Source organism: Panicum virgatum, chromosome 6N (genome assembly GCF_016808335.1).
Source record: "Panicum virgatum strain AP13 chromosome 6N, P.virgatum_v5, whole genome shotgun sequence".
Taxonomy (NCBI): Eukaryota; Viridiplantae; Streptophyta; class Magnoliopsida; order Poales; family Poaceae; genus Panicum; species Panicum virgatum.
Window position 1 is genome coordinate 36002726 of NC_053150.1, and position 67861 is coordinate 36070586.

General features: G+C 47.3%; 8 protein-coding genes, 1 long non-coding RNA gene and 1 pseudogene across 19 annotated transcripts in view; 3 read left to right on the plus strand and 7 right to left on the minus strand.

Moving 5' to 3' along the window:
* LOC120679314 (MKI67 FHA domain-interacting nucleolar phosphoprotein-like) overlaps positions 1–658 on the minus strand; it is a 3289-nt gene extending 2631 nt beyond the window's left edge. The window contains exons 1-3 of the mRNA XM_039960874.1: positions 500–658; positions 247–386; positions 16–142 (exon numbers count right to left, since the gene is read on the minus strand). Of these exons, the coding sequence (XP_039816808.1) occupies positions 16–142; positions 247–336 (217 nt within the window). The 5' untranslated portion in view covers positions 337–386; positions 500–658. The remainder of the gene's footprint in view (positions 1–15; positions 143–246; positions 387–499) is intronic.
* A 4326-nt stretch (positions 659–4984) lies between these two features.
* Positions 4985–8033, plus strand: LOC120680243 (wiskott-Aldrich syndrome protein-like). Of its 4 annotated transcripts, XM_039961850.1 has the most exons (4): positions 4985–5751; positions 5902–5973; positions 6207–6518; positions 6621–7512. In XM_039961850.1, exons 1-4 carry the CDS (start codon positions 5329–5331, stop codon positions 7194–7196), a joined length of 1383 nt encoding a protein of 460 aa, XP_039817784.1. In that variant the 5' UTR covers positions 4985–5328; the 3' UTR covers positions 7197–7512. The 4 variants fall into 4 exon arrangements, with proteins under 4 accessions (XP_039817784.1, XP_039817786.1, XP_039817783.1 ...); XM_039961852.1 differs by lacking the exons at positions 6207–6518; positions 6621–7512 and adding exons at positions 7521–7614; positions 7796–8033 and having other exon boundaries at positions 4985–5973; XM_039961849.1 differs by having other exon boundaries at positions 4985–5973.
* Positions 8034–8215: 182 nt separating this feature from the next.
* Positions 8216–14447, plus strand: LOC120678109. The gene is made up of 6 exons (XM_039959269.1): positions 8216–8588; positions 8955–9132; positions 11263–11785; positions 12905–13092; positions 13174–13298; positions 13567–14447. The coding sequence occupies exons 1-6, from the start codon at positions 8216–8218 to the stop codon at positions 13845–13847; spliced, it is 1668 nt and encodes a 555-aa protein (XP_039815203.1). The 3' UTR covers positions 13848–14447.
* Positions 14448–16392: 1945 nt separating this feature from the next.
* LOC120678110 lies at positions 16393–17181 on the minus strand (annotated as a pseudogene).
* A 3643-nt stretch (positions 17182–20824) lies between these two features.
* Positions 20825–24172, minus strand: LOC120678388 (mitochondrial pyruvate carrier 1-like). Of its 2 annotated transcripts, XM_039959555.1 has the most exons (5): positions 24007–24172; positions 23745–23874; positions 21514–21568; positions 21284–21419; positions 20825–21113 (listed from the first exon to the last, which is right to left on the minus strand). In XM_039959555.1, the coding sequence occupies exons 2-5, from the start codon at positions 23838–23840 to the stop codon at positions 21077–21079; spliced, it is 324 nt and encodes a 107-aa protein (XP_039815489.1). In that variant the 5' UTR covers positions 23841–23874; positions 24007–24172; the 3' UTR covers positions 20825–21076. The 2 variants fall into 2 exon arrangements, with proteins under 2 accessions (XP_039815489.1, XP_039815490.1); XM_039959556.1 differs by lacking the exon at positions 20825–21113 and having other exon boundaries at positions 21280–21419.
* Positions 24173–24409: 237 nt separating this feature from the next.
* Positions 24410–26181, minus strand: LOC120678387 (mitochondrial pyruvate carrier 1-like). The gene is made up of 4 exons (XM_039959554.1): positions 25915–26181; positions 25223–25277; positions 25006–25141; positions 24410–24721 (listed from the first exon to the last, which is right to left on the minus strand). The coding sequence occupies exons 1-4, from the start codon at positions 26161–26163 to the stop codon at positions 24649–24651; spliced, it is 513 nt and encodes a 170-aa protein (XP_039815488.1). The 5' UTR covers positions 26164–26181; the 3' UTR covers positions 24410–24648.
* Positions 26182–26786: 605 nt separating this feature from the next.
* LOC120678663 (EVI5-like protein) lies at positions 26787–35256 on the minus strand. Of its 7 annotated transcripts, none has more exons than XM_039959929.1 (11): positions 34680–35222; positions 34202–34282; positions 33897–34032; positions 30445–30635; positions 29835–30030; positions 29230–29400; positions 29039–29155; positions 28515–28712; positions 28007–28066; positions 27818–27916; positions 26787–27245 (listed from the first exon to the last, which is right to left on the minus strand). In XM_039959929.1, the coding sequence occupies exons 4-11, from the start codon at positions 30585–30587 to the stop codon at positions 27087–27089; spliced, it is 1143 nt and encodes a 380-aa protein (XP_039815863.1). In that variant the 5' UTR covers positions 30588–30635; positions 33897–34032; positions 34202–34282; positions 34680–35222; the 3' UTR covers positions 26787–27086. The 7 variants fall into 7 exon arrangements, with proteins under 7 accessions (XP_039815863.1, XP_039815865.1, XP_039815864.1 ...); XM_039959931.1 differs by having other exon boundaries at positions 30445–30656; positions 34722–35075; XM_039959930.1 differs by having other exon boundaries at positions 33842–34032; positions 34722–35075.
* Positions 35257–35564: 308 nt separating this feature from the next.
* On the minus strand, positions 35565–37597 carry LOC120677326. The gene is made up of 3 exons (XR_005676268.1): positions 37401–37597; positions 37174–37307; positions 35565–35899 (listed from the first exon to the last, which is right to left on the minus strand). It is a non-coding gene; the product is annotated as an uncharacterized LOC120677326 (long non-coding RNA).
* A 2052-nt stretch (positions 37598–39649) lies between these two features.
* On the plus strand, positions 39650–41346 carry LOC120679412. Its single transcript, XM_039960997.1, has one exon. The coding sequence runs from the start codon at positions 39713–39715 to the stop codon at positions 40832–40834; it is 1122 nt and encodes a 373-aa protein (XP_039816931.1). The 5' UTR covers positions 39650–39712; the 3' UTR covers positions 40835–41346.
* A 1528-nt stretch (positions 41347–42874) lies between these two features.
* Positions 42875–53772, minus strand: LOC120678111. Its single transcript, XM_039959270.1, has 5 exons — positions 53427–53772; positions 52898–53394; positions 44797–45162; positions 43888–44670; positions 42875–43501 (listed from the first exon to the last, which is right to left on the minus strand). The coding sequence occupies exons 1-5, from the start codon at positions 53770–53772 to the stop codon at positions 42875–42877; spliced, it is 2619 nt and encodes an 872-aa protein (XP_039815204.1).
* Between the last annotated feature and the right edge of the window lie 14089 nt (positions 53773–67861).

The following is a 67861-nucleotide window of genomic DNA, read 5'->3' on the forward strand; positions in this document are numbered from 1 at the left end:
GTCGCACGGAAACACCTTTCATCTGGTCCTCGTAGAAGCCGTGGGGGATGTGCCCGATGTAGACAACCGTGGCGGTGTTCTCCGGCTCCTCGGGCTGCTGCAGCTTCCTCCGGGTCCTCTTCCCGGACCCGTCTTCCAACGGCTGCGCCAAACCGCAACACAACAAAGCAAGACGAGTTTTAGCCGGGCTCTCGACTCCCATGGGACGCCGGGCCCACCAAAATCAGGCAGAGCGTAGCCACGCACCAGGAAGTCCTTGCCCTCGCCGGAGCGGGGGGCCGCGGTGCGCCGCGCGAGGACCCGCTTCTGGTTCCGCTTCTTATCCCGCATCCCCATCTCGCCCGACGCTCCTCCTCCTCCTCTCTACCGACTGTTCCTGCACGGTACTGCGGGACGCCGCCGTTGCGGAAGGAGCCAGAAATAGATAATCAGAGGAACGCAAAAGGGAACCTCGAGGAGGGTTGAATAGATAGGGAGGGCATTGGTGCGCGTTCCGTACCTGGTACGGCGTTCGACGGTCGCGGCGGAGGCAGGAGGCGTCGGCGTCGGGGACGGGAGGCGAGGCGGTGGGAGAGGAGAGGAGAGGCGGGGAGCCGTCGCGCGGAGGGGAGAAAGAGGGGTTAGGGTTTGCCGGTGGGGGATGTTTTGATGGAGCTGCGCGGAGGTTTTGGGCCTTGACCCAATACTAGAAAGGTGGCCTGTTTACTTCTTTTCTATTTATTACTGGGCCTAGATAGACGTGCTAACTGCTAAGGCAGACGAAAGGGGCCTAGATTCCCAAACCATCACCTCAACGCACCTTTCATATGGGCTGCCGGCTCACTAATATAGCATATGTGCATTATTAGGGAGATATGTGCATTATTAGAGGAGAGAGAGGTCCACATATATGCACAAGAGGATAATGACATGACGTGACTCATATGCATGGAAAATTCAAAATTAAAAAGGCTACAACTATTAAACCAAGCATCTAAATTAACTTTGGATTACATCATTATCATTCTTATGACAAGATCTTCAAAACAAAACTACACTTGCCTATATTTGCATAATATTTTTTAAATATTTTATTTAGTATTAAACAATTAATTACAAATACTCATAACAAATAATTTAACAGCACAAATAAATAATTATTTTTATAAATAGAAAATTAAATATAATGAACAAATAATAATGTACATTGAACAAAATATTAAACATCACGAACATTTGATTGTATAAGATAAGTAATGGAAAATGAATATCGCGAACAAATAGATCAACGTCATGGAACAATTTAATATACAAAGGGAACAAATAATTTGACATTGCGAACACCACAAACAAATAATTTTACATTAAGATAAATAGTTCAACATTACAATCAAACATATATATAGTAACATTCAATTTATGAAACAATTCACATGTAAATTTACAAGTATGTATACACATGCTAAAAAAAGTTAGCATACAAAGGAAATAAATCATTTCACACACCAATTTATGAATCTATAATACAAAGAAATAAATCTTCATATGAAAAGAAATATATTAAGTAAATAATAAAAAATATCCTAAGTATTGTAGTGATAAAATATATAATTTTATAAACCTGCATGCTAACAAATAAATCTAAAAACATCAACGTAAAATACAAGGAAAATAACTAGAAAAAAGAAAAATAAAATAGAAGAAAAATATGTTAAACGGGAGAAAACAAATAATAGAATGAAAAATGAAAGAAAACATATGAAAGGAAAAGGAATGAAAAAGAAATGTGGAAGAGAACTAAAAAATAATGAATATATGTCATGCACACTCCTTTTCTAAAGAATCATATGAATTTATATAGATACAGGAAATAAAGAAGAATAAGTAAGTAAATAAGAGGAGAAGAAATAAGACCAAAAAGATTTGTAGAGTTGATAAAAGAGAAAGTGTAATGGAAGGGAAAAATAGATGGAGGAAATGATATTAGTAACATGGGAAAAATAGAAAAGAAAACGAAATAATAAGAAACAACAAGCCGCCTTACTGCAGCACCAGTAATTAAAAACCTAGTATAGTAGGAAGAAAAAAGTAGAAATGAAAATGAAATAAACTCCATCCTAGCTGCAGCACCGAGTGGCAGCAGCACCTCCATTAGCTTTACAGTGCACGGACATCGAGCTTGGTATCGGGTGGCAGCAGCACATGGAAATTTGGGGCTCAGACTCATATTGAGCTGTGATAAATAAAAAAAAGTGTACGGCAACAAATCAGAATTTGATAATGGGCCGAATTCATGCTACCGATCCCTTCAGGCGATGGATCACCTTTTTGTAGCGCGGGCGATATATAGCTCCTGCGGACAAAAGGGTCGTATGGACTTCAGATCACGATTAGAAAATGTGCATTTTGGAAAGAAAAAAAATCCCCATGTACTTCTTTTTCTCTAATATTGATTTATGCTTATGTCAATGTAATTATGTAAGCCATGCTTTGCAATGCCCATTTGCTCCTTCTAATATTCTCATCGATGGATATTTTCTAGTTTTTAGACAGCATTATTAATTCAGTCCCATCCTTTTTTCTGTATGTATAACAGTGTATAACAGAAATAAAAAGTTCCATGTCAAGGAAAAAGGCTAGAGAAGCAAAAGTACCACATCAGAAGCATCGTTTACATTGGCTCCATTAGATAGGTAGTAGAATGTGTACAAATTCTGTTATGTTTCTTTAATCTTTTTAGAATAGTGGTGAAGAAAAAGCTTTCAGTTATATAGCTAACTTGAGAGCTCTATTTGACTGATTTAATGTGATATGTTGTCTGCTTACACAGCTCCGAACATTTATTTTCTCTAACTATGTCACACTAGCAATTTGTCCATGGTTTCGTGCTGTAGTTAGTGTCATTTGTTCTTCAACAGGCATTTTGCTTCATGCTTTTATTCCATATATGATATGGTTTATTTCAGTTGAACAAGCTATTATAGCTGTCGTGACTTCTTTGGCTTTACTTTTAAATGACTAGAATTTGGGGTTTCAGAATTGTATTTTGCCGTTGTGCCTTACTATATGCCAATAACTATTTTGCAATCTGCTGAGATTGGTTGGAATTACATTTGCCCTTTAATTTCGTTTCCAGTGTACTTTTTTTTGTCAGGATGCAGTTTCTCCTGTTTTACTTCCTTGCTGTTTATTCCTATATCATGGGATCTTCCTCCAAAACTAGCTATTAGAGGTGTGACTTTTCTTAGGTACATTCCGGTCTCCATTGGATTTTCCTGGAACACGATCAACATGACAAAAAAGAGTTAGAGAAACAGGGGCAGAGAGAGAGAGCAAAGATAGTGAGATTTTTTATTTTTAATTTTTTTAATAATATTTTAAGTTTAATCCGGTTGTAAGTTTATTTCCGCTGGATAGCCTGTTTGGTCGCGTCATCTTTACTGGCGCGACAATTAGCCTCAGCCGCGCCAGTCCGGGTGGCGCGACAGAGGCTCCACGCTGGCAGCGAGCCGGTCCGCGCGCCACGTAGGCTGTCGACGTGGACACGACTGTCGCGCCACATGCACTGGCGCGACAGGCTTGTCGCGCCAGGCGGGGTGGCGCGACAGGTGCCATGTCCTGGCCCCGCGCATGCCTCCTCCTCCCCCACCCTTCCTTTCTTCCCCTCCAGCCCGAGCAGAGCGGCTTGCTCAAGCCGCCGCCGGCCATCGACCCCCTCTTCCGATCCCCTAAAATCCGGTGTTTTGTGGAGGAAAAAGTAGGGGAAATCGTTCCCCATCCTTCATCGAAGGTATTGCTCCTATCCGCACCAGCTTCATGTACCAGCACCAGCCATCGTTGTTTTCTTCTTCGGTCAAAGCAAATGCTAACGGAACTAGTTGCCTCTCTGGATCCACAGCAACTGCCATCATTAGTGTCCCTTTGTATTTACCCGTCAAGAATGTAGCATCCACGAGGATCACAGGTCGGCAATGCTGGAATGATTCAGCACACTGGGGAAATCACCAGAACACCCTTTGTAAAACGTGCTTGTACACTCCGTTGTGAGGAAGCATCATGTTTCCCGTGTGCATCATGTTTCCCGTGTGTATGAACCATTTAATCCCTGAATTGTATAGGGACATGCCCGTCAATACTCTGGGCACTCTTGCATATGACTCTAGCCAATCTCCCCCGCAAAGAGCTATAGCATGCTGTTTTGCACGCTATGCTTTCGAGTACTTCACCCGATAAGAACACATGCCGAAAATTGACTCCATAAGCGAAGGAACTAATGTGTCTCTGTCCTTCCGAACAATACCAAGAATGCGATGTGCTAGGTAATGTGTCGTGCACTATGCGTGAACTTGCTTCGGTCTCGAGGATGCACATGTGTGAGGCTGTCTTACTCTGGTGATTTTCCACTGACCGGTGCCCCTAACAATCCGTGCCCATACACCCCATAGGCACACCTACTTGCATAGCACATCGTACCGTACGCTCTTGTCCGAATGAACCACATTAAATGAACGATGATGACGCACTGCATAATCAGCCAAGAAAAACTGCAACTCTAGAAGTGAATTGAATTTCATGTCTTTGCGAATCTCTGAACTGTCACTGTTAATAACAGACTCGCTTTCAAAGATATATGAGTCATAAATGACTCTATGGATCCTACTAAAGTCCTTAGCATTTGAAACCACCGGGACTTCAACGTCGGCCAGCTTCATCATGCGTAACTCTTCAGCGGTATAACTAAATCGTGCCTCAGTGTTATTAAGGCCCCGTTTGGTTAAGGGGGTAGCACATCTAGCACGGGCTGAAAATGTGCTAGTGAACCAAACGAGAAGAGAAGGCCGAAATGTGCTAGATGGGCTACTTTTGCGTCGATGGGGCCCACACCATACGCGGCCATTGCGTCCCCGGTTAGGGCTACCAACAAGACCCCTTCCCACAGCGCCGCAATCCCCCTCCCCTCACGCCTCCTCCCCACAGCGCCGCATCACCCCTCCCCCGCGCCGCATCGCCCGCGCAGCATCGCCCCTCCCCCGCGCCGCATCGCCGCACATCGCCCCCCAGCGCCGCATCGACATCCACACCATTCCCCTCCTCCCCCGCCGTATCATCCAAGCCGCCACTGAATCGAGGCCCCCTGCCCCGATTTCACTCAGATCTGGGTACTCGCGCTGCAGGTGCGTACCTGGTTCTGAAACCGGCTCTACTATTCGCGTGAGGGCAAGGCTGCCAGGGCAGCGCAGGCACAAGGGAATTTGGCTGCACGTACCCACCGTCAGCTTGCTGCCGGTTCCTCGGCTACAAGGGAATCTAGGCTGAACCATCGCCTACATCGACTTCCGGCCCGATTTCATGGCCGGATCTGAAGAGGTCAATATGTGGGATTTCTTGTCCGTGGGGGACACCCACCATGCCGCCGGCGGGGACTTCGTTTCCTCGACCAACGCCAACTCCACGTACGGGGCAGGGCAAGCGCCGACGCCTCGTCCCATCACCGAACCGCCGCCGCCGGCACCTATCCTCGGCGGGTTCCCTCCGCCGACGCCAGGCGGATACGGCCACCTTCCGCCGCCGCCGGTCTACGCGGGACTCCATTCGGCGCCACATCCAGACACCGGCTTCGACCTCAACGCTTCGAGCTCCGCGGTTGGGGGTAGTCCTGCTTCCATGGGGTACGGTCGACATCAGTACCCGTGGGCGCCACAGGCTGGCTGGGCAGGTTCGTCGCAGCAGTACCCCCCTCCTGTTCTGCCAGGTCGCGGTGCACACGACGAGGGGGCCCTGTGTGGACAAAAAGGCCGTGGCCGTGGACGCTGCGGCCGTGTTCATTGCAGTGGCGCTGCACCGCCGTCGCCAAGTCGAGGTTCCAGCCGTGGGCGCTCCCAAACTCGCAACACGCTTACCATTGGGAGCTCCTCCAACTCCGGCACTGGCGATGACGGGGACAACGACGACGATGGTGATGACAGTGACTCCATGTCAGACAATTATTCCTCGGTAATTACTTTTCCATTCTCCACATATTACTGCTTCCGTGTTTCAATTCAAACTATTGCTGTAGTACCCAGTTTGCTTATTCCAGCATGAGGTAGATACGGTTGCCATGTAATTGGAAGTTGTAGTTCGCAAATATACATATGGTAGTCATCAAATATACATCAAAAAATTGTTTGATAAATTCTGTTATAAATCCTATTTAACATTGTCGTTCCATTTGTGTTCGTTCATAGAGAGGAATCCCTAGGTCGGACGCAAATTGGAACGAATCAAATACGCTCCTTTTCTGCGACCTTTGGATAGAACAATGTATGATAGGCAACTGTCCACATGGTAAAATGAAGACTAAAGGGTACTGCAAAATAATTAGGGAGTACAGGCACAAGACTGGCTTGAACCATGATTTGAAGCAGATGCAAAATGAGTCAAGGAAACTCAAAAGATTTCACTACTTAATTCTTGCATTGGCTAACCAATCGGGGGTTTTAGAACTTCCTGGTGGTGGGTACTCTGTCCTCGACCATGTGTGGAATAGACTGCATAAGGTACTTACATGTTTCCAGTCATTTGTTTTTAAGTGCCATACCTCTGTGACATATTTCTGAGTATAAATTGTTTTCGTTATACTCATTTGGCTGCATTCGCAGAGATGGCCAGACGAGGTCAACAGACTCAAGAGGGGTTTTCCCACATGGACTGCGAAACTATATGACATGTTCAAGGAATGTACAATTGACTGGAGCAAAATGAAAGTGACTGGTGGCTATGGAACCTCAGATAGTGATGGCAGCAGTCCCACAACCACTTCTGGCAGCCGAAAGAGGGCAAGCAGTGGTGGAACTTCCTCAACCGCTGAAAGTCCATCGAAGAAGAACAAACGCCCCAAGGCACCATCCGCAAAGAAGGAAAAATTGAAAGTTAGATCCCTCTTGCAGTCCATGTTTCTTGAAATGAAGAAGCCGGCTGAAGCGGCAAAGCAGGTTCTGGACCAAGCTCATGAGCTGAAGAAGGCCAAGGAAAAGGAGAAAGCTGATGCACTCAAATATTGCTTGGATTTGGCAGTTCAAAGTGGCATCTCAAGAACCAGCGACGAATTCTTTTTCTTGAGCAAGCTGTTTAAATCCGAACATTGGCGAGGAGTGTTTTGCTACTTGCAAACGCCGGATGAGCGTCTTGCGTGGATCTACAAAGCATTTGCTGATCCTACGATGCATGCGGAGTAGCTATTTATGTCGTCCTAAATAATGTTTATGTTCTACTATGTGGACTATCATGTGGGACCATGTGTGCCTAAGAACCTGTTGCACTCATATGTTCTTTTGTGTAATGTTAGCGGTGGCAACTATGTTATGAAGCTTGTAGATGTGACTGAACCTAGTCATCGTCATGTGTGCCTATAAAACTTGTGTTGGGTTTCTGTCATGATGTTTGTTTCATTCCACTGGAAGTTGTGCTTGCTGCATATTGTGCTGTTACTTGCTTAAGTTTAAATGCAATTTGATATCCTATTATGCATGTCTAATTGTGGCTTTTTGTTGACGGTGTAGGCATCAAGTACAGCGGACAATGGAGGGTTGAACGGAGTCGGAGCAAGGACTCACGGTGCGGCAGAGATAGGGAACGAACTTGCACCAGCAAGCAGTAAGCATTGTGAATTGTTGATAGTCAGTCAAGTTTTGATTTCATATATTTTCTGCCAGCATCGCTCCGGATTTCATATGTTTTGTGACAGCATGGCTCCTGATTTCATTTATTTTCTGTGCAAGAGTACCAAATGGCGCAACTGTAACATTCTGATTTCATTTATTTTATGCAAATGCAGCTGCATCAGGGCCTCCTGATTCGGTTTCTGAGGCTCTTGCTGACTTGTTTGGAAGTGACGATGAAGTAATTCCAGTCATGAAGGAACTCTTGGAGGAAAGCGAGAGGACGAGGCAAATCATGCACCAGGCGTTACTACTAGGTATGTACTACTACACGTATTTGAAAAAAAAAACCCCGTCGGGTAGCCAAAGAAAGTGGAATTGAGTGGGTAGAGAAGACATTACACAATGAGACATCTTGCTACAACATGTTTAGGATGAATCCTCCAGTATTTGAGATGCTTCATGATGTATTGGTCCAATCGTATGGGTTACTGTCAACAAGTAGGATGTCATCTAGAGAGGCCTTAGGAATGTTCCTGTGGATGATTGGGCCACCTGAACCTGTTAGGCAAGCTGAGGACAAATTTACACGGTCAATGGAGACGATAAGCCGGAAATTTGAGCATGTGTTAGAGTGTGTTTGCAACCTAGCTAAAGATATCATCCGACCAAGTGACCCTAATTTCAGTACAGTACATCCCACGATAGCAGACCACCAGTATGCTCCTTTCTTCAACAATGCAATTGGAGCAATCGATGGAACACATGTCAAAGTGATCGTGCCCGGCAAGAAGGTTGGACCATATTTCAATAGGAGCAAGGAGAAGAGTCAGAATGTGCTGGCAATATGTGACTTCTACAGGAGGTTCACGTTTGTCGCAGCTGGCATTCCTGGTTCGGCACATGATTGGACTGTGCTACAAGAGGTGATGCAGAGGTACAGTGGCAATTTTCCTCGTCCTCCCCCAGGTATGTGGCCATGGTTTTGCTCGGGTTGTCATTGCTGCGGTAAACTGTTACATATGTTTTGTGAATAATGGAAAAATTTTGTAGGCAAGTTTTACCTAGTGGACTCGGGATACCCGAACCGCTCGGGATATCTAGCACCTTACAAGGGAGTGAGGTACCATCAAGATGACTGGAAACAGGCCCCATGAGCACGAGGTAGAAAAGAAATTTTCAACCAAGCTCATTCCTCCATTCGGTCGGTCATAGAGCGATCTTTTGGTGTGTTAAAGATGAAGTGGCGCATATTATTGGGTCTCCCTCACTATTCTGAACGCAAACAGACACAAATCATTTTGGCTTGTTGTGGGCTTCATAACTTCATTTTAGAGAATGATAGCGATGATGTAGACTTCAATATGGATGAGGCAGAGGTGACATTGCCAGTACCGGATGAAGATGATGCTGATGAAGAGGTGGATGCTACTGCATCGCCACTTGTAGAAGATGAAGACATGAATGCACTGCGTGATGAAATACCAGTAGGGTGCCTCTTGGCATCACGTTTGTGAGCATATATTTGTTCCGTATGTCATGTGTGGGTTTATTTCTTTAATACATCAATAACGGTGCTTGGGCATGTGTAGGCATTTCTTTTATTACCGCAATAAGGTTGTGTTTGCATGACTCTGGGTTGCAATAATTTAGTTGTGCTGCTGCTAGGTAGTGTAATTGAATTCTTATGATTTATTGTCCATGTATAATAATTACTCAAACATATTTTTGACAGGCCAATAAATGTTATATGTGCACTATTTGGGTAGGGAAGCGTGTGTGCATGTAGCAAAATTTTTTGTTTTGTGCTAACTTCTAGCACAAACCAAACGAATTCACGCAGTTGCGCTTGTGGCATGCTACCAATGCTAGGTGTGCTAGCCAATGCTACCTGTGCTACCCACCGAACCAAACAGGGCCTAACAGCCCGACCCATTGCCCCATCCCTATACTCTTCATCACCATTTATTTCCTCATCACTAGCGTTGGATCCATTGCCATCATCATTTTTCTGCTCTGCTTGGGGCATCCTAGCATTACCCTCCGGTTCTTCTTCTCCAGTGCCTTCATTATCATCGTCGTCATCACTACTATTGTATTCATTATATTGTCCTCTGAACCTAGAGAAACAACATCATCCTCTCCAGCACCCATGTCATCCTCCTCCTCGAAGGTACCATTGTCGAAATGATCGGAAGCGACGGCCATATCATAATCCGCAATAAATTCACTAGCACAAGTGAGATTTGGGACATCTTCTACAACGGTTGACTCTTGAGTTATATTCTCAATACGAAATGAAACTTCATCTACTCTCCCAACTAGTTTTTGTGATCTAGATCTATGGGTTATTTCAACAACAACCTCCCAACAAACCACATTTGCACGCACTACTATATCCTAGTACTTCCTCCAATGCATCTCCGATTCCAATGTCAACATAACATAATGTGCTCTAACTTTACCACAATCAAATCTGCCCTCAGAGTTATTTCATCAATGCCACAAAAATGCTTTGAAACAACTCGGTCTAGCAAATCCTTAAACGATGGAGAACTATCGAAAAGTTCTACATCCTCTATCATATTCTCAAACTCTCCATTTTCCTTAACCATACCCTCTGGAAAGAACCGAACTAATTCATCCATGTCTAGGTATATTCAAAGATATAAAAATATAAGACAAAGCCACTATTAATTACAGCAGCAACAAGTAGTCTATAATACTATGTGCCTAAATATATAGACAGAAATGTGCTCATATATCTTATATATAAAAAATCTAAGCTCAACAAATATTTACATCCTACATCTGCTAATGCTTAAGTTGCTAAAGAAAATTTTTAGCTCAACTTATTTCAGCAAGCACCACAAAAATTTCAAGCTACTTAGTGCTTACTACAAGTTTTACGAGCATGCACATGATTAAAGTGGTTGCAGTGTGCAAACAAAATGAAGAACTAGTACTACGGGCACATGTAAAATTTTATAAACAAGTAGTTAATATTGGCATCACAAAGATATTATTTCTCTCTCTACTCAATCCTACAATACCTATTAATCGGTGCATGCACGTGCTACCTCATGTCCAAATCGCGAGCAGATACCTCTAATCATGACTACCCTATCAACTACAACACTATTCCTTAAATCAAAAATCAAACCCTAATCAACATGAACCACAAATATCTATTAATGTGCATGGCTAAACGAAGAAATAATAAGGGGAATACCTTCAAGGAAGCTTGGGGAATGATTCCCCCACTTTACCCCCTCCAAAACGCTGGATTTGGAGGGGAGGGGGGTGGGCGACGCCGGCGGCGGAGCGGTCGGGAGGAAGAGAGGAAAGAAAGGAGGGGAGAAGGGGCTGGCGCGGGCCCATGACATTCGCCTTGTTGCGCTAGCCCGCACGGCGCGACAAGTTTTGTCGCGCCAACACATTTGGTGCGACAGGGCCGAACACGTCAGTGCCCACGTGGCGCAGGTACAGGTCGCTGCGCCAGCACGACGCCACCCGAACTGGTGCGACAGAGACTAATTGTCGCGCCAGTAAGGATGACGCAACCAAACGGACTATCCAGCGGAAATAAACTTACAACCGAATTAAACTTAAAATATTATTTAAAAAATTCAGATAGTGACAGACAAAAAGGAAAACAAACGGCAACACGGGAACAGCGAGAAACGGGGGCTACCTTCCCTGCGACCAGCGAGCGACCCCACCACCCAGGCGCTCGCTCGCCGCCGCTTCCGCTCCTCTCCCTCCTCCCCCATCCCGAGCGCGGCTGGTCGGGTTCCCTCCGGCGCGCGCGGCTGGTCGGGTTCCCTCCGGCGCGCGCGGCGACTCCTCCCGGGTTCCCTCCGGGGTCGCCCCATCCCGCCGGCGACTCCTCGTCTCTCTACCCCGCCTGGAGCCAGAGACCGCGCGCACGCGTGCTCACTCGCGATCTGTTAGGGTTCCCTCCGGCGGGGCCACCACCCATGCCGTCGGCGGCGGCGGCGGCCTCCGCGGCGGCGCTCCTCTTCCTCCCCCTCCTCGCTGCCGCGGGCGAGGGGGCGGTCTGCCCAAGGCCGCCCGCCGCCGCAGCCGTCTTGCGCCACGCGCCCGCCTCTTGCTCGGCGGCGGACGCCCCGGGGCCCCGGCGTCGCCAAGGCGCCGTCGTTGAGGTGAGCTTGGCTTTCTCGTTCCGCCATAACGCTGCCAGAAATTGGCTTTGCCTTCCCGTTGCTTGCGCTGCTGGGTTGCCGTTTGGAGCGCGGGAATTTTACTGCCACTTTGCTTCTATCCGCCTTTGTAACTTCGCTTTTGAAGGAGCGAATTGCATGCTAGCGCCCGATCTAGGCTTCGCCCAAGGTGAATTCGTAACGTGATGCAAAGTTGCAAGTTGTCCTGTCCGTAAGGATGTTTGGTAGTTCAATCTGATGGCAGATTTGGCCGAAATTGTTCATGACAGCGTGCCTGGCTGTTGGATTAATGCCCCCTCCCCCCGATTATTTTAATTTGAGTGGAGACCAGGAACAAGGACCTGTTAATTCAAACACACAATCACTTGGTGTTTCTCCAACTGCTTCCCAGGATGTGATCGATATCTTAGGTGATGATGGTTGTGATATAGGAAGTAACTCGTGGGCAGCAGGGATTCGTTGTAGCTGCTTGGCTGTGTATCATAGATTGTTCTTGTTACCTATGAGTATGCTCGATCATTTAGTGCATGTTGGTTTAGCTAGACTCTCATAGTGCATATGTGCTGGGTTGATTGTTGTAGATATGGTCAGTAGGTCGCAAGTTACTGTTAGCAGTTTAAATGAATAGTGTTTCTTCCATTTCTGTATATTACACGCAAAAGCTAGTCTGAATATGGAATCTCTTCTTCTACAGTGTGCACAAACCATCCTGAGTTTAAGTGCTTGTTTGTTTGTGTCAAACATTTATAATTTCGATTGCTATCTGCTGACGAAAAGTGAAATTAAGTTACACGGTTTGAATTGTCTCAAGGACTCATTTTGAGCATCTGCTGCATAAAGGACTGCATGATAGTGATGATACTTTTCAGTGAGTACCAATATTCGTTGGGTTAGGCATCCATTTTATACCAAGACCTGGCAGCATATCAAAATATTCCTACTTTGATCCTTGTTGGTTCAGAACTTCAGATATATGTGCCGAGTTGATTCTTGATTGGCCAACCTACACTGCTATCAAGCTTCTCAGGCTTTTGGATTTTTTTTCTTAACTCTTGGATGAGTACTCTTCTTGTCTCTTCATGCTCCACTTTTATGCACCAGGGTGATGATGGGGCTCTGCAAAAGGCAATAGCACTTGTGCTGCAGAACAGGGAAGATTTTGTTGCTATTCTTTTTTATGCTTCGTGGTGTCCTTTTTCTAAAATTTTCAGGACAGATTTTCAAAAGCTATCGTCCTTTTTTCCGACTATTGCTCATTTTTCTTTCGAAGAATCTCATATCAAACCCAGGTGCGTCTTTCTAAAAGAAATAAACCTAACATAGGTTTAACTAAATTTTGGCACACAACTCACTTGACATATAAATTGCAGAATATTGTCGAGATACGGAGTTCGTGCCTTCCCGACTCTTTTCCTTGTGAACTCTACAGTGCGTGTGCGTTATCATGGATCTCGGACCATGAATTCCCTCGCTATGTTCTATAAAGATGTTACAGGTATTATTGCTCAGTGTTCTGAATTTTTGAAAGTAAGTGTACACATCTTAAATATACTGTTTTTGACTAAGTTCAACAGAAAGGCTGATTATTTCCTGCTGCACCTTAACCATTCAGATGGTATGTGCTAATTTAGCATATATATTGTCTACAAATGTAGTTGCGGTGGTATTTTAGTAGGATCAGTTTCCTGTTTGAGCCATTCTAGTGTTTATTCATCTTTCCATAATGTTTTCCTATGTCTCATTGTTGTTTTGAAATTATCAAGGTACAAATCTTGTGTCATTGGACGCAATAGCCCTGGAGACAGTGGAGGATATAGTAACTATAATCGATAATGATAACAAGAGCAAAAAGGAGGATTCTCTGTTATTATGGGCAAGATCACCAGACAGGTTACTTCATCAAGATACATGTCTTGCATTGGCTAGCTCTTTTGTCCTCTTGAGGTTGCTTCATTTCCTTATACCCAAGATCAATGCGTGTATGAAGCATGCATGGAGGATGCGACTTTATGAATTGAATAGGTTGTTTCCTGGCTTGTCTTGACTCTTGAGGGAACCAATGTGGACCTTTAAACTTGAACTGATTGTCTAAACAAGGCAGCATACACATAAGCGTTGCATGCAGCAAACCAGATCATGAGAGGGTTGGGGTTCTGTCAATGTCTGCTCATAAGTTAATCAACATTGTTGGCTCATGGATGACTAGTGAAAAAAGGTAGTTCTAGCAGCTCAGTATATTCCCAAGGTCTCATCAGTGGATGTATCATATTCCCTCGGTCTTAACTCTTTTATGTGTCAACTATCTGTGGTCGTTCCTTGGAAATGTCTTTACAAGCTTAAGTGGCATTCTTGGAAACGGTGGCGTGAATGGTGATCATCTATGCCATCGGCCATCTCTGTGCAAATTCAAATGTGCATCTTGGTCTTATTCTGGATAAACAAAAAATACATGTATTCTAAGAAAGATGGTTCTTCTAGGTTAGTCATACATGATCGATATGTCTGTGATTAACAAACTCGAGGGCGTCCGTACTTTTTGTGTATAGTTAGCAATCCCGTTGACCAACTGGTTGTTCTAGTGAAGTTTACTGGATGCAAATGGAATTGATCACATCGACATAAGTTATTTTTTTCTGGCATGTGATTTTTTATTCTTGTCTGAGGCAGCTTCATAACAGATATGTTTTTTTTTTCAACCAGCGCATGTCTCCGTTTTTGTACACTATTCGACCATAAGAAAGGTTGAAGCTTGGATTGGTCAGTTTGAGGAAGAATGTAATTGGATTTTGGTGGGGGTGGGGGGCGCAACTTGCCAACTGAATCATCGTTTTCACTAACCTACATGGTCGAATCTTGTATGCACATGTTCCCCAAGAATAGTCGGGATTGGTGCAGCTTCCCTTCCCCTCGGCCCCTGCTGCTCCTGCTTCATCCCACAAAGCAAGTGCGGCGGCAATAACAATATAGCTTTTTGTCCTCTTTTTGTCCCAAGCGAGTTGGAGTAGGCTAGAGATGAAACCAAAAAGACACAAAGGTCATGGTTCAGGCATGTTGATAGTTAGTCTCCGAGCGCTCCTATCCAAAACTAATTTCTCAGAGATATCTCAATCTTTAAGGTCTCTATTAACCGACTCGTCCCAAGTCAGTTTAGGTCTATCTCTACCCCTCTTTACATTATCAACACGCTTTAGCACTACGCACTGGCGCCTCCGGAGGCCTCCGTTGGATATGTCCAAACCATCTCAACCGATGTTGGGTAAATTTCTCCTCAATTGGTGCCACCCCTACCCTTTCCCGAATAGTTTCGTTCCGGAATCTATCCCTCCTTGTGTGCCCGCAAAACTACCGTAACATCCGCATCTCTGCTACACTCATTTGCTGGACATGTCGTCTTTTTGTAGACCAACATTCAGCATCGTATAACATCGCCGGGCGAATCGTTGTCCTATAGAACTTACCTTTTAGCTTTTGTGACACCTTTCTGTCACAGAGGACACTAGAAGCTTGACGTCATTTCAACCAGCCCGTAATACAAAAATCTGCTGTAGATGGTGAACGTTCCTCCATTGTTAGAGGTCAAGGCTTTCATTCCCAATCGTTAAAGCAAAATCAAAACAATGAGTTTTTAGTGGGAGGGTATCACTTTGGGAGCTGAGAGAAATGTGGAACAAAATCAGACATGATAAATATCAGAATATGATGTTGAGGAGAGGCCCCTGAGTTAACCAAGAAATCCATAAAAAGAAAGTGCTATAATCTGAATTCTTGGAAAATACCATAAACTAAATTACAGGAAAATGCGAGCATTCGTACCGGGTCAAGGACTCGAACTCAGATATGAGCAGGTTCCACCTTAAATAATAGGGAAAATTCCTTCTAAGGCCCTAGAGAAAAGAGCACTTCTTTGTGTGGCCCTCGAAAAATAAAACTTCCTTGTATGGCCTTCACTTTATTCTCTATCCCTTCTATGGCCTTCCCGTCACCTCCCGTTAGAAAATTCCGTTAATATTACACGGAGCCCCGCCGGCTATCTGCTCCACATCCCCCACCCCCTGCGATGCAAGTACTGGCACCGTCAGCTGCACTGCGCCCCGTGGACCTGCTGGAGGCGCCGCCGACGCTGCCGGTGAAGGCAGTGACGCCCTCCACCCGTCCCGCCGCGCACGCCATGGATCCCTCGCGCTGCAGGCCCCCACGTCGTCCGCCGCCCCGCGCCCTATTGACCTGCCGTTGGAGGCGTCGGCACCGCCGCCAGTGAAGGCAACGACGCAAGCGGCCCCGCCACGCCATGAGGGTCCACCCGACCTCGCGGAAGCGCACCATGGCCGTGCAGCGCTGCGCGGCCGCCACGGGCGCGCTCGGCGAGAAGTTGGGCCGCCTGCTGCACATCTTCGCCAAGGTGCTGGAGCTCCCGTTCGTGGCCGACGCGGACGTCTCTGTCGGGGAGGACGCGGCCGCGCTGCGGTTTGTCACCGCCGCCGTCGACGAGTTCTCCCACCCCACCGCACGCGCCATGGATGCCCTGCTCCTTGCCATGCTCGTCGCCGCGGCCGCGACCACCTCCCCCGCCATGTGCTTGTAGACACACCGCGGATGCGCCCGCTCTCCCGTTCCGCGCGCGCCTCGGCGGCATTAGCGAGAAAGAACTCCGCCAGCCTCGCCGCGACGACCCTCACCTCCAGGCCGCTCCCGCCGCCGCCACGCATCACGCGCACCAGTGACGCGGCTGCAGCGGGCGCATCCGCGGCGAGGCCGGCGGCCACCCGCTTCTTATTCGCGTCGTCGATGCCGTCCGAGGCCACGATCGTGGCGAGCAGTCGAGCACCCTCGTGGCCGCCTCCACGCCCTCGACGCTGGCCTCCTCCTCACCTCTCCTCCGGAGCACCGACACGACCGTCTCGACGTCGCGGCCGGCACCCAAAAGCGCGTTCTTTTCGAAGTTGTCGACGTCGTCGTCAGAGAGATACGCCGCCAGCTCACGGAGGGCCAGGGAGGGGTCGGTGCCGGAGGCCGCCACTTGCCGGACGAGGCTGGCGGGGTGGATGTCCGCACCGAGGAAGCCGCCGCGAAGGCTCCTCTAATGGTGGTGGGTGAGCAGGTGGTGGCCGAGGCGGCCCAGTGGGCGATGAGGCTGCGGAGGGTGAGGTTGGGGACGAGGTCGGTGGACGGGAGCGGGAGCATGGTGGCCGGGCAGGTGGTGTTGCCGGAGTCGAGCCAGCGCTGGATATGGAGGCGCGGTCGTAGGTGACGCCGATGCAGAGGCTGACGGGCGAGCACATGACGTCGAGCGAGATGGGGCAGCGGAAGAAGCTGGGGATCTTGACCTCCAGCCCTCCGTGCTGCGGCGGCAGCCTCATGGCCGTCTCCTTCCAGACCATGGGACGTCTCCGTCTAATGTTGACAGAATTGCCTAACGGGAGTTGACGGAAGGCCACGGAAGGCCATAGAAGAGATAGAAAATAAAGTGAAGGCCATACAAGAAAGTTTTATTTTTCCAGGGCCACACAAGGAAGTGCTCTTTTCTCTAGGGCCTTGGAAGGAATTTTCTCTAAATAATAATCTTACCAGCTGAGAGCTGAGCTAAGCTCATGGTTAACAAATTCAAATTCTGCAAGGTTTTAAGCACCACAATCCTCCTAACTGTCTTCTTAACTACTCCATCCGTCCCAAAATTATAATTGTTTTGGCTCTTCTACGTACATCGATTTGACTATGCATTTAGATATGACCTATATTAGGTGCATAAAAAAACTAGAGTAAAATACACCGTGGACACCTAAACTTGCAGCGCTGTGTCAAATAGGTCCTTGAACTTAGAAACCAGACATCTAAGCCCTCGAACTTGCGAACCCATTCACCTCAGGTCCAGCCCGGTTTTGCATGGCTTACATGGCACTGTGCGGCCGGGATTTGCTACAGTGACCCAGGATTTGCTACAGTAACCGTGGTTTTGTTTTTCACTTTTCTAATTTATTTCGGCTGAATCTTCAAAAAATCATAACCCTTGGATACGACATCGGATGAAGATGATTTTTATATGAAAATTATAGCCCTCGACGAGATCTACAACTTTCTAATTTTGAAATTTTTCATTTGACGATGTTAAGGTACTCAAAAAAATTATATAAAATTACAGCACCATAATAATTGCGTACTTTTACTTGTCGCATTAGAAAATTAATATATTTTTTGTTTGTTGTCAAATGAAGACACTTTGTATACCAAAATTTTAACACTTTTAATGATCTAGATTCTTGTAGTTTTGAGTTTTTACATTTGAAATTGTTAAGATATCGATAAAATAGTATAAAGCAGCATATTAAGTACGCGAAAGACGTTGAGACTTTATACTGTTTTATACGGTTAGAAAAGGAAAAACAAAACCCCGGCTGCACAGTGACATGCAAACCATGCAAAACCGGGCTGGACCTAGGGTGAACGGGTTCGCAAGTTCGAGGGGCTAAATGTCTGGTTTCTAAGTTCATGGACCTATTTGACACAGCGCTGCAAGTTCAGGTGCTCACGGTGTATTTTACTCAAAAAACTATGTATCCATAGAAGTCAAAATGAATTATAGTTTGAAACGGAGCGATTTGACTATGCATTTAGATATGACGTATATTAGGTGCATAAAAAAACTATGTATCCGTAGAAGTCAAAATGAATTATAGTTCGAAACAGAGCGAGTAGTTATCTACAATATGTCTAAACATTATCCTGAATAATTTGTTTAGCCATCAATATTTGGTCATTGATCTTAATAGAGGCAATGTGTTTCCTGGTTAGGGATATAAGTTTCAATTGTTTTGGATCACATTGAGTAGACCCGAAATTTGGTAAAATAAGCCACAATGGCATGACATATAATTTATTTAGGGTAGAGCACAAATTAAAACAATTTGCCACACTACTAGCTGACGGGAAAAAAAACATCATTGCTTCCCTACTTGCATCCCATGTTTGAGAACTAGAGATCAAACATGTCAATTCTGTGCAGCACTTGAGAACTTGAGATCAAACAAAACCAAGCAGCACATACGTAGACCCATCGGCCCGGAACCGGAAGCCTTTTCTTTCTCTCTCTTGTGTAACTAGGCCGCTAGGCTCCTCGTAGGATGGCTTGCAAGGGAAGCGGGCTCTCCACAAAGACATCGGCGGTCACGCCGCTCAGCTGCTGCTTCCGCCGTCGCCTGCCCTTGTGCTCGTACACCACCTCCTCCGCGGCCGCTGCTCCGCCGCCGCCGGTACCATCCATGTAGTAGCAGAGCGAGCCGTCCGCGCGCTTCATCAGGACCCTGCCCCCGCGCCGGAGCAGCGGCCGCGGGACGCACCGCGCGGCAACGTCGAGGCCGACCCTGCACACCTGAAACCACGCTTTGCCGCCGCCGTCGGCGTCGTCGCCGCGCACGTACATGTCCATGGCCGCTCCGGTGGCGCCGCGGCGGGCCTCCGCGCCGCTGGGCACCAGCGAGAGGCAGAGCCGGCCGTCCAGCTCGGACAGCGACGCGACCGCTCCACCACCAGCTTCGGTCGCCGCCGCCGGGAGGTCGATCTCTCCAACATCGTGCGTGCTGAGGTCGAAGCTGACGACCATGGCGACGCCGGCCACGCACCAGGCGAGGTAGTACACCACGCCGGCGACGTGCACGCCGCGGTCGGCGGGGCAGTAGTTCACGTGCCAGAGGCCCACCATCTTCCACTCCGGGGCGAAGCACCCCGTCGAGTCCCAGCTTTCCCGACCCAGGGGGAGCACCTCGCACGTCACCAGCGGCCGCCTGGAACTCGGCAGCCGGACGTCGAGGCGCACGACCTTGTACTCGCCGGTGCCGGCGCAGCGGCCGAGGCAATACCAGGGGAGGTGATCGGCGGCGTGCGTCCACGTGGTGCGCGGGCCGTGCCGGAAGAAGTGGCCGAGGCCGAGGCTCTCGCCGGTGGCCGGGTTGAGGAGCTCGGCGTCGCGCTGGCCGCTGCGGAGGCATGCCAGGGCGCCGCAGCAGTTCTGCACGGTGAACCCGTGCCTCGGCTTCCCGCGGCGCGGGCGCAGCGCCGCCAGCCGCGCCGCCCCGGCCTCGTCGACCACTGTGACGGGGCACGGCGCGTCCCCGTCGTACAGGAGGACGCTGCGGACGGGAGCGGCGACGGCGAGGTGGTTCCGCGCGTAGGAGTCGTCGGCGATCATGGAGTGCCAACTCTTGCAGACGACCTTGAACCTCGTCGCCGATGAAGGTGGCACGCGGGCCAAGATGTTGCGGATCGGGAGGTCCGGGATCCACAAGGCGGCGGCGTCAGGCTCGTCCCCGGCGTCGTCCACCGGCAGCATGGGCTCGTCTTCGCAAGGGGCGGCGACATTGTCGTCGATTTGGTCCCCTTCGTTGTCCACCGGCATCATGAGCTCTTCTTCGCAACGGCTGGTTTCGTCACCGTTGTCCACCGGCAGCATGGACTCATCTACACAAGGGGTGGTGCCATTGCCGTCATGGAAGGAGGTGGAGGTTGAAGCCATGGCGACACGCTAGGGTTTCCACACGGCGGCTTATGTTCGTTCGAAGGAACTCGTAACTGCGGGCGCATTTGATCACCTCCTCCTCTGAGGTCGTTTTTTTTTTGATGGTAGGTCGGTTTTTGTTGGGGGCAGCAAACAGGGCCATAGAGTTCCCTTCTAGCTTCGAACCGTGAAAACGGAACCGACATGGATGGCTCTTGATTAAAACAGCGCAAATAGTGATCTATTGCGAGATCAAATCATAATCATCGACAAGCTTTTGCACGGAAAGGATTAGGTTTGGTTACTAGCTAAATAGACTACCAATTTGAAAAAAAAAGACTATCAAGTTGCAGTTTATAGAAGTTCAACTTTTATCAGGGTCTAAAGACCAAGATTTGACCTATTTATATTAATTTGTATTCATATCTAGAAAGAACATTGAAGATGTAGTATGTACAGAAACAAAATTTCGGCACAATTAATCACATATATTTGCCAGTTAAGGTGAATAGTACCAAATAATAAAAAGTTATCAATAGACTGCAATCCCGCATTGAAAAAGGTCAGGCCTTCCAAAAGATGTGCAGCAAAAGTAACACAAATGAAAACTTGTAATGAAGTAACACAGGTATCATTGAGATTTCCACAGTATATTGTGTAGCATGCAGAAACTTCATGGTCACAGAATGAACAATATCTACACTGCTTCACAAACAAAATTTCCTTATTGATGCTTTTTGAAAAAAAATTCCTTATTGAACAAGTGATTGCAGCATTACATTCCATCTTTACTGCTGGGCCTCCGGCTCTTTCTTCTCCAGGAACCTGCAAATTTCAAGTTTCGGCATTAAAGCTTTTTCTGCGCTAGCTTCATTGTTATCACTGCATTACGTAGGAAGAAGGACAAAAATTGTTGTTGAAGGAAACAGCAATCATGGCCGACTTTTGGTACTGATTACTATAGTGAAGGAACAAATTCACTGCACAAGACTTACCCCTGAGCTCTAGCCCAACGAGATAACTGATACAGCTGAACGCTTTCATTAGAAGCATGGCATGCCAGAAGCAAGTAATTTCGCGGTTGTACCATCCATGCAAACCTCATAAAGAGTCCAGAATACACACACATTACTGCATAAAAACATAAGCATCAATGATGGTTCAACACTTTGATGTGACCTATCGATAGAAACTGTGAAACCAAATGACCAATTGTTACACATACCTGCTGTCATATTGCCCGATATCATTTCAGGAGGCTTGTTCATGTCAACCAAACCCTGGAAGTCAAAAAAAAAATCAAGAGTTTGAATTACAAGGTACAGTTTATCTGGCAGAAAAAAACATAAGTTCAAAATGAAGGTGCAACTTGAGAGGTAGTGGCAGCTAAATGCAAAACTTAAATATACAATGTGCATATAATACATTGTTTATACATTTCTGAAAGAAATTTAACCAGAAACGTAATGATTTTTGCAGGTCGAGGTAAATTACACAAAGTTTGAATTGAAAGAACCTGCTGTTAGATCATCAGTCAGTCCAAAAAAAATAAGGTCCAACTTTAGTTACATAGCATCCATGAAAAAACAACTTGATGATAGATTGGAGCAAGGGTTTTAAAGTTGGGTATTCCCAATCCAAAATACAAAAAAGTTCGTAATATTGATAACTCATACATAGTATCAAGCTTTTCAGTTGTACTCCATAATCAGGAACATTCTCCGATCATGCAATTAGGAGGAGAAGAACCTGTCTAGTCAAGTCTAATGCTGATATGTATAAATGGGAATTGTCCATCACCAAATTAAAGTCACAAGCCTAAGCATATAAGCTAATATTCCAGTATTCAAACTACAAAGAATATCTAAATGGCTGCTCTCTACTGTCCAAAATAGGCCCCTGGCTTGGTCAAATAAATTGTTATAACTAATTTCAGAGTGATTATAATATAAAGATATTAATTTGGATCGATCCACATCTCTACATGATGTCAAAGCATCACCTACTTGAAGGCTCAAGCATCCCCTTGTGTAGGTCTGAGATGGTTGTGGCATGTTGCCGAGGTTTCTATACCGTCGTGCTGCACCAAGCTTCTGCCGCTAGCCATGCATGGCGCATCGCCCTTGTCTACTTGGCTGGTTCTTCAGCTTTGTTGCCTCTCCCCTTACCACCACGCTGCCCGAGCTCATTTTAGAAAACCAGGACCGGAGACGAGCAAGACCAATCAGATCAAGAGGGCCAGAGAGAGGACTGGTAGTTGGACTGGTATCAGGTGAGAGAGGAGTGGACCAGTGTGAGCGCACATGTCGTGTTGGGCTGATTTCTAACTCAGAAAGCAGGAAATTTAGACCACATAACCTATATATATGTACATATTTTGATATATACTTGATTGTTTGGAAGAAAAAAAAAGTTGGGTATTCCTCGGAATACCCATGCATCAACATGGCTCCGCCCATGGATCATTACTAAAAATCTCAGAATAATAGCTGGCTTTGCAATTTTATGCCAGGCTTGCCACTTGCCAGCTACACACCCCCACTCCTCCCGAGAGACATCTAATTTACAGCAATCGTTCAGAAGTTCAGATAGAGATCAGGCAATACAAAAGTATCAATGCACAAAAGCAAGATCTTTCATTAGAACATTGACAGCCGGCACAGATTCCATTATACAACTGGATGCAAATTAACTTCCTTGCAGATTTAGCTCCATAAATCTTTTTAAGGAAATCCAAAGATTCCTTAGTGAAGATGTAATAACACTCAAGCGTAGATATATTGCAAAAGGTTGTTGATCCAATCAGTCAAATCAGTTTCTAATCTTTTTTTATCAAAACCCAGTCCAATTATTCAAATCAGTTTCAATTTGTTTTATCAAAACCCAGCAGCAGTCTGACCCAAATGATCTTACTTTGGAAAAGGTTCATCAATATACATGAATACTGAAATTTGCAATTAATTTCCCCCAAAACAAAATCCCTGTGGGGGGCACCTGGAAACTCTCCCTCAAGCATTAACTCCAAGTCTGCAATACTAACTCTAGCTCGCTGCACCTGTGTTTCTCACCAGGCATGAATCACACAGGTGAGAAATGAGGAAACAAGTAACATTTTTACAGTTTAAACAGATACAGCAGGGATTTGTCCTTTTTTTTTCCCACAGGAGAGCAGGCATTTGTCCTTGCTTCTGAAGTAACAATTTACCTGTGCCTAGTACTCTAGCTAACTAGCCCAAGCAAGAACCTTCTGCTTTAGAATCCAGACTTCCTGAATGAAATTACCGACCAGATGTTCTTCACACAAACATTTTCCAACCCGAATTCTGTCAAGAGCACCATGTTCGACTACAGACACCACTCCCATCAATATCACGTATAGCCGCGTTGTCACAATCGACCAAATCACACATATTTTTATATGGGGGCAAAACAAAGCTTGCTGCAGCAGGCGCGTACCGCGATGACGAAGCCCCAGTTGGCGACGGGGCCCCAGAAGTGGCTGGTCTTGGGGCCGACGGGGCTGTTCAGGAACGACTTGAGCGCCGTCGCCATGGCGAAATCCGATACCCGCGGCAACTGAAATCACCTGCCCGTGCCCACATACAGAATCACCGCATCGAATTCGAGAAAACCAGACAGAAATCAGTGGAGGCGATCTCGACAGGACGGGGAGGTGTTCCGCGAGTGTCCACCAGCCAGGGGAGGGAGGCAGGGATACCTGGCGCAGCTTTCGTCAACGGCGGCGGCGGGCGAGGCCGACGAGTCGACGAGCGAGGGCGAGGAATTGGGTGGAGAACGGGGGAATGCCAAGGATTTAGTGGAGGCGACGAGTGGCTGGAGAATGGGGAGTATTGGGTATTCAGTATTCTGGATGTGTGGGGCCCCGACGCTATCATCCCAGGGCATCCTACGGTCCAGGAGATTCTTCTTAGACAAATTTTAATTCTATAAAAAAGTTTGAATTGAATTCCAGAGGACTCTTGAACTTTTCTTCTAAGCAAGCACATACAGAGGAAAGAATCAAGATGCTTTTCTGGATAGTGATCGAGCTACGAGAATTCAAAATTCTGAAAATGGCGTGAGTTAGGATTATGCGTGGTGGAACAAGTGAACAGCATGGATGAAAGTTTGTAAATAAGGGAATATATTAGGTGCAAATCAATTTTTTTGTGCAAAACGTGCAAACTTCAATCTGGACCACTAAATCAACTTTTAACGATATGTTCCCTGTAAATAAACCTACAAACATGTATAACAAACAGGGTTTTCCACGTCACATTGTTACATTGTTCAGTCCGTGGTAGTAGTACACAAATTGTATGATCGAAGCATGGTCAAGCTCCGGAGCGTTTCCTCGGTGTTACAAAGCGGCTATAGGTTTAGTGCCATCTTCTTTACTCTGGGCCTCCGGCTCTTTCTTCTTCCCCAGCAACCTGCAAGAATCCAAATTCTGAGAACTGAGATAAGCTTATATTTCCCGTTTCAACTTCCAGTACTTTTTTTTCAACATAATCAACTTCCAGTACTAGTATGCTATGAACTACGAAAAGCAAAGTTTTCTTATTGAAATGCTAATGGAATATGTGGCAAATGATGTTGGGTGAACTTTAACGAAGTTGTGACTAGTAGGACAGATAGATGTGGCAAATGATGCTCGGTAAACTTTAACGAAGTTATCACTGGTAGGACAGAGAAATTCAGTGCAGATGCCTCTTACCCATGAGCCCTGGCCCAGCGAGACAGCTGGTAGAGCTGGACGCATTCGTTGCAGCTGTGGGTTACCATGAGGAAGTAGTTCCGGGGCCGCACCATCCATGCGAACCTGACGAAGAGAGCAGAGTACACGCACAACACTGCAGAAAGAACAGAGGCATTAGCAATGGTCGGAAGCGTCGAAATCGCAGCTGTCACCAAAGTGTTTCGCCTTAGCCTACCTCCCGTCATATTGCCGGATATCATCTCAGGAGGCTTCTTGGTGTCCGCCACACTCTGTAAAACAAAACGAAAAGTTCAGAGGGCTCTGTCAGCTGCGGTGCTGCAGTTTACACCCAATTTGTAGTAGTGTGAAGAAGGTACAAGAACTAGTATAGCTTTACATGACAAAAAGCTCAGTTGCAATATGTGTTATGATGGATGACACTTATTTCAGAATTCAGATCTGATGTAGAACTAGTACAGTACTATGAGAAAACAATGGGCAATTCTTGTGTATTTCCAAGAGATGATTTAGGGCCCGTTTAGTTTGCAAAAAAATTTGGGCAAATGGACGGAGGATGGCCTGATCACCCCCAAAATCGATCGGCCGGCACGACTCAAATTCATATCCGGGGAACAACAGCCGTTCAAACTCGATCAAACTGCTTGATTCAAAATAGTCCAGCAGCGCGACTCTGACGGCCGGACTGGCCCACCAAATAAAGCGGACTCGGTCAGTCTGTCAATTCAGACACACCCAAGTCAAAGTCAAACAATCCATCAGACGTGTTGTGTTACTGCTCGTGCTTGGAGGAGAAGCGACTCTTGCTTCGAGCTCGAGATCTCCTCGGCGGCTCGACGCGACGGAGATCGCCGCGCCGGCTACGCAAATGGAACCGCGCGCGGAGGGACCAGTGATGGTGATGCGTACCGCGAGGATGATGCCCCAGTTGGAGACGGGGCCCCAGAAGTGGGTGGTCTTTGGGCCCACGGGGCTGTTCAGGAACGCCTTAAACGCCGCCGACATGGCGGGGAGGTCGGCCGGCGAGCCGGCGACGATGGAGATGGCGTCCGGGGCTGCCCGGCCGGGGAGGGAGGCTGGCCGAGTACGATCCTGCGGAGTTGTTGGAGTGAGAGGAGAGGAGAGTGATGGATGGGATGATGGCAACCGTCGACCCATACTACTACTTATCGTGCCGTCCGGCGGCTTTGGAAGCAATAAGTTAGCATACGGTCAGCATCGTGCTGACTATGCTGGATTACGAGTGATCATTACAAAATGAAAAAAACAGTTGCAATTTAGACCATGTTATGCTACTCGGGCTGCTGCCAGATGATAGGAGAATCCTATTCCCGGATCAAGAGTATCAACGAATTAGAGAAATGCAAAGTTACGTCTTTGGAAGACCATAACTAGGCAACAAAAGAAATGCACTCGTCAAGTGTTGTTCGTTAGTAAAAAAAAGAATATCAACAATCCTCCCGGCTCCCGTAGAGAAAGAAGGTGGAACACTCTAAGCAAGGATCGTGTGATAATTTGCGCTGTTTGGATTGTGTGGGAGGAGAGTGTTATGATTCTTTTTTTTATTGTTATTGAAGTCGGGCTCAGTTGACAGGACTATGTAGAGATTAGGATCATGGACTTTGTGGACTCGGTGGTTACGTGGGTGTTTAGGAATTATGTTCTAGCACGTTTCCTTTCGTTTCTGCCTGATCAATTAACTGAGAAGAGAGACCAAGAATTTATTTACTGGATGGAAATGGACAAAAAAAAGAAAAGAAAAAAGCACTGCAATTCGACAATGGTAGACACTGGCAGCATGTATTGATAAATGACAGATTCTCAGAGAAAGCATCGAAACATCACTCTACTGTATCTATCCATCCATATGTATGTGCACTTGTCCAGAGATGAAAACAACAGCAGGCGCTCCGCTGCACCACCCCCCATGTTAAAAGGAGCAGTTATACCTCTTCCGTTTATGAAAGCGAAAAAAAAAACAGAGCAACAACAGGATGAACGAATGAAGGCCATTCTCTGTACAATGTACATACAAGTTGCAACAAGGTGTTGCTTTGTTTTACAACAAGAGATCATGCCTGTCATTTTTTGTCAGCGGTTAAGTTAGATATGACACGGCTACTGACCCTGCTCATCGTCTTCGATATGAGAGCTTGGTGCCGCTTGATACTTGAAGTTTCACTGCTGCCCTCCGGTCCCTTCTGATATTCCTTCTGAAGCTCTTCAAGACGACTCGACACCTGGAAAATAAAAGAGCTGGTTGCGTGATTTCCATAACTGGCAAATGAAGCAATTCTCTAAATTTGCTCATTGACTCGTTCAGATAAAATGGATGGGGCTTGCTAGATTTCCTTTCACGAATGTACAAACGTGAGAGTGAACATGCAGTCATAATTAGCTAAGTTTGGAAGTTCAGTGCTCTATCAGAACAGAACTGAGACAAGAAATAAAAAAGGTAACAGTGACAAAATGTTATAATGCAAACTAACCAGGCACCACAGTATAGCTAGCAACACAAGCATCAAAATTACAGCTATGTAAATAAGGTTATTGAAACTAATAGGCTAAAAGAATCATTTTATACTAAAGAGAATTCATGTCATTTTTACCATACTGATGTGTTTTATACTTCTATTACAATACAAACGAGACAGATCGTTGTAACAAAGCAGAAAGCAACAAATGGAAAATAGTTTCAGGAAATGGCACATAACAACTTTTAGTTTTTTCCATGATGGGGAAATTCAAAGGAAGAAATGAAGCAACTTGCACAAAGTCACAAACTATATGATTTGCACAATAAGTTTATTACCTTAAATGTGAAGGCCATTGGCAATAATACATCTGGGTCAGTTGCCTCCTCAGGGAAATTTCTCAAGGCATGTAGGAGCTTCTCGAAAGGTAATTTGACCTGACAGTACGATAGCAACTCAATTCAACGTTTCAATATTTGTTTTAAATATGCCTTTGAGCAAAAAGCGACAGAAGACAAAAAACTCACCAAATCATCATGACAGAATCGCAAAAGAGCCAATCCAACTTGGAAAACAACCTTAATACCCTGTAAGTATCAACCAGCAATCAGAAAGAGCAATTATTTCAAAAAAGTATCAAAGTGAACAGCATAATCAGTATATTTTTAGTCTTACTTGCCCTACAGATTGGTAGCAGTAATTAAAAACTAAAAGAATAATAGTACAACGCAACAAACAGTAATTCTATCTTATGAAAGTAATAGAAATTCATGTAAAAAATTATGATTGGACTTGGAAAGTATGTCAAAAAAGGAACCATAAGCACTTGCATCATTAGATGACTATTCAAGAGTGGGAATCCATATCATTCAACTAGATCTTAAGTCAAAATACATTATGTAAACTAGTGGAATTTCCCAATGAAAGGCATCTCACAGATACAAAAAGTCATACTAATTATGAAGCAAGAAAAAGTCAACTAACCCAAGATACACTCTAAACCGAAATACATATATGGCAGAATTAGATTCTAACCTCATAAAGAAAGACATCCCAAACTCTAAGAGTAAGATGAAATGGGAAGGAATATGAGAAAACTGTGATAAACCATTGGCTTGCATACATGCTTGGGTTTATCATTTCTTCAACAAAGTGTTGTCCCAATTTTGGCATGTGCTCCATAACTAATTTCTCAAACTGAGACAGATATTGCTGCACAAGTGGCAAACCAGCCTGTTGCAAGGGTGAACAGTATCAGTAGATTACAGTATGCAAGTTTACTCAGGAAAAAAGAGATGTTGACAATTTTGCATCCCCTGCATTTAATCACTCAAACAGAAGTTGGAGACTGCTTGCAGAAGAACATGTAGCCATGAACATAAGGAGTACATTTTATATAGTCATTTATCATTTAGATACATTAGATAAGACATGAAATTCGTATTTGAGAAGATAAGATATAAATTAAGGCTGCCATGAAATACTCATTAAGTTCATTAAGTCCCTAAAACTGTATCTACTGGAACCCAAATCTAATTCCTTAAGTTCATTTCAATTACCTGATACAAGCCTTCCATTGGCGCATGGACAGCTCCCTTCAGCAAGGCAACTAATAACCAGAATGCATCCTCCTCACTCATATAAAGAAGCAGCAGCCCAGCTAAAAATCCCATTCCCTGTGAAATAGTTGTGTAAATACTCCATAGAGATTTGTTTACCCAGAATTTAGGGTTGCAGAGTTAACACAAACCTGCACGTATCCAACATCCCTATCATAGACAGAGTATGCTTTCAAAATGTTATACAAGGATCTTTGACCCAGACCATGTCTTTGTTGGAAGAAAATATGAGACGGAAATGTACGTGATATGTCACGAATAATTTCTAATTCCGAGGCCGATGTCTCATATATCACCAGCGTCTGTCCAAAGGATAGAACAATTGTGCAAATAAGATTGATAAAGTAAGAATGACAAAAGTACTCTACATGGTACTCTGATCATTAAAAAAATAAAGAAGGCAAACTATAATAGAAACCAAAATGGAAATTAGGCCAGTAATTCCTTCGAAATTGCCACGCCTTAAAAATGTCAGGATTGTGTGTGATGGAATGTACAGATTGCAGATCAAAATGGGCTTCAACAGGATCCAGTATTCATTTGAGTGATGGTCTTATTATATATAATCTCCATATAGCTCAGATATTTTTCTTTCCTAATAACAGTAGTAGGTTTTAGATGAGATCTACCTAATGCATTCTGTGCAGTTTCTCTGTTTCTGAATCTAGTATAACTAGGAAAACCACAATCGTATAAAATGCCAAAAGAAGTAAGAAGAAATTATCATAATGGGTACCTCATAAACCCCAGGGTTCATTAGCAGGAGGTCTCGGCTCCCTGAAATCAACTGCCAAACAAGCCCTCTAAGACAATCAGGAATTCCTTTCCTTATTCGCCTTTTGACCACATGAGGGTTCCTTCTAACATAGTGCTTCCAGTCACTACCACCAACACCTATCATCTTCCTCCATTTTCTTATCCTTCTTTCCTCCCTGTGGTAACAGCAAAAGAAAAATAAAACAAAACACCTGTGTAAGGTAGCTTTTTTTAGAGAATATCAAATAAGGTGCAGTAACTGATTTCCGCAACGAAAATCATATGACAAAGAATGAAAATATAGTGTTGGTGGCATGGAAAAAGACAGTAGTGAAAAGGAATGTATTAGAACCATTATCTTGTTACATGCTGAAACAGCTAAGACCCAAGCTTAAGCACAAAAATCTATAAGTAACAGCCACTACAATGAAGAAAATAATATCCGGAATGATTTTATTACAACATACAGATGTTGGTAACATATTGAATTGGCAGAAAGTAAATAAATCATGGAAGGTAAGAGGACCCCAATGTATCATACGGTCACATGTATCCATAATAACAGTTAAGACTTGTATGGCATTTCATACCTCTCACGTTCATGTATGGATCTGCCTTTTGGAAGTCCATCAGGCGAGCCACTTTGCTCTGGCTTTATAAAACCAAATCTGTCCACAGCTCGAGAAGGAGCCGGTCCTGGTTCAGTATCATCAATTGCTTTCTTCTTATCCATTTCAGTGAGTATGTTCGAACACGCTGTCCATATATCAAAAACGATATCCTGCCAAATTATTCGAAGAAACTGTCCATTACCATAAACCTCTCATCACACGAATTAAACATGAAGCAAAGCAGAATCTGCATACTAGAAGACTGAGCAAGTGGAAATAGATAGAGAACAAAAGGTGGTTACTGGTTACATGATCTCACGTGGTTAATACTATCATGATAGCAAAGCACATCGTCGTCTTTCTTTTAGTGTCGTCACTATATACAGAGCACGAATTGAGGTGAAATGAACATCCATCTCTACAGCAAATGCGGACCCTGTTGACCAGGACCAGAAGAGGCTCAGCTAAACGAGCACGAAACCCCAGGGGGAAATCTCGGTCAATCCACACTGCATAATCCAATCGCGGCGCTAATCCCAGACCCAATAGTGGCAAGCTGACAATCCAGAAATATTGAATCCTCTCCCGCATTAATCCATCCAAACAATTCCACAATGCAGGTGACGGCCCGCCTACCGCCTGTCCGCCCACACCCGAATCCCCGCAATCCTAGAAATCCGTAACCACACGAAATCCCCCCGGGGGCCGACGCGCGGGCGGCCAGTCCCGATGAAACCGCCACTGGCGCCATCCGAATCGGGCGCCCCGGCCGCACCGAGCCCCCATTCCCGCGGGCCGGAGCCCCGCGCGGCCAGATGAGGCCCGGGCAGGGCATTCGCGATTCCATTAGGTGTGCGGGGAAGCTATAGGAAGAGAGATTAGGGACCCGACCTGCTTCTGGCGGGAGACGCGCGGACGGAGCTTGGGGAGGAGGAGATGCCGCGGGAGGCGGAGGTGGTGCGCGGCGATTTCGTCTTCGGTTCCGTGCGTGGGTTCTTCGGGGACCGCGCGCGATCTAGACGTGGAAGGGACTCGGGGATTTTTTTTTCCTCTCTCTTTCTCCTTTCGTTTTCTCTCCCTCTCCTTTTCTCCCTTTTTCTCTTTTATTTTTGAGTAAAATGCACTGTGGGTCCTTAAACTAGTTGACCTGTTCTGTTTAGGTCCATGAACTCCGAAAGTGCATTTCTGGGTCCCTAAATTTTTTAAGTCGTTCACCGCAGGTCCATACGCATCCATGTGGGTAGCTAGCGCTGATGTGGCACGCTGACTAGGCGCTGACCGTCTACGTGGATCGCCAAGTCGGCTCTGACGTGGATTTTCTTTTTATTGTTCACCCCTCTCTCTCCCCGTCCTCCCCCCTCCATCACGCCTCCGCCTCCGCCTCCGCCTCCCTCTAGCCGGCAGCGCCCCCTGCTCTCTCGGCGCCTCCTCCCTCTCCGGCGAGAAGGGGCCCGGCCCTCCCTCCCTTCGTCTCCTCTCTCTCCCTGCCGGCGAGCCTCCCCAGCCATCCCTTGCTGCCCCGGCCGCGAGCCGTCCCGCCCCCTCCGGCGGCAGGGGCGCGGGGTGGCGGCGAGCGCGCGCGCTGCCAGCGGCGGCGGCACGCGCGCCCAGGCCCATGGCGGCGACGGCGGCGCCCGCAGGCCCCTCCTCCCTCATCCCTCGCCACGCAGCCCCCTCCTCCCTCCTCCCGCGCTCGAGGCCGGCGAGCCCGAGGCCGCGCTCAAGCTCCGCCGGCCCCCTGCGGCTTTGCGGCGGCTCCTTCACCTCTCTCCCGGCGGCACCTCCATCCCAACCCGGCAGCACCACGGCGACCCGCGTGCAACACGGCAGCAAGGTCGAGCTCTCCCCTGCTCCCCTGCCTAGCTCTCCCCTGCGCGGCGGCGGCCAGATCCGCACGCTCCCCCAGCGTCGGGCCTCGCGGCGCAGACGAGGGCGGCGGCGGCGGGCCGGACTGCCACTCCAGCGCCGCCCCTCGAGCCCGCCGTCTGCTGCCTCCTCGCGCGGCGCCCTCCGCTCGTGGTCGGGCCTGCGTGGCGCGGCGTGCGCGGCGGGGCGGCCGCGGCGGCGCGCGCTCGCGCAGCTGGGCGGATTCCGCGGCCATGGCGCCTCCTCGTCCTCCCCCTCCTTCTTGGGCAGCGGCCATGGCGGGTCCTCCGCGATCCGGCGGCCGGCATGGCGCACGGCGAGGCGGGGCGGCGCGGCCGCGGACCGGCGCGCACCCTCCGCCCCACCGCCGGCGAGGCTCTGTGCTCGCCATTCTCCCTCTCCCCCACCTTCGCAGTGGGCCCCACTCACGGCCGCCGATCGGGAGCTCCGCCGGGCCAGCGCGCGCGAGCTCCACCACGGCCGACGCGAGGACCCGAGGAGCTTGGGAGGGAGGAGGGAGGCGGCGAGGAGGAGGGAGGCGTGGAGGGATAGGGCGAGGAGCGGAGGGGAGGTGGTTCGCCGCCGTGGCCACTCGCCGGCCGCGCCGCGGCCGCCGGTCCGCCCCGCCGCAGCCGCCGCATGGAGGGGACAGGGGATCCGCCGTAGCCGGTCGAGGAGAGGGAGGAGGGGCGAGCTCGGCGTGGCGAGGAGGGAGGAGGGACGGCGGCGCTCACGGGCGGCGTCGCCGCCGTCCAGGTGGGTCGGGGCTTGGGAGAGAAAGAGAGAGAGAAAGAGAGAGAGCGCCTAGTCAGCGCCTAGTCAGCGTGCCACATCAGCGCTAGCTGCCCACATGGATGCGTATGGACCTGCGGTGAACGACTTAAAAAGTTTAGGGACCTAGAAATGCACTTTCGGAGTTTATGGACCTAAACAGAACAGGTCAACTAGTTTAAGGACCCCCAGTGCATTTTACTCTTTATTTTTTTGGCAGATCTCCTGTTTTCTTCTCTGAGGGCTAGTTTGGCAACTCTGGGTAAGTAGCCCAGGGGGAAAATTACCCAAAGGGGATTAATTTGATTTTAGCAATAAGGTCCCGGTTCGAACCCCAATCTCTGCACATTTGTGTGGGTAAGATTTGACATTTAAAGACAACCTTTCTCCAAACCCCGCATAGTGCGAGAAGCCTACGGCACTGGCTACGCCCCACAGGCAGGGCGGCCCTCCTCTCCCGGTCGCTGTTTGGAGGGACCTGTGGGGCAGTCCCACAGCCCTGTGGGGGCAACCGCCCTGTGGTACGTCCCGCAGCCGCAAAATAGTCTTAAAAAATCAGGAAAAAAACAAGGAAAATCATTAAAAATAAGAAAATGCGCCTCTATTTTGTAGCAAGTACTAAATACGCAAGACAATGCATTGCATGATCATCCATACATTCAAATTTATACATAAAGCAGAACAATGCAGAACGGTGGTGCACCACTTCCAACTTATAAGCATCAAGTTAAACAATTACAAAATTTGACTCCAGCTCAAAACTTCTACACAAGTTAAGCAATGATAGAACTTACAAAATTTGACTCCAGCTCAAAACTTCTACACAAGTTAAGCAATGATAGAACTAAGCCAGATCAGTCAGTCCATCAAGAATCCCCTCACTGGATCATATGAAAAACAAATCATGCATTTGCTTCCACACCAAGAACCCTACAGGTAAACAAGGAAAAACATTAGTAGCTAGAGACATACCTAAAGTAAACTAATCGAGTGTTGCTAGGTAACCAATGGTAAACATGATTGTGGAGCCTTTGTCTAACAAGCAGCCAAATGAACATAAGTCTCTCTAATGCATATGTAGGAACTGAGGTTTGCTTACCTTAGCAATTTCAGCTGGTTTTAGAGCTCCCTGTATGTCTTGTTTATTTGCAAAAACTAACAATGAAGCTCCGGCTAGTCTCTGTTAAAATCAATAATTCAAGGACAATTCAATTGGAACACTGTCTGAGTACATAAAATTCTTAGCCTAGGCTGGCAAAGAGACATTATTCTCTAATTCAAGGACAATTCTTAACCAGACTAAACAAGATGTCTGAATTTAAACAATAATTCTGCATGTCTCTGTCAAGTTCAGCAGCAGTCCTACCCAAACACCAAAGAATAAATTTAATGGAAGATTACACTTCCCTAAAATGTGCATGCAACCAAATCCTGAATATTTCCGGATTTGAAGCAACGCCCTACAGAAGCTACTAACTTAGGACAAAGATTTGTCGATCCATGTCTAAGAACTGGAAGAGAGACAGCACAGGATGTATTTTCCGGATCTAGCAGAGGAGTAGGGATCCACAACACACCTTAGCACGAGGACAGGAGGAGGAGGAGGAGGAGAGGAACACCTTCTTGGCGGCGGAGCAGAAACCGACGCGGTGCTGCGGATCTCGGATGGGAGGGGGAGGTGACGGAGGACGGCGGCGCGGCGCCGGATCTGGGACGGGGAGGTGGAGGACCGGCGGCTGGGGGAGGCGGGCCCCGCGACGACAGGACGGGGTGGCGCCGCGCGACCTGGACGGGGAGGGCAGAGCAGCGGCGCGGCCTGGACGCGGCCGCGTAGGGGCGGAGCGACGGCGGCGCCTTCGATTCGGGGACTCACGAGGAGGCGGAGGTGCTCGCGAGCCGCACGGGGACTCGAGCGGCGCAGCGACGGGGAGGCCGAGCGGCGGAGGCGGAGCGACCGAAGGAGATGAAGGGGCGGAGGGGTGGTGGCGCCCGGACGCGGAGGAGGAGCGGCGGCAGCTCCGGGAGGCGGAGGCTGAGGACGGGGGCGGAGGAGGCGGCGGCGCTGGTTTTCCTGGACGGGGAAGTGACGCCCGACCTCTGGAGGTGGGGAGGGTTGGCCCCGTGGAAAACTCGTGGATCGGGTCAGACATCCCCTTCTCGTGGGCTTCCAAATGGCGGGGTGATTTGCCCCGGGGCCGATTTCCACGCGGGTTTGCTGCCCAGGGAAAAGGCCGGGTTCCCTCCGGGATTCCGGGATCCCAAACTAGCCCTGAGGCTTAGTTTGGCAGCAGGCGTTGATTATCCCTGGGAAGAAAGCCCCTTTGTGGGAATTTCCCTGGACGTTGGAATCCCCCTCCATCCACAGGGACGATATCCCCCGCAGGGGAAATTACCCTGCTGCCGTTTGGAAGCTAAATGCTCTGTTTATTGGCATTTGCTTTATTTTTGCTGGTGCGTTACAATAGAGAAACTGTGGGCATCATATTACTGGTCCATGTAAGCAACATTTTATCAGGAGATAAATGAATAACTGAACATTCTTGGGGTATTCCAAGGCCGATGCATATGAGTGCATCTCAGATACGAGTACAACAAATGTGCAGATTAGAGAACTACAGAACTATGCAGTATCACAGACCATCTTTATTTAGTTCAGAGCTAAATAAAGTCATCAACTGAACATCGCGAAGGAACAAAGCTCCTCCTGTTTGTGCAGATACAATCTTCAGCTATCATAATTGTAGCGGTCACGGTGGGCAAGTGCTCCTCCTTCTATGCATTGTTTGCAGCAAGTGCTCTACAAAGTAACACAAAGAAATTTCACATTAGTTAAATAAGCACCGGTGAAAGAATTAATGACACAATGCTTCAAACCACCAGCATGCATGTCAACATTACGTTTCTAAACACAGAATCTAATGGTTATGCATTCAAATAATCAAAACACTAAAAATTTAAAGCATGAACCCCTATTGCTATATCATGGTCCTGTGGTCCACATGGACAACAAATCAGTGAGAGTTAGAAACTCTTCTGCATGTTGCTAGTCACTCATTATCCATCCCCTACTTGCACTGTTTGTATTAGGGAAAATTCATGTCCATTCCTATTCATATGTTTATCACATCAGAGAGAAATTCTGTTCATTGAAAAAGATTTGTATTATGTCAAAAATGCGGTGAATTTTCAGACACCCCTTGTTTCTATTTATTTTCTGCAAACAGTGAGATGCAGACCACAAGAGATGTTCCTTAAAGACCTAATCAACGTCTTAGATCATCAGTCATTGGGTACTTGATCAATCAGCCATCTTATGTATGCCTTATGTGTTTTACAAGTTTTTAAAGTTGCATAGACTAAAGATTTAATCAAGCTAAAGCCTACCTACAATTTCACTCAGGATGCATATTTTTGAACTCAAATCAAGGACAGAGTAGCTGAAACAACTAAACCGCTTTCCAAGTAACAGATCAAGCACCAAAAGGATCCAGATCCTACGACAAGAAGAGCTGACATATATAATGATCACAACTATATATAATGATCAGGCAAACAATTTTTCCCTAATCCTTTTGTGACAAACTGACATTAGTGATTCAGAAAAGATTTCACACAAATCTGGGAGAAATCAATTAAACTTGTTGGTCAGTTTACCATCTATTAGGAACGATTAATCTTATATGATGACTACACATACTAAGAAAAAAATAAAGTAACTAGGCTCTCTGGTGAGGGAGATAAGATGCTGCCTGCACTTTGGTTGTGTGTGGGAGGAAACTAAACACACACAGGCATCAGGAACAAATAGCTAGGCAAGTATATGCTGTCTAGACATATATAACTAGCTAGCTACTCAAACAAAGAGTATGCCTGCAGTCTTTAATTTGTTGCATTGGATGCATGGCACCCTGCAGATCGTTGAACTTCCAGTTATTCAGGAATCAACAGGAATGCACTAAACAATGAGTTATGCATTGTTCTTATGGCACAAACATAGTTCATATATGTAGCATATGCATCGTGAGATCTGCTTTTCAAGTGGCCGCTTGGATAATTGTCAGTTTGCTTTACCTGTTACAAGCGCCGATCTGGGAGGGTCCGGGAGGATGGAGAGAAGCCTGCGTATCAGATCGCCCACTCCCTATGTTGAATCCACGCCAGGATCTCCTCTGCTTCTTGCCGCGAAGCTTCTGGCCGCGAATTTTCTTCAGCAAGATGTACAAGAAAAGATGTGAGGATGGGAGAAACCCTAGCATGAGGGGCAAGGAGATGCGGGGGGACGGGGACAGGAGAATCACCTGCGAAGGGAGGAGGCGACTGCAGGGACACCGGCAGAGGAGGCTGTCGTCGCGAGGTTGGAGCCTTGGAGGAGGAGATCAGGCGGCGGCGGCACTCCCGCTCGACCTCGGGGAGTCGAGCGAGCGAGACGAGGACGGGGACTTCTCCCCGGAGTGTGCAGGCCGGGCGCGATTCCGCGGGGATACTGGGCTCACTCGGGCCGCAAACCCCCGTGCAGCGGGTTTCCAAATATGCATGCTGGACTCCGCGCGGAAAATTTCCGGGTGGGCTGCCGGCCCGGGGAAACTAGCCCTGAATGAACGGGCTTAGCTATAATTAATCAAATGACGCGGCGACAAATGGACGGCCATTCCGGGAAGGCACGGCAGGTTTGTGTTTGACTCGGGAGTTTTGTCCGGCCCGGGGAAGTGAAACAGGAGTCATCACGAACGAGATTCCTTTCGGGGTACGGTGCTTAGCAACAAATCCACAGGGAAATTCTGGAAAAAGAAAAGAAAATTAGCAGCAAGGGTAATAGCCAGTCCACGGCTTCAGGTGAGCTTTAAGCCTAGGCTGTGTTCGTTTTTTAGAGAGGGATAAAATAGAACGTTTAAAACATATATCTCAACATAAAATGAAATAAAATTACATTGATTGAAGTACGCTACTAGGTCCCTATTCTCCATCTTCCTTGCACCGGCGAACTCCATCGTCATGGAGCTTCACCACATCTGTCCACGAGAATCACAATTTCCACCAAACTCCACAATCGTGGAGACGGCAAAAGAAGCACATAATGCTCAACCACTATAGGGAGTAAAGGGCGCCGAAAGCACATCGACCATATATTCTGAAAGTTGAACCAGCCATAAGATCCAACACCGTCATTAGCCATCACCAAGGGTGTCCGGAAGGACAAATCTGCCACCGCCGGTGATATTACCGGCGGCCAAAAAGACGATTCCTCCGAAGAGGAAAATGGATTCAATCCCTTCTCAAAGAGGACTAGGCCAACATATCTCAATCCCTCTAGGAGGAATACGCCGCCATCGGAGAAAAAACGTATCCATCCAGTACAAAATAGAAATCCAGATCCAAGACATTGGAACGACGATCCAAATCCTAGTCTAATTATTTTGGAGGAAAGAAAAATATGGAAAAGAACTAACAAAATAGTAGATTTACTGAAGAGGGCGAACCCCCGCTCCTCGTTACCACCAGCTAGATGGCGGGAGGCGAGGAGAAGCGGAGGCCAGAGGCGGCGGCGGCGGGGGTTGAGTCGCCCGTCCTAGAGCGACGCGAGACGTAGAGAGGTATTGTTTAATATTCAAAATATATTTTTGAAAAACATCGTGCAAAAATAGACAAGTGCGGTATTGTTTTGAAGACCTTATCGTAACAAAGATAATGGTGATATATATTTTAAGATTTATAGATTTTATAATTTGAAACACCAGCGATTGCACTCTTCGTCCCAGACGATGGTTCCCACAATCATCACCTGAAGCTCTCCATAGTCACACCCCATTTTGAAGGGCATGTTGCAAATCGATCTGGCATGCCCAAAATAGTGGGCCGCATGCCGTCCAAATGGGCTCTTTGTGAGTCCTTATCTTTGATTGCTCGGATTATTGAATGAGAGGTGGATTGCAGAGTGGCGCCGGCGGAGTAATTATTTCTGGCTTCTCCTAGAAAGCCATTTCCGATGTTAGGAGGTGATTCATGCACGAAGCCGTTTCCAAAATACCCCCTTTAATATAGAAAGCCTTTTTTAGATGCGTAAAATTTTAGATGTAAAATACTGTAGTACTTTTCGTTTGTATTTAGTAATTATTATCCGATCATGGGTTAACTAGGCTTAAAAGATTCGTCTCGCAAATTACAGACAAACTGTGTAATTAGTTATTTTATTTAGCTATATTTAATACTTCATGCATGCGTTTAAAAATTCGATGTGACGAGAAACCTTATAAAATTTTGGTATTTTGAAGCCAACTAAACAAGGACTTTATGCGAAGGCGGAGCTATTCTGCAAGTTCTGCCAAGAGCTCTTACGCTACCGCAATTTCGAACACAGTACAATCATGCCCAGCACGTACGTACTAACCAACTAGTCCAGTCAAAGACGCGTTTCCATATGGGCCATTCATCAGCTCTGGATTATCTCATCTTTATTTTAGCATATCATCACATGTTAACATCCATATAATACTCCACATCATCTTTCGTCAAAGGTATCGTGTCCCTCGCCATACTTATATATGTATAGTGCTTGTCTTCATCTCTATTTCAACAGAAAGCACAGGACGCGCAAGTCAGCTTATTAACCAGAATGTACGCGACCAAGCCGCTGTCCTTGTTCAAGAGCCACCCGGAGGCGGCGTCCCGGCCGCCGCCGGATGGCCGGAACACCGGGTACCTCGTGGTCAAGGGTCCCGACGACGACGGCGACGACGGCGAGACGTGCTGCTGGGGCACCTGCGGCGGGACGCGCGTGCGGGACCTCCCGTTCCCGCAGAACCGCGTGCTCACCGTGCGGTACACGGAGCACCACGGCGAGAGCAGCACCACCTACGCCGACGCCGTCGTGTTCGTGCCCGTCCCCGACCAGCCCCTCGCGTCCAACCGCTACTACCCGGTCATCGCCGCGGGCCGGCACAGGGGCCTCGTCCGGGCGTGCTCCCGCGAGGAGGACATGGTCCCGTGCTGCTTCTGCCGGTGCGTCCGCGACGTGGAGCCTCGCCCGTTCGACCCGGCGGACATCTACCAGCAGATCGAGGTCGTGCCGCGCCGGCGAGGGCGGTTCACGGCGAGGGCCGTGGCCCCCGACGGCTTCCCGTACTTCCTCTACCGCAAGAGGGGCTGGCGCGTGTACACGTCCAAGCCCAGGGACTTCGACCTCGGCGAGGCCCGGGGCCTCGACGCCGCGCTCCGGTCGCGCCAGCTCTCCGACCCCAGCATCCTGGATGCGCTCCCGGCTCCGACGACCGACACGGCGGCTGTCGGGAAATGGTACTCCCCGTTCTTCCTCATCAGAGAAGCCGGCGTCGAGCCACGGGAGCAGATGGAGCGCAGCGCGTTCTACGAGGTGACGCTGGAGCAGCGCTGGGAGCCGGTGCGCCCGGACGGCGGCGTCTCGAAGCTGGCCAGCAAGAGGGCGCTCATCGGCGGGAGCGTGGAAGCGAAGCAGGAGGTGGGGAGCTCACGGCACGGCAACGCGTACTTGTGGTTCAGGGCGGCGGCGACGGGGCAGAGGGTCGGGGTGTGCGCGAGCGTGTGGGAGAGGATGCGGTGGGAGGAGTACAGGGGCGGGTGGGTGGACGAGGAGGACGCCGCGAAGGTGGCCGGCGGATCGGTGCTGGTGGAGAGGTTCGTGGTGAAGAGGCTGGATGGCAGCGTGGTTGTGGCCTTTGACTTTGTGCATCTCAACAAAGTCAGAGCAAAGCAGCTGTGAATACAGAGGATGCATAAAATTCACGCCAATTCTGGCAGGGCGTCGTGTGAGGGAGAAATGTGGATAAATCATGTGCATTGTCAGATATAATGGATGGTTTGGGGGGGGGGGGGGGGGGTCAGTTCCCTCTATACCACTACAAAAAATTCCAAAACCCTTATGGCACTAGGCCCACATGTCATGGACGTAGAAGGGCCCATGCGTCATACACGCGGATGGCATAAAGGGATTGTTCAGTGCAACGAGGGAATTGCACATAGGTTTCTTCTCTGAATAATCATTAGGATTCTGTTTGGTTCCTAGATATTCTGCGTGTTAGTCTTACTGTCTTAGCTTATAGGCTTCTACAGAAACCTTTTTTTTTTTGTGTGTGTGTGTTTTGCTTAGTGCTGCTACCTGGTAATCATTGTATTTTTTTTGGTAGAGCTGGTAATCATTTTATTGTGTTGTTTGTAAGCATCTGAGAGTTTTCTTAATTATTCCAGTTTTTTTACTTTTGTTGCTTTAATTTCACATCGTCTATGAATTTGGGAAACTGTCTGGCATAATTTGGATATGCCTTTTAGCACTGTGCTTCCAAGTTCCAACAGAGGCATGCTCGCCAGGCGGACCTTGATAAAATATCTTTTCTTAATCAAAGATACATGTCATATAATGATTTTGCTTTGAAGGATCTTATTACATAGGAATGTATCTTCTTTCAAACTCCATCAGCTATTTCAGCCGTCCCTCTGCACATGACCTGGCAGGAAAAAACATATGAACAATCCTTGTTTCTAAATTTATTACCCCCTTTTGCATATTGCAGAAGATAGTGTGAAATTAAATGGATCACAGAAGTTAATGGTTTTTACCTAGCCATGACGATGGGGTGGAGGAGCAGCAGCACGAACATAACAGAGTTGTTGTCAAGGACGTTGGGACCTAGGGTAGCTGGCCCTCGGCTACGGAGTTCGTAGCCGCGGTCCGTCGTCGCCGGCGAGGTTTTGCCCCTCAGCCGTCGGCTTGTTCAGAGGAGGAAAAGAGGTAGTAGATTGATAATGTATTGCTTAAACCTTCCAAGAGTTTGATTACAAGAATATAAGCCCGTAGGCCAAAACCGACTGGAGAAGATCTCCTTAATTCTAGGAACCAAAATAGATAACAGATCCTATCTTTCCAAACTAGCCACCGTTGGGCGGCTCAACCTGCGCGCTCTGGGCGCGTTCCTCTGCGCGGCGCACGTCCTTGGCCCTCCTGCGCCTAGTGTACGTGCGGCCCCACATGACATCTCTCCCCCCTCGAGATCCAGCTCGTCCTCGAGCTGAAAGGCCGGATACGTAGCACGGACCGCGTCGAGATCTTCCCAAGTGGCCGACTCAGGCAACTCACCACGCCAATGCACCATGATCTGATGAACACCGCGCGCCAAACGAGCCCTCTCAACCCGAAGAGGCTCTGGAACCACCGCACCATGGTGGATGGGGGCAACGTAGGCGGTGTAGCCGGAGGCGCGCCGACAAATTTCTTGAGCACACCGACGTGGAACACATCATGAAGACGAGCAGCCGGGGGTAGCTCCAAGCGAACGGCGACATCGTTGATGACCTCGACGACACGGTACGGCCCGATGAAACGAGGCTTGAGCTTGCCCGTAGTCGTGCTGGGGAGGGAGGCGGCGGGACGCTGGCGAAGTCGAAGAAGAGCCCAATCGCCCACTTGGTAGGAGACCGGTCGATGAAGCCGGTCATAGTGGCGCTTCTGCACAGCCTGCGCCTGCTCCAAACGGTAGCGAACGTCGGCGAGGAACACCGCGCGAGCCTCCATGTCCTGGGCCACCGCAGCAACACAAGTCTCGCCGGGCTCGTACGTACGGATGGTCGGTGGATCGCACCCATAGACCACACAGAACGGCGTCTCATGGAGCGAAGACTGATATGCCGTGTTGTAGATGTACTCCGCCCACGGTAGCCACCTCAGCCACTGTCGAGGACGATCACCGGTGAAGCAGTGGAGGTACATGATGATGACGCGATTGGTGGCCTCCGTCTGGCCATCAGACTACAGGTGGAAGGCCGAGGACATGTGCAGCTTGGTACCCATGAGCCGCATCAGCTCGCGCCAGAACGTCGAGGTGAACACCGGGTCGCGGTCCGACATCATGGACTGTGGAACGCCATGGAGCCGAACGATGTCGGCGAACAAGGCCTGCGCCATGGTCTCAGCAGTGTACGGGTGCGCCAGGGGGATGAAGTGGCAGTACTTGCTGAAGCGGTCGACAACGGAGAGGATGACAGACTTCCCGTTCACCGGTGGCAGCGCCTCCACGAAGTCGAGGCCGATGTCCGCCCAAACAGCCGTAGGTATGGGAAGCGGCATGAGCAGTCCCACTGGATGAAGGTGCTCCGACTTGTACCGCTGACAAGTAGGGCATGCCCGCACGAAGTCCTGCACCAAACGACGCATATTGGGAAAGTGAAAGTCGCGGTGGAGATGATGAAGCATGCGGTGGACGCCCTCGTGCCCATCATCATGGACAACCGCCATGATCTCCTGGAGTAGTGGCGAGGATGGTGGGATGTATAGTCGCCCATCATAGGTGACCATGCCATCGACCACCACCCATGGCGCGGCGCGCGTGCCTGCGCGGACCTCGTCGTGGATGGCGACCAGAGCCGGGTCAAGAGCCTAGGCGTGGCGAAGGCGCCCAATGAAGTCGAAGCGGGGCGCTGAGATCGCCAACACCTCGCCCTCATCCGTGTCCCGGTGCGAGAGAGCGTCAGCCACCGTGTTGGACGCACCGGACCTGTACTCGACGGAGAAGTCAAAGCCCAAAAGCTTACCGACCCAATGGTGTTGTGGGATCGTGGCGAGACGCTGGTTGAGGAGGTACTTGAGGCTGTAGTGGTTCGTCTTGACGAGGAAGCTACGACCCAACAAATATGGCCGCCAATGGCGGATGGCCTGCACGAGGCCGATGAGCTCTCGCTCATATGCAGCGAGGGAGCGGTGGCGTGGTGCAACCGGGCGACTGAAGAATGTGATCGGATGTGCATCCTGGATGAGCACCGCACCGAAGCCGTGGGTAGACGCGTCACAACCACGAAGGGCTTGGCGAAGTCCGGCAGGGCCAACACCGGCGCAGATGTCACGGCTGCCTTGAGGGCGCTGAAGGCCGCCGCGGCATCGTCGTTCCACGTGAACCCCTCCTTTTTCAGGAGCGCGGTGAGGGGGGCTGCGATGGCGCCGTAGTTGTGGACGAACTTCCTGTAGTAGCCCGCCAAGCCGAGGAACCCCCGCACTGCACGCAGCGAATGTGGTATAGGCCAATCATGGATGGCCTGCACCTTGGCCGGGTCCATGGCGACGCCCTCAGCTGAGATGATGTGGCCGAGGTAGGAGACGGAGTTGACGCCGAAGGAGCACTTAGAGCGCTTGACGAAGAGGCGGTGTTGTCGCAGAACTTCCATGGCGACGCGGATGTGGCGCAAGTGATCCGCCCAAGACGAGCTGCAGATCAAGATGTCGTCAAAGAAAACAAGCACGAACCATCGGAGGTAGGCACGCAGCATGTCGTTCATCAAGGCCTGGAACGTCACAGGCGCGTTGCAGAGCCCGAACGGCATCACCAAGAACTCGTAGAAGCCGTCGTGGGTGCGGAACGCGGTTTTGTCGATGTCCTCGGGCTTCATGAGGACCTGGTGATACCCAGATCGTAGGTCCAGCTTGGTGAAGAATTGGGTGCCATGGAGCTCGTCCAGTAGCTCGTCGATGACCGGAATAGGGAAGGAGTCCTTGACGGTGATGGCATTGAGCGCACGGTAGTCGACGCAGAAGCGCCAGGACCCGTCCGTCTTCTAGACGAGGAGCACCGGAGACGAGAACGCCGAGGAACTCCGCCGAATAATCCCCTAGGCCAGCATGGCTGCACATTGGCGCTCCAGTTCGTCTTTGTGCAAAGCTGGGTAGCGGTAGGGTCTAACTCCCACCGGCGGCGAGCCCGGAACCAAGGTAATGGCGTGGTCCCGACTGTGTGGCTGTGGTAGACCCTGGGGTTCGCCGAAGACATCGCTGAAGCTGTCCAGGAGCTCCTCCAGAAGCGAGCTGCTGGCCGTGGTCGCGCTCACCGCCGAAGTGCGCGGGCCGGCCAGACCCTGCGAGCAGAGGCCACGGCCCTTGTGCGTGAAGGAGATGGCGTGGTTGTTGAAGTCCCAAACGATCGGCCTGAGGGTGGCGAGCCAGCGAGTGCCGATTATGATGTCATAGCCCGCGAGCGGCATCACGTAGAGGTCCGCCGGGAAGGAGTCACCGCCGATCTTCAACGGTGCGCCGCGGATGACGCCCAGGCACTGTTGGAAATATGCCCTAGAGGCAATCATAGAGATGATCATATTTTCTTGTATTCATGATTAATGAAGTGTTCCTTGAATATCCATGAAAGGCAACTTGTATTGATTGACAATTATGTGAATTGTCTGTGAGACTCTTTACTTGTATGGTTATTCTAAAGCTGTTCCTAGTCGGAGTTCATGTGAGGACACACATGGATATTAGACTAGCATATGTATTAGTTGATGACTAAGTTTCACAAGTCATGGACATGTAGATGTCAAACTAATAATGTGGGCTCATGTGGGACATGAGTCTGAACTGACCCAACACGAGAGATGGTGATTTCTCATTACACAATATGTACGCTGTGTCCTAAGACCTGAGATCGTCGTATGTACTCAAGATGTGAACCGACTTACTTAGGAGCCATCAAACGCTGCACCGTAACAGGGTAATCATAAAGGTGGCTTTCGGGTCTGTCAAGAAGCATGCTGTGAGATATAGTCGGTCAAGATGGGATTTGCCCCTCTCTACAAGAGAGAGATATCTCTGGGCCCCTCGAGTGATTCGGATAAGGAAATGCATGGCAATGCTGGGCTTAAGAGTTAACCAAGTATTCCGAATCACAGGATCGAGAAAGAGTGATCGGCTTTAAACTAGACCAAATATCGTGAGGCAAAGGGAACAACATGTATATGATATTGTGGCGGCTCGTCTGATATGATCTTTGTGTGCGTATAGGAGTTGACATGCCTTGCTAGAGGCCACTGTCTACTATTGGGCCGAGTAAGAGTATTCGGGCCATGTCTATTCGCATATGAGCTCATAGGGTCACACACTTAAGGGAAAGAAGTCTGATAAGGTTGAGATCCGAATTAGACTGGGCTTAGGTGCACTAATGGGCCTTTTCGGCCCAAAAGGGGGCGCCCAAGGTGGGGCCCAAGGCAGCCCACCTAAGGGGCTATATAAACAGAGGAGGGGGGCGCCTAAGAACCCTAGCTGTTTTTTTGTTCGCGTGAACAGCAGCCGACGCTATAGTACCCGGTGCTACAGTAGCCGCGGGTGAACAGTGCCACCCCCTCCTGTGCACCAAGCCCGAGGTCGTTTTCACGGATCTAGCAATCCGGATCGCGATGCTTCTTCCCGTACATGTGGATACCTTGGAGGTGTCGCATCTGCTGCACAAGGATGAGCCGCACGAGAGGAGGTTCTCGCAACTGCACTGCCGGCTTCCATCTGCACTACACCGACGCGCTACAGAAGTTCCGCAACCGCGCGTCTAGTGGTAATCCCGTGATCTATAACTGCAGTAATCCTGGTTTATGCGGTAGAAAAATTTTGTTTTTGCTACCCCATATTCCTACAGTGGTATCAGAGCTAGTGCTGTCTCGTTATAGATTCGGATATGTGCATATGGAGATATGCGTAGTTTCAGATCGATCTATGACCTAGTTTCGTAAACTAGCTGCGAAGGTTGTGCAACGACATACTCCTACCGGTCGGTTTTCCGCCATCGGAGTTAAGTGATGCACATAAACCCGGTCGCTGCGGTTGGAGATCAATGCGATTGGTCGAATCGAAACTTAGGGCATAAGCCAGATGCATGAGATGCATAGGGAAGTAGATTGGATCTACTGCGAATTCCGTTTTGTTGCAAGAGCGTGTTTTACAGTAAAACAGTCATAACTTTTGCATACGAACTCGGATTTAGGCGAATTTTATATCTATTTGTATCTAAAGAAAAAGTTAGACTTGGTTTGGAACAACTTCTCTATTTTCGCGAAATTTAGATTTGCAAAATTCGGCCCAGAAGATAGAGTTTTCGGCGTTTTAAGTTCGGACGTCGGAATCGCATAACTCTGTTTTGCAGGTTTTGTGATCGGTATGGCCCCTATGTGTATGTGATGCATGTGTGTAATTGTTCCATGACCTGCGTGTCGTGATTATGACAATTCGGCGGGAGCCATATGAATTGTTGCATTTGATGTAATAGCCTGCGTGCTAACCTGTGATGATCCAAGTCGTGAATGTAATTTTATTTACTAGCTATTAGGTGTAATAGCAAGTTCTAGTTCTTGGAGTTTTCATCACATGAAGGATGGTGCACATGTACATGGAGATAGAGATCAACATGGTGAACAAGTTCCATGAAGATGGAGATCTACATGGCGAACAAGTTCTATGGAGATGGAGATCACCAGAAGAATAAGGGCCATACTGATTCACAATTATGTGCTTGCCGTTCTTGACGTTTTACTATTACGTGCATCATAGTAGAAGTAGAACGATCCCTCACAAATTTCGAGCTATCATGCACTACCAACTAAACATTGCACTGTCACATGTCTTGTACGATTGGTGGTGGGTCTATGAAATTAGGGCGCCACTGGTCTTGACTAGACAGGCTGTATCGGATACATGCACGCATATGAGTTGGTTAGCTTGACAAGGTTAGCTTAACGGTTAAGGACCTTGGGGCATAAAGGTTGGGCGCCGAGACATGAGATGTCACCCAACAACAAGAGTCATATGAGATATGATTAGCAAAGAGTTGCTTACCGATCTACCTTGTCCTCTAGCGGTGATGCTAAAGCTCACTAGTCGACTTGATAGTTGTGGGTCTTGAATCACTAAGAATCAATGGAGGGATATTGATTTTAGTGGGAGTAGATTCTGTTAAATTGTTTAATATGATTTACTTCATCATGAATATGTTTGTCTTAGTATTTTGCATTATTATTTTGTTGTAGATCATGGTCCGCAATAACACCCAATCCTTTTCATTGCGTTCGGTCCTTGAGAAGGACAAATTGAATGGGACTAACTATGCGGATTGGATCCGCAACCTGAGAATTGTTCTCAGGGAAGAGAAAAAGGAAGATGTTCTAGATACCCCATTGCCAGAAGAGCCTGCTGATGATGCACCTGCTGCTGCAAAGAATGCTTACAAGAAAGCATGTGACAACAATCTTGAAGTGAGTTGTCTCATGCTAGCTTGCATGGAACCCGAGCTGCAGATACAGTTCGAAACAAATCATGAGGCGCACGATATGATCGTGGCGCTTCAGGATATGTTCCAGACTCAGGCCAGGACTGAAAGGTTCCATGTGTCCAAGGCCTTTGTCGAATGCAAACTTACAGAAGGCACAGCAGTGGGACCACATGTGATCAAAATGGTTGGTTACACACAGAGGTTGGAGAAGCTGGGCTTCCCACTTGGCCAAGAGTTGGCCACTGATTTCATTCTTGCTTCTTTACCGCCGAGCTATGGGAACTTCATCTCGAACTACCATATGCACGGGGATGAAAAGGGCTTGAATAAAATGTGTGGCATGCTCAAGACAGCAGAGTGTGACATAAAGAAGAGCACAGGCAGCGGCCATGTGATGATGGCTGTCCAGAATAAGCCTACCTTCAAGAAGAAAGGTTCTTCTTGGAAGAAGAAGGGCAAGGCTAAGGTTGTGAACCCCAAACCGAACCCAACTCCCAAGGCTAAACTTGGACCAGCTGCAGACAAGTTTGAGTCGAAACATTGTGTCTCCTTCATGTCTGATGAAGGATGGTTATTCTTTTGCGAGTGAAAACAATGGTTGTGTGATCTCTAAGAATAACATGTTTGTGGATCTGGCGTCCATTAAGAATGGGCTGTCTATTCTAAATCTTGATGATTCACCTGTCTGTAATATAATTGCTAAAAGGCCTCGGCATACTGATTTGAATCCTACCTACATGTGGCATTGTCGTCTCGGTCATATAAGAGAGAAACGCATGAATAAGCTCCATTTGGATGGACTTCTAACTTCGTTTGATTTTGAGTCATACGAGACATGCGAAGCTTGTTTGCTAGGCAAGATGACCAAGACGCCATTCACAGATTTTCCAGAGAGAGCATCAGACTTACTGGAACTCATACATACTGATGTATGTGGACCAATGAGCTCGATTGCTAGAGGTGGATTCCAATACTTCATAACTTTCACTGATGACTTGAGTAGATATGACTATGTCTACTTGATGAAGCATAAGTCTGAAACTTTTGAAAAGTTCAAAGAATTTCAGAGTGAAGTTGAAAATCAGTGTGGCAAGAAAATTAAAGCTTTATGATCTGATCGTGGAGGCCAATATCTGAGCCACGAGTTTAGCAATCATCTAAAGAGTTGCGGAATTATTCCACAACTTACGCCGCCTGGAACACCTCAGAGAAACAGTGTGTCTGAGCGACATAATCGAACTCTGTTGGACATGGTTCGATCAATGATGAGCCAGTCGGACCTACCGTTATCGTTTTGGGGTTACGCTCTAGAAACATCAGCTTTCACACTGAACAGGGTGCCGTCAAAATCCATAGACAAGACACCATATGAAATATGGACTGGCAAGTCTCCCAGTTTGTCTTTTCTAAAAATTTGGGGTTGTGAAGCATTTGTCAAACGACTCCAGTCTGACAAGCTTGCACCCAAATCGGATAAGTGCATATTCGTGGGATACCCAAAGGAGACCTTAGGGTATTACTTCTACAATTGATCTGAGGGCAAAGTGTTTGTCGCTCGGAACGGAGTTTTCCTAGAGAAAGAGTTTCTCAAAGGAGAGAAAAGTGGAAGAACGGTGCAACTCGAAGAAGTTCAAGATGAGCCAATAGGACAAGACTCTACAAGTGACGCTAATGTAGCTGAACAAGTTGAGATGCCTATGAAAACAGAAGCACCTCTACAACCACGAAGGTCAGCAAGGCTCCGCGCAGCACGGGAATTATTATTGTTAGACAATGATGAGCCTGCGACATATGCAGAGGCGATGGCAGACCCTGACTCCGAGAGATGGCAAGATGCCATGAAATCCGAAATAGAATCCATGAAGGAAAATCAAGTTTGGAACTTGATAGACCCGCCTGATGGTGTGAGAACCATAGAGTGCAAATGGATCTATAAGAAGAAGAAAGATATGGATGGAAACATTCACATCTATAAAGCTCGACTTGTCGCAAAAGGTTTTCGACAAGTTCAAGGAGTTGACTACGACGAGACTTTCTCGCCCGTAGCGATGCTTAAATCTGTTCGGATTATTCTAGCTATTGCTGCATATTTCGATTATGAAATATGGCAGATGGATGTCAAAACAGCTTTCCTCAATGGAAACCTGACCGAGGACGTGTATATGATGCAGCCCGAGGGTTTTGTCGATCCGACCAATGCTAGAAAGATATGCAAGCTTCAAAAATCCATTTATGGATTAAAGCAAGCATCTCGGAGTTGGAACATTCATTTTGATGAAGTAGTCAAAGGATTTGGCTTCATTAAAAATGAAGAAGAGGCTTGTGTTTACAAGAAAGCAAGTGGGAGCTCTGTTGCATTTCTAATCCTGTATGTGGATGACATACTGTTGATTGGAAATGACATTCCTATGCTTGATTCCATAAATATTTCACTGAAAAATAGTTTTTCGATGAAGGATTTAGGGGAAGCAGCATACATTTTGGGAATTAAGATCTATACAGATAGATCGAAAAGACTTATAGGATTAAGCCAGGATATTTATATTGACAAAGTGCTAAAGCGGTTTAGCATGGAGGAGGCAAAGAAAGGGTTCTTGCCTGTGTCACATGAAATACACCTTAGCAAGACTCGGTGTCCTCGGACGGCTGATGAGCGGGAGCGCATGAGCAAAGTTCCATATGCCTCGGCAATTGGATCTATTATGTATGCAATGATAAGTACACGCCCATATGTTTCTTATGCTCTAAGTGTTACGAGCAGATACCAGTCTGATCCAGGTGAAGGTCACTGGACAGCTGTGAAAAACATTCTTAAGTACTTGAGAAGAACTAAGGATGTGTTTCTTGTCTATGGAGGTGAGGAGGAGCTCGTTGTAACGGGTTACACCGATGCTAGTTTCCAAACCGACAAAGACGATTCAAAGTCCCAATCAGGTTATGTGTTCACAATGAATGGTGGTGCTGTAAGCTGGAAGAGTTCCAAGCAGGAGACCGTGGCCGATTCTACAATGGAAGCCGAGTACATCGCAGCTTCGGAAGCTATGAAGGAAGGTGTTTGGATAAGGAAGTTCTTTATTGAGCTTGGTGTGTTTCCAAATGCGTCCAGTCCACTGGACCTTTACTGTGACAACAGTGGGGCTATTGCGCAAGCAAAGGAGCCTCGGAATCACCAGAAGAGCAAACACATTATGCGGAGATTTCATCTCATTCGAGAGTTCATCGAACGTGGTGAAATTGAGATATGCAAAATACATACAGATTTGAATGTCTCAGATCTGTTGACAAAGCCACTCCCGCAGCCCAAGCATGAGGCGCACACAAGAGCAATGGGTATAAGATACATTTTAGATTGACTCTAGTGCAAGTGGGAGACTGTTGGAAATATGCCCTAGAGGCAATCATAGAGATGATCATGTTTCCTTGTATTCATGATTAATGAAGTGTTGCTTGAATATCCATGAAAGGCAACTTGTATTGATTGACAATTATGTGAATTGTCTGTGAGACTCTTTACTTGTTTGGTTATTCTAAAGCTGTTCCTAGTCGGAGTTCATGTGAGGACACACATGGATATTAGACTAGCACATGTATTAGTTGATGACTATGTTTCACAAGTCATGGACATGTAGATGTCAAACTAATAATGTGGGCTCATGTGGGACATGAGTCTGAACTGACCCAACACGAGAGATGGTGATTTCTCATTACACAATATGTACGCTGTGTCCTAAGACCTGAGATCGTCGTATGTACTCAAGATGTGAACCGACTTACTTAGGAGCCATCAAACGCCGCACCGTAACATGGTAGTCATAAAGGTGGCTTTCGGGTCTGTCAAGAAGCATGTTGTGAGACATAGTCGGTCAAGATGGGATTTGCCCCTCTCTACAAGAGAGAGATATCTCTGGGCCCCTCGAGTGATTCGGATAAGGAAATGCATGGCCATGCTGGGGTTAAGAGTTAACCAAGTATTCCGAGTCACAGGATCAAGAAAGAGTGGTCGGCTTTAAACTAGACCAAAAATCGTGAGGCAAAGGGAACAACATGTATATGATATTGTGGCGGCTCGTCTGATATGATCTTTGTGTGCATATAGGAGTTGACATATCTTGCTAGAGGCCACTGTCTACTATTGGGCCGAGTAAAAGTATTCATGCCATGTCTATTCGCATATGAGCCCATAGGGTCACACACTTAAGGGAAAGGAGACTGATAAGGATGAGATCCGAATTAGACTGGGATTAGGTGCACTAATGGGCCTTTTCGGCCCAAAAGGGGCGCCCAAGGTGGGGCCCAAGGCAGCCCACCTAAGGGGCTATATAAACAGAGGAGGGGGGCGCCTAAGAACCCTAGTTGTTTTTATTGTTCGCGCAACAGTAGCCGCCACTACAGTACCCGGCGCTACAGTACCTGCGCTATAGTAGCCGCGGGTGAACAGTGCCGCCCCTCCTGTGTGCCAAGCCCGAGGTCGTTTTCGCGGATCTAGCATTCCGGATCACGACGCTTCTTCCCATACGTGTGGATACCTTGGAGGTGCGGCATCTGCTACACAAGGAGGAGCCGCACGAGAGGAGGTTCTCGCAACTGCACTGCCGTTTTCCATATGCACTACACCGACGCGCTATAGAAGTTCCACAACGGCGCGTCTAGTGGTAATCCCGTGATCTATAACTGCAGTAATCCTGGTTTATGTGGTAGAAAATTTTGGTTTTTGCTACTCCATATTCCTACAGGCACTTCACGCGCTCTCCGTTCGCGACCATGGCCGTGAGGCGCGCGCGGCGATGGATAGGTAGCCCAGAGCGGTGCGTCGCAGCCTCCGAGATGAAATTCTGGGTGCTGCCGGAGTCCAGGAGGGCGACGAGGGATGCCGCGTCGAGGCCGACCATGATCTGCATCGTGTCGGTGAACGCGACCCCGGCGAGGGCCTGCAAGGAGAACATGGGTGCCTCCTCCTGGTCTGCGGCCTCGGCACGCTCCGGAAGGGCGGCGTCATCTTCCTCTTCAACGCCTTCGAGGAGGAACAACCACTTGCAGACGTGGTTGTGGCCACGGGTGAACTTCTCATCGTAGTTGTAACAGAGCCTGAGGCGACGTCGCTCCTCTTGTTCCGCCTGGGTGAGGCGCTTGATGGGGCGGCCTTCAACTGGGAGGGCCGGCTTCGGCCCCGGCGGCACTGGCAGCGCGGCGGTGCAGGACGCGGGGCTGGCGCCGGCAAGACAGGTCTGGTCGCGGCCTTGGGCGCCGGCGCGGTGTACTGTTCCCGTAGCTCGAACTACCGGGCCAGACTCATGGCAGCGTCTAGGGTTTGCGGGTTCTGGATGCGGACGTCGAGGCTGAGCGGCGGCATGAGGCCCCCGGTGAACAGCTGAACGCATTGTTCCTCCAAGAGGGGACCCGCGCGGGCGAGGAGCGCCTGAAAGCGGTCCATGTAGTCGGCCACTGTGCGGGTGCGGCGACACTCGGCGAGCTCGGCCAAGGGCGCGGAGCGCAGAGGTGGCCCGTAGCGGAGGTTCAGCAACTCCTTGAAGTGGCGCCATGATGGAGTACCCATGTCCATTTGGATCTGCATGTACCACAGCTGCGCCCCATCTTCAAGGTTGTAGGACGCCATCCACACCTTTTCCTCCTCCATGATTCCTCTCGGCGGGGTTAACTATGGTCAGTAGAGAAGAAAGAGTCTTCTAAGAAACTATCTAGGATGTCTCTTCCTTCTTCCGGAGTTGTGTGTGCGAACCATCCTCCACTGGCATCGTCAAGCTCCAGGGCAGTTTCCATGTCTAAACCTGAGTAGAAAACTTCCAATGATACTTCATCGGGTATAGACATGTCTGTGATAGATGCCAAAAGGTGTGAGAATCTAGCCCATGCTGCACCTATGGACTCCTTCTCTAATTGCTCAAAATCGAGGATGTCGATCGGTAGGGAGTCTATGCGTTCGGTGAGGGAGAACGAGTAACAAAAGTCATCTTGAAGCTCCTCCCAATCACCGCTCATACTTCCTATCGTGCGGGTGTGCCATTGCTCCGCCTTCTCTATAAGAGAGAAGGGGAACAATTTCCGCCGCAAGGCTTCTTGTGTCATGCCTAGCATTTCTAGACCCGAGCACAATTCCTCGAATTCTAGCAGATGCTCATAGGGATCTTCATGAATTTCTCCAGAGAAGGGTCGCTTCCGAACCATGGCTATAAAGCCAGGGTCGAGTTCATGGTTAGATGAGGAAGATGGTGATGGCTCAAAGAACTCGCCCATTGGGGTAGAGAGCTAGGGAAAGGATAGCTGCTCCAAGGGTAGCGGGGGTAAAGGTAGAAGGAAAAAAAGGAAAAAGATACGAGGACGACTGAATCCGAAAATAATGTAGCTGCCGTTCCCCGGCACCGGCGCCAGAAAGCTTGTTGGTATTTTGTAACGTCACGGATAAAATCCGCAAGCGCACGGATATCGCTGTAGCTTTCACGCAAGAGTATTCCAGGGTATCGTATCCACTAGGGAACATGAGTACATTACCTACGGGTTCATGCTGTCCAAGGACACACACACTAGTGTAGGAAGATAGGAAAGAGAGGACTTTCTAAGATCTAGAATCTATGTTTAGAAGAAGAGATCACGTCGCCGTTATACTTCGAGTTGAGAGGGGCGGTGGCGAGGCTTGTCGGAGGCCGGTCGGGAGAGGGTGCCATGGCGCGGCGCGCCTGTCAGGCATCGCCGACCAGGTGGCCGGCGGCCTCTGCCGCGCGCGGTTAGAGAAACAGAGGAGGGGGTGAGCCGAGTAGAGAGAGAAAGGGAGGGCTAGAGAGAGAAAGAGAAGTCAATGGATTTGACCGTGAATTTTCTCAAAATTTTACATAGGAACTCAAAATTCTCCAGAAACGAATGTTGTTCAAAATTTCGAGATGTGCAACTTTTCTTTCTACCACTTTTTCATCTGAGGCTTAGTTTTTGAATTATAAGTTAGATTCTATTAGTAAGTTTTAAAGCCTTTTTGCAAACTCAAATTTTCCTCAAACAATCATGCAACAACTTGAAAAATTTCCCAACATGAAAGTTGCTCTATTTTTGAAACACTACAACTTTTATTTTGGTCAAAGCATTATTTGAGCTATATTTTTAGAGTTATGCCCATTTTCTATTTAATTGTATTTTGGAGTGTTACTTAATTCATTCATTTGTGAGGATAGAATCATATACACCTTATATATATTTTAAATGCTTGTTGGTATTTTGTAACGTCACGAAAAAAATCCGCAAACGCATGGATACCGCTGTAGCTTTTACTCAAGAGTATTCCAGGGTATCGTATCCACTAGGAAACGTGAGTACACTACCTACGGGTTCAGGCTGTCCAAGGACACACACACTAGTGTAGGAGGATAGGAAAGAGAGGACTTTCTAAGATCTTGAATCTATGTTTAGAAGAAGAGATCACGTCGCTGTTATACTTCGAGCTAAAGGTATCGACCGGCTTATACAAGCCGATAGTTCCAATATGTGCTCTATCCAATATCCGAACGTGGAGAATTACTAAAAGGCTCGAACTGGGCTGTCACCATCTGCCGGCTACCTCTACAAACCGTGGGACTATCAGACAACTGAGTGGTATAGTCCAGCCTAGACACCACGTCTACGCCTTTCCTACTAACTCTAGAGGAGTACAGGGTTATCCTTTTCTATCCGGAGCCCAACTCTAGAGTCAAATGCTACTCGCTAGCATACACATCAACTAATATAAGGCAGAGATGATAACTTGCGATCTAGACTCTAATTCTAAAAAAACAAAGAAAGTCTCGAACACTTACAACCGAATAAGCATCCGTCGAGGTACAAGCGGAGAAGAGCGTCGACAAGCCCGGCACATCCCCCGAATATCTCCCTCACTCTCGTAGAGGTACAATTTGGAGAAGAGAGCCATTGCCGACACCCCTCCTGAGTACCTCTACTCCTAAGCTCCTACTAAACACAAGCTAGAGAGGCTCTACACTTGGAGGTGAGTGAAGTGTTGTGTGTTGTGTGGTGTGTCTATTCTCACCCCTCCCCTTGTATTTATAGGAGGGAGCCACCCCGGGAATGCGGCCAAACTGCCATTGGGGATCAACCACACCTCGCCACGTGTCATCTGAGAGGCGGTGGGGCCCGTGGGCCGTCGTCACTAGGCCGGCCGACCTGGCCGGTCGGCCGATCGTGGGCTGGCTCCGTTCGCCCGGTCTTTGGTCAGAAGACTGTTAGGTGGGCCCCCATGCCATGTATATGGGTAAGGGCCTGTCTTGAGTCAGTTTGGTAGCTCTGGTGGGCCCGTGGATCCTCGTGAATGTATCTGATTCGTCGAGAAGGTGTTGCCTCGGATCGATGACATGTCACACGTGTGGGCTGAGTTTCCCTCTCATGTGCAGCTGCCAAGTGGGCCCTTTTGGCCTTTGGGCTTGCTTGTGCTTGGCCCAAGAATTTATGCCTTGGATAATATGCTCGTTACCTGCAGTTTTGGCCCAAATTCACCTGCACACATTCACAGACCAGCATCTATGGAATTCGTCAAATAATCATCCTATGCTAACATTTATTCCTTCTGATGCTCGACTTTTGCACGATAGTTGACGGTCAAAATGGGTCGTTAGTGACCGTCAACAATGCCCATATGCAAAGATGCTTGATGGCCTAGACATAGTCATGATGCATGATAATAATGCAAGGTGTCATTCGCATTTATGTTTCAAACACCTAGGGTGTCACAGCCGACCCCCTTAAAAAGAATCTCGACCCGAGATTCGAGTAAATAAGCTAAGTGTGGAAGGTGCGTGTACCTTGGAAAGAAGATAGGAAACCACGATAGTGCTCATTTAGGAATGTTTCAGTTTCCCAAGTAGCTTCCTGAAGCGTCCCCTCATAAGAGGTGACTCAAATATGATACAAATATCAGTCCCAGGAGGCTGATAACACATTTATTACATCAGATGGTACATCACCGTACAACTCTACGCAATAATGGGCAATGGAGCGCCACTATCGCGAGGACAAGAACTAAAACCCAAACAAGAACATGAACCATGTAGAGGTCATCAGAGTCTTGCGCCATACAAAGCTTCCTGTGGGTGACCCTAACCACAGTCAAGGTTGGGTGCAGAACGGAACCCCTACTCAACGTCCTCGGGAATAAATTTTGAATCTTTCTCTGTAAAAATTAAGCAACGGTGAGTACAAACGTACTCAGCAAGTCCAACCCCACCCACGGAGGGGGATAACACAAATTTCATGCAGCTAGTGGGATTTATGCTAAGCCGTTGCCACATACAACGGTCGAGTGGTTGCACGATGGATTGGGTTAGGTAAGACGTCACAACAACTCGGTCCTTAACTGTGACAAGATGGACATCTCCCAACCTTGCTCAACCACATAGGTACGAGCACACCATTTGGCGTTCCACACAGGAATCACCATTCATCTCATCTAAGCATGTCTTTCTTTTATTTTCCAAAAATCTCATTTTTCCCATTTTGATGCTCATGCTTTTATTTTTTTGAAAACACTTTGTAATAATAGTTGAAGTGTAATGAGTAACCGGGTCCTAAGCATTCTAGCAGGGTTTATCATCCAAACAGAGCAAATCATATTTAGAGACAAACCTAGGTTATCAAGGAATGGTTACAAAAATCAAGGGGTGGCTATCCAACCGGGTTTTAGCAGTAAAAGCATATGCAGTTTTGTAAAACAGGCCAATAGGTTGTGTTTATAAAACTGGGACAAATTATGCATCAAAGGATGAGATTGAACTTGCCGTCTTTGAAACCTTCCAGGAGTTCCTGCTCGCGGTACTCGTTCTCGGGCTCCGGCTCCGGCTCGCGGTACTGCTCCTCGCACACTTGCTCGTGGTACTGCTCGTCGACGGATTCCTCCTCGGTCACTCCGTGATCTACGGCGCACACAAACAAGCACACAATAAAGAAAAAGAAATAAAAGCTTTTCCGTTGAGCTCGAATGAAGAAATAAAGATAGGAAGATTATTTTCAAGAGATTTTCTAATGGCACAGTTGAAATTATATTGGAAAAGGTGTGGTCGAATTTCATAACAATCGAAGGATGTTTGGTGCATGAAATGACATGGTAAAGAGGTGGTTAGGGCTAAACTGGAGTTCAGGGGCTTATCTGTGGGTGGAAGGACTTGATTAGAATTTCAAAAAATATCTGGGCTACTCTGGAAAAAGGATATGGATCTAGGTGTAATTATTTTGTATAGTGGAAGGATTGATTTGAAATAATTAAAGATGGAGGGGGTTTTCTTTTAAAAGGAAATAGAGAGAGGGGGCTCTTAACAGGAAAGGGAAAAAGGACAGGGGGATAAAGGCAAAATAGCCCTTCTCCTTCCTCACGACAGCAGAACAGGGGAGGGGGCGCAGGGCGGGCGGCGGCCATGGGCCGGCGGCCTTGGGGGCTCGGCGGCGGTCGGGGAGAGGGGGAAAAGCACGAGGGGGTCGAGGGGTTCAATTCCCCTACTCACCATGGGCCGAGGCGGAGCAGGAGGGCACAAGGGCGGGCGGAGGTGGCCGGCGGTGGCTCTGGTGGCGGCGCGGTGGGTGTGGGGAGGGAGTGAGCGTAGGAGGCCAGTGTTGTGGTGATGGAGGGTGTCGGGGAGGGGCCTATTTATAGGCCGGGCGGAGCAAGGAGGAGGGGGGAGGGGGAGCGGTGGCCGGCCGGCGAGCATCTCGGGCGGCCATTAATGGCGCCCGGCGTCGCGGAGCGGCGGTGCGAGCGGCGAGGCGTGCACAGGTCGACGAGACAGGTCGGGCAGGGGCGAGCAGCGCGGCGAGCATCGCGGGGCGCGTGGAGCGTGTGGGAGCAGGTGCGCGCGTGTGGCGTGTGGGAGCACAGGAAGCCGCGCACGGGCAGGGAGCAGGAAGGAGAAGAAGGAAGAAAGGAGAAGGAAAACAAAAAGGAGAAAAGAAAAAGGGGGAAAGGGAAAAGAGGAAAAGGGAGAAAAAGAAAAGGAGGCGCCGGCAGGGTTCGCGGCGTTGGTCGCGAGCCGAGCGTGGCGTCGACGAGAAGCAACATGCACGAGGAATGAGGAGAACAGAGAAAGTTTAAACGATGATTGATTTCGGTGTCGGGACGGAGATTGGGTTTGGTGTCCGGGTGACGAATCGCTGGAAAAGATTCGAGCTCGGCGATGAAAAGATTTTGAAAAAAATATTTTTAGCGAGTAATTTATTTGGGTGAATTTTCGGGATGTTACACTTCCTCTTCTGTGTGGTTACTCCATTGGATTTTGTACATTTTCACAACTTTCCTTCTTGTTGCCCGTTCCTTCTGATCAAGGATCTTAACTGGATGTTCAACATAAGAGAGGTCTGGTTCTATTTGTATGTCTTCTTGCTTGACAATTTCTGGGGGAACTCGGACACATTTCTTTAAGTTGAGAAACATGGAAGATATCATGGATGGCAGATAGTTGCGGAGGAAGTCGCACTCTATAGGCCACGGGTCCACAAGTTTCGATGATTTCATAGGGACCAACAAAACGAGGAGCTAGTTTTCCTTTCACTCTAAATCTTTGCAGACCCTTAGTTGGTGAAACTCTAAGATAGACATGATCACCCACTTGGAATTGTAAGGGATTTCTTCTTTTGTCAAAGTAGCTCTTTTGCCTCGACTGAGCGGCTTTAAGATTAGCTTGAATTACTCTCACCTTTTCTTCTGCCTCTGTTACAAGATCTGGTCCAAATTCCACTCTTTCACCGACTTGCGACCAGCTCAAAGGTGTACGACACCTTCGACCGTATAATGCCTCAAATGGTACCTTTTTCAAGCTCGCTTGGTAGCTGTTATTGTAGGAGAACTCTGCTAGGGCTAGACATTTGTCCCAATTCTTGTCATAGTGAATGACACAAGCTCTCAACATGTCTTCCAAGATTTGATTTACCCTCTCGGTTTGCCCATCGGTTTGAGGATGATATGCTGAACTCCGAATCAGTTTGGTGCCAAGGGATGCTTGCAACTGTTCCCAAAAGCATGCCACAAACTGCGCACCGCGATCAGAAATAATTGTTTTTGGTACTCCGTGAAGACAAACAATGCGGTCAAGGTAGATTTTTGCATATTTCTTGGCTGTATAAGTGGTGTGCACTGGAATAAAGTGAGCCGTCTTGGTGAGCCTATCAACAATTACCCAAATTGAATCATGCCTTTGAGATGTGTTTGGCAAACAAACAATGAAGTCCATACTAATGTCTTCCCATTTCCATGACAGTATAGGTAGAGGTTGAAGTGTACCAGCTACTTTCAGGTGACTGGCTTTTACCTTCTAACAAGTGTCATATTCTGAGACATATTTAGCGATCTCCCTTTTCATTCTAGTCCACCAGAAGTTTTGTTTCAGGTCTTGATACATCTTGCTACTACCAGGATGAATTGAGAATTTTGAAAGATGTGCCTCATCAAGAATTTGTTTTCAGAGCTCATGATTCTTTGGAACAACTAGACGACTTTCAAACCAGAGAACTCCCTTATGGTCCTGACGAAAGCATTTATACTTTTCTTCCCCTTGAGAGAGTTTTTGTTTGATGATCCCAATGCCTTTATCATGTAATTGTGCCATGATGATTTGGTCATGAAGAGTGGGTTCAACTGAGATGTGATTCAAGGTGCCTTGAGAAATCATCTCTAGATTCAGTTTTCTCATTTCATGACATAGTGTTTCGGTGTAGGGCTCAATGGATAGGCAATGACAATGAGCTTTGCGACTTAAGGCATCCGCTACAACATTAGCCTTGCCCGGGTGATAGTGCACCTCAAGATCATAATCTTTGATTAATTCGAGCCATCTTCTTTGTCTCATATTCAGATCGGCTTGCGTGAAGATATATTTGAGACTTTTGTGATCAGTGTATATGTTGCAATGTGTACCCATTAAATAGTGTCTCCATATCTTTAGAGCGTGAATGACAGCTGCTAACTCAAGGTCATGAGTAGGATAATTCTGCTCATGTGGCCGAAGAGCTCGTGAAGCATAGGCAATGACTCGGTTTTCTTGCATAAGTACGCACCCAAGACCAGTGCCAGAAGTATCACAATAAACATCGAATGGCTTGGTGTTATCGGGTTGAGCTAAGACAGGTGCTGTAGTCAAGTGCTCCCTTAGCATGTGGAAAGCCTTTTCACATTTTTCATCCCACACAAACTTTACTCCTTTCTTCAACAGTTCGGTCATCGGCTTAGCAATTCTGGAGAAATCCGGAATAAAGCGGCGATAATACCTTGCTAAACCCAAAAACCGTGAATCTGATGAATGGAGATTGGAGGCTTCCAATCCATGACTTCTTGTACTTTGCTAGGATCAATGGCTATGCCGTCGCTGGAAATAGTGTGACCCAAGAATTTCACTGTATCCAACCAGAATTCACATTTGGAGAACTTAGCATATAATTGATGATCTCTGAGGCACTGAAGAACAATGCGTAGGTGCTTAGCATGGTCTTCCTCATTCTTGGAATAAATAAGGATGTCATCAATGAAAACCACGACGAACTTGTCAAGCTCCGGCATGAACACTGAATTCATAAGATACATGAAGTAGGCAGGAGCATTTGTGAGACCAAAAGATATGACTAAATATTCATAGAGCCCATATCGTGTAGAGAAGGCAGTCTTGGGGATATCACATGGGCGAATCTTGATCTGATGATAGCCAGAGCGGAGGTCAATCTTTGAGAAAACTCTAGCTCCAGCCAATTGATCAAATAGAACATCAATGCGGGGAAGTGGATATTTGTTTTTGATTGTCACCGCATTGAGAGGTCGGTAGTCGACACACAACCTCAAACTATCATCCTTTTTCTTCACAAAGAGGGATGGACAACCCCAAGGTGATGCACTAGGGCGAATGAAACCTTTGTCCAGAAGTTCTTGGAGTTGTATTTTCAGCTCGGCCAACTCCTTGGGTGGCATTCCGTAGGGCCTCTTGGAAATAGGTGCAGTTCCTGGCTGCAATTCAATGACAAATTCAATCTCCCTATCCGGTGGCATTCCTGGCAAGTCATCCGGAAAAACATCGGCATACTCGCATACCACGGGAATTTCCTCTAACTTGGATTCAACCATGGCGAAGGCACAAGAATTTATGCATTCTTGAAATGGCAAGTAGAGAGTAGTGGTTCCATATTTTGGTGAATTTATTTCAACGGATCTTGAGGGAACATCTAGTATGACCTTATGTTGAGTCATCGAATCCATCCCCAAAATAATATCCATGCCTTCAAGTGGTAAAAGAATAAGGTCGGTTTTGATGATCAGGCTACCCAACTTGACTGGTACAAGCCGTATGACCTGGTTGGAAGCAATTTTACCACCTGGTGTTGATATCATGTATGACCCTTTGGTGTGACTAAAATCCAATCCAAGTTTTGCACCAAACTTTGCACCAATGAAACTGTGTGATGCACTAGAATCAAATAGTATAACTGCAGGTTTGTGGTGGATAGAGAATGTGCCGGTCATAATTGGTGCACCTTCAGGAAGATCGACAAGTGTAGTAAAATTAACCCTTCCTTGCCTCACTTGAATTGTTTGCTTTTTGCCCTTGTTCTTGCTATTCAGGTTAGAGCCTTGGTCCTCATTTGGCTATCTAGCCTGGGGGCATTGGCGAGCAAAGTGAGTGGAACTCCCACAATTGAAGCAACAATTTGCATCGCTTGGATGAGCTAGTGGTAGAGCAATTGGCCTTGGTCCGGTTTGCAGAGGAACAGGGGGATTTGAGATTTCCTGCTGCTGCGGAGGTCTGAAAACCCATCGCCCTTGCTGAGGGGCTTGAGGTGTAGCAGTTTGCACTAAGCGGTACCTCAGTGGCGAAGCACTAGAGGGTCCAGTTGGTGCTTTCCTTTTCTTCTCAGCACGATGAGCTATGATACAATCTTCCTGAGTAATAGCCAAGTTAACCAGCTCATTATAAGTGTCTAACTTGATGGGGTTCAGATGATCTTTGAGCTTAGTATTTAGGCCTCTTCGGAAGTTTTCACGCTTCTTAACATTAGTATCAGCATGATAACCCGCGTAATGACAGAGGTAATTGAATGTCTGAGCATACTGGAGAACAGTGCTAGTCCCTTGAGTAAGGGCCAGAAACTCATTCAATTTTCTTTCCATAAGCCCTTCCGGAATATGATGGGCTCTGAATGCATTCTTGAATTCATCCCAGGTGACAATGTGATCTGCCAGGAGCATATCATTGTAGTGATCCCACCATAGACGTGCAGTTCCGCGAAGTTGTTGTGTAGCAAAACGGGCCTTGTTTGCATCAGAACATGGTACAACAAGTAGAGAAAACTTGGACTCGATGGTGCGAATCCAAGCGTCTGCATCCAAGGGCTCCTCTGTTTGGTGGAACAAAGGGGGCTGTGTTTCCAAGAAATCCAAGTAACTAGCAGCCTGAGGTTGGTGTCTATTGTGCCCACCTCGCTGCTGGTGCAGCTGCTGCCCTTGGACAAGTTGGCTAAGCAACTCGGTTTGGGCTACCGACACCTCTGCGAAGCCAGGTGGCGGGGGTGGCGGCTGCTGTGATCCGCTACTGCTTGCATTCCCGAAACCATCCGGGTTGCCATGAGTCGCTCCCACCATCTGAAATGTGCAATTCCTTCCGTTAGATTTGTGGTATATAATGCCCCAAGGTTCAAAAGAGTAATCGCGAAAAAGTACAGCTTGATTGAGCATGATAACAACATGGATAGAAACGTTATTCGTGACAGGGAAATTCATAACTCGCATTCTATTCATCCAGATCCTCTGAATTTTTGACAGCAGAAGGATAACTTATCGATCTACGACTTTGGTATTCAACTCTGAGGCTAATTGCATGGATAAGCGGTTCGAAAATTTCAGTTTCGGTCTCTCTGTTCTGTCTGTTTTTCAGCAGGTCGAGACACAATGTTTGGGCCATAACTGTTGGTACAAAAGTCAAATAGTGCCGAAATTTTGTGAGCACCTAGATCATGAAATTCAACACAACTTTTCTAGTCAACACTTTGGCTAGAACAGTTTCTAAGATTGGCATATCCTTAGGTTTTTCAGTGACTGTCCACCCAGAATTTTCAGCGGACAGACGGCTAGTAAACTGAGCACTGAGGACAGACTGCTAAGCCTAAAATTACCAAATTTTAACAGCATCTCGGTGAGTAAATTTGGCACAAGTTTTGTGTTGAACACATCTGCAGAAAACTTCTCTAGGATGGTCTAAAAATTCGTGCAACAGGAGTGCTCAAAACTGACAGAAAACAGGCGTGTCAAGGTTTCTAGTGTAACCCACTGTATACTAGTCCAAAGTTTCTGAAATTTAAACAGCAGCTAGAAAACAAGATTTGGAACAAAATCCTCCACATGATAAACTACAGATAAAGGTCATTTTATAGGTCCAATAATTTCATTTCTCAGGGTATAGCAGGAAGTGACAGATTTCTAGAAACACCTTAAGTGATCGATAACCATACTCAAAATGAACTTATCGCTCCCAACCCAATCATAAGAGATTTATTCGATTTCAGTGACATGATGCATGCACAACCTATTCGCCCTCACAACCAAAATAATTGCCAAATAGCTTTGGACTTACGGGGTTAGCACCAGTGGCATGACACAATTTATGTCTCTCCCTATATATAACTAGCCGAATGCTATTTGTTCTTAATTTACGCAATCGTGGTTAACGTACCTGCAGAAAATTGAGATCATATATATATATATATATATATATATATATATATATATATATATATATATATATATATATATATATATATATATTCATTGAATCTTTCATGCCAGCACTCATAAAAGCATCCCTATACATTACCATTCACTATAGAAACGGCAGCCATACAATTTCCGCCGTATAGCCAACGTTAACATACGCCACCGAGATAGCATATTCACCTGGTTCCTTTACTCCCAATATAATCGACCGATGGTCGGTATATTGGCAGCAGCTCAAGTAGGTCACTGCTTGAGTGTAGCGTTCGGTTCGCATCACCGACGAAAAGGTCAGACTCCCTCAGCTGACTGAGTATACTTTACTCCCAATATATTCAACCGATAGTTGGTATATTGGCAGCAGCTCAGGTAGGCCACTACCTGAGCGCAGCGTTTGGCTTGCATCACCGACGGGAAGGTCAGACTCTCTCAGCTGACTGAGAATCCTTACCTTCTTACCTTAGCGTAGGTGCGTCGTTACAGAATTTAAAGGTTGATTATGAGTCAGGTTTGACAGAAATGTAAAGTGATAGAAGTCTGATAATAATAAACCATAAGTTAGATAGCCACCTAGTAATATTCCCATAATTTCCCCTAGGGCTTTATGTACTAAGCACAATCCTTAGCGAACCAACACATTTTGCAAAGCAATGCATGTGGTCAAGTTTTAGGGAAAACAGGTTTTTCAGTCAAATTTTTATTCTCTGGTGTGTTTTGTTGCTCTGATGCCAGCTGTTGGCAGAACCACCCGACAAAACCGGCTTAAGTGGGCTAACCATCATCGCAAAGGCAAATGGGGTTTAACTCGCACCTCAGACGGCTCATATCGGCAGTCCCTCGGGTAAAATCCCGATAAAAACCACTTAGCTTCCTTGATCGACAAAGCAAACATAGCCCACACGAAGGCGGGACCAGAGATTACAACATTGATCAATTATTACATAACAGAGTCTCAACATAAATAATATTACAGACCAAGTTCGAATTTGAAAGACATAGTTCAACACATATTCGAAAACATAAAGTTCAACAGTTCAACTTGAGACATAGTTCAGAGTTTCTTGCAGCGGAAATAAAACGAGTTCAACTAAACGACGATACAAGATGTCACGATGAAGCCCGTACATGACATCACTCATTATTATCACCATCGGCCGGAGTCGTGTCCCACTCAACCGACCAACCAGGAGGTAGATTACACGGCCAAGTCAAACTAGCAACCATGTCATCAAAAGTATCACCTGAAACAAATTGAGCCACAAGCAAGGCTGAGTATACTAATACTCAGCAAGGTTTACCCGACTAGGATATACTTAGTCCTCTAACTAGACATGTAAGGCTTTTGGCTGGAGGGGTTTGCTGTTGCCGAAAAGCAATAAAGAGTAAGTCCTTATTTTCAGATTTTAGCTTTCAAGTTCTAGTTCAATTAACCATTCTACATTTGCATCTGTCCAATAGCATACATGGTAGAAAACAATTATCTTTCATCATCCAACAAGGTTCATCATCAACATGTTCCACTTGTTACTCTATGTGGCAAAAGGGTTAAGCAGTCCCAAACCATGAGAAGCGGATGATTCGAATTGAGTTTCTTAACCTTGCAAGGCAGACCTAAACACACGCATGGGAATCGAGTCACCCACGCAACTTTTCCCTTCAATTCCCGCTTCACGAAACAGGCCCACCGCCCTCAAGTACAAGTCTCCCGTCCGGCCCGGCACTTGTCATTAGCTAGATGAGAACAAATTCAAGACAGTGGGGAGTATGTTCCGGCCTCGGTTCAATCCAGTACTTAAGCTTAACGATTACCATATTTCTCGGCATGTGGTTAGTACGTTCAAACGCTTAACCACCACTACCACACACCGCGACCTTATCCATTTTCACTAAACAGACGGGGTATCACAAATACCACAACCCCTCCCGTAAACCTTATATTGCAGTGTGTGGTAAGCATCCAACTCCTATAATTCTCGCGAGTGACAGGAAATCACTCGACTTCTACCGAGCCATTAGCTTAGCCATCTAGCGACCTATACATGCTAGTATTCAAAAATAGGTACCTAGAATCATGCAACTAAAGTTTCAAGCAACTCCTACAAACTTAAATGCACAAGTAGATAGAAATAATAATAAGTTGCATAATATGTAAAAATACTGGGTTTTGCTCCGGGGCTTGCCTTCCTTAGTAGAGCTAGCCTTGGGCTCTTCTGAACTTTGGTTCAGATCTTCAGTAACTTCAGTTAGATTCACTTGAACTTCACGCTGCTCACTCTCGGACTCCGGCATCCATTCACTCGTTCCATCGGTGAGAGTAGTCGTATCTATATGAAATGCACATGCATGAGCTGATGATGATAACAAGTTATGATTAAAACACTATAGAGTTGTAATCCAACAACTCAAGTTAAGGAGTACAACAACATCAACTCTATTTTGTTAGGCAATCGTTTATAGAGTAGAATCTAACATGTTTTAGTTCATAAAAAGAACTAGGTGTGGTTTTTAAAACCCAATTATTTAAACAAGACAAGCAAATCAACATATACTAGTTAAATATGCATAAATAGCCAAAGTAAGATTACACTTAGCCTCTGGTCATGAAATTTTTACACAGCAAGAATAACTTAGCTAACAACCTACTGTAAAAATTTCAGTAAGTTTCAAGAAGCAGAAAAAGCAGGAAAAACATTTTACACAGCCACTGTGAGAAAACAAATTAATTTTTACAGGACAAACTATGCAAGTTCTGGTAATGAAATTTTAACTGAGTGTTTTTTATCATAATATGAGCTTACAGTAAAATTTTCAAAATTAAAACAGGAACATACAGAGCATGATAAATATAGCAAGTTATAGTTGTACTTAACAAGATTCATTTTTCTCGACAGATGTACTAAGTTATAGTGTCTCAAACTTTGGAAGTATGATATAGTACCCATTTTAAGCCTTTGGTAAAAATATCAGATTTTTCCATGAAGAATAACTATTTTTCTTAATTTAC

Coding starts and splice junctions, on each gene's coding strand:
- LOC120678387 (XM_039959554.1), bottom strand. CDS start 26,163: ATGGGTCGACGGTTGCCATCATCCCATCCATCACTCTCCTCTCCTCTC. Junction 25,278..25,914: donor ACTGGGGCATCATCCTCGCG/GTACGCATCACC, acceptor TTTGTTTTACAG/AGTGTGGCGGACACCAAGAA. Junction 24,722..25,005: donor CGCTGGGCCAGGGCTCATGG/GTAAGAGGCATC, acceptor GGATTCTTGCAG/GTTGCTGGGGAAGAAGAAAG.
- LOC120678388 (XM_039959555.1), bottom strand. CDS start 23,840: ATGGCGACGGCGCTCAAGTCGTTCCTGAACAGCCCCGTCGGCCCCAAG. Junction 21,569..23,744: donor ACTGGGGCTTCGTCATCGCG/GTACGCGCCTGC, acceptor TTTGACTTCCAG/GGTTTGGTTGACATGAACAA. Junction 21,420..21,513: donor ATCGGGCAATATGACAGCAG/GTATGTGTAACA, acceptor GTTTTTATGCAG/TAATGTGTGTGTATTCTGGA.
- LOC120679412 (XM_039960997.1), top strand. CDS start 39,713: ATGTACGCGACCAAGCCGCTGTCCTTGTTCAAGAGCCACCCGGAGGCG.
- LOC120680243 (XM_039961849.1), top strand. CDS start 5,329: ATGGCCGGATCTGAAGAGGTCAATATGTGGGATTTCTTGTCCGTGGGG. Junction 5,974..6,206: donor TGTCAGACAATTATTCCTCG/GTAATTACTTTT, acceptor GTTCGTTCATAG/AGAGGAATCCCTAGGTCGGA. Junction 6,519..6,620: donor TGTGGAATAGACTGCATAAG/GTACTTACATGT, acceptor CTGCATTCGCAG/AGATGGCCAGACGAGGTCAA.
- LOC120678663 (XM_039959927.1), bottom strand. CDS start 30,587: ATGGATAAGAAGAAAGCAATTGATGATACTGAACCAGGACCGGCTCCT. Junction 27,917..28,006: donor GATTCTGTCATGATGATTTG/GTGAGTTTTTTG, acceptor TCGTACTGTCAG/GTCAAATTACCTTTCGAGAA. Junction 27,246..27,817: donor CAATGGCCTTCACATTTAAG/GTAATAAACTTA, acceptor TTTATTTTCCAG/GTGTCGAGTCGTCTTGAAGA.
- LOC120678111 (XM_039959270.1), bottom strand. CDS start 53,772: ATGGAGGAGGAAAAGGTGTGGATGGCGTCCTACAACCTTGAAGATGGG. Junction 45,163..52,897: donor GCGCGCGCCTCACGGCCATG/GTCGCGAACGGA, acceptor TATTTCCAACAG/TGCCTGGGCGTCATCCGCGG. Junction 43,502..43,887: donor CGCGTCTACCCACGGCTTCG/GTGCGGTGCTCA, acceptor CGCCACGCCTAG/GCTCTTGACCCGGCTCTGGT.
- LOC120678109 (XM_039959269.1), top strand. CDS start 8,216: ATGGAGACGATAAGCCGGAAATTTGAGCATGTGTTAGAGTGTGTTTGC. Junction 8,589..8,954: donor TTTTCCTCGTCCTCCCCCAG/GTATGTGGCCAT, acceptor ACTTCATTTTAG/AGAATGATAGCGATGATGTA. Junction 13,299..13,566: donor GTTCTATAAAGATGTTACAG/GTATTATTGCTC, acceptor GAAATTATCAAG/GTACAAATCTTGTGTCATTG.